We start from the raw sequence: 71,103 nt of genomic DNA, 5'->3' as shown, positions 1-71,103 counted from the left end.
TGGGTTTTGTCACTGCTTTGGAGCTGGCTGCTGCTAAAATTATATGTCTTGGATTAATCTGCTCAATGCTTCAGCCACAACAGTGGTGGCAGAAAGGGCTCTCAGAGTTCTGAGACTCCAGCATTACCCAGTGCTGGAGAGGCACACAGCAGATAGATGCCAAAAATGAAAGCAGAACGTCTGCAGAGGTTGTCCTGCCACCAAGCACCTGGAAGGAAGCACAGATGGGGACGGCTGCAGCACTCTCCTCAAAGGAAGAGACATTCAAAGAGCAGCTCAAGACAGACAGGGCTGACTAAGAAATTGTCCCAAGTACCCGATGGTGAGGGAAGCATCGAAATTCAGTTTCTTCAGTCTTGTAAGTGGGTAGCAGAAGCAGAAACTTCAGCAGAAGCTGAAGACAAAAGGAAATAATTAATTTTAAAGCTTGTTTCTACTACTGTCCTTCAGTGCCCTCAGAGCTAAAACCAAGTGACTGAAGCGCAGCTGGGTAAACGCAAGCCAACCCCAAACCCAGCCTGCTTCTTGAAAACATCACTAGTAGCTGCTTATTTGCAACTAGTTTGAGAGTTTAAAACCTGCTGGACCCCAAGGACATGTCTGCATGGACATAATCCTGCTCCCAGCTGCTGGAGCAGCCTGGTGCTGCTCACCACATCCCTTGGGGAGGTCCCAGCTGCCCAGGCACAGAGCTGGGAGCAAAGGTCCTCCCCAGCACCGCTCTGCAGGATGGCCCTTGAGCAAAGGCGCTTTCAAGGGTAAATGCTGCTGCCCATATCTTTTCTCTCACCTCCTTAATCTTATCAGTCTGCCTAAACCTGGTCTAACAGGCCATCCAAGGGACAGTGATTGCCTCGGGGGTGGACATGCAATGGGAGAGAGCCTGCCAAGTATGCAGATGGTTGTTATCTGCAGCAGCATTGCTGTGCAACAGGCTGAGCCGGACTCTGGGCCATCTCCTGGGCAAGAGCAGAGCATGTCCCAGTGTTCCCATCCTGCAGCCTTTTGAATTCAGCCCCGGCAGAGGCTGACTTTGATCAGATCATCACCAAACCCTCCCCAGATTAAATTGCCCCGAGCTGTGGTAAATCAGTGGCTCCCCCAGGGTGGATGGAGGATGGCGAAACCCCAGTGCCTGAGGAGCCATCCAGCCCTCTTTCATCCAGATCGAGCATTAGTGATAAATGCAGCTACTTCCAAATACCTTTGTCTGCCTGCTGGAAGAATGCAGATTGTGAAATGGGAATTTGCAATGCTAACAAAATCCCGAGGAAGGGCCTCAGAGAAAAATAACTGCAAACAAACATGACCAAGCCCTCTCCTGTTTAGAAGATTCACAGCATCCCAAGGAAGTCAGAGCAGGGAGTCAGAAAACAACTCCATTTTCTGAGGTAGGTCTGTGGACAAAGGACACCTGATATTGCAGAGGGACTTGCTGGCTGCTTTGCAAGACCCTGAAGATTCACCCAGCCATGATGGAGTTGTGCACCACAGAGGTTTTGGCCTGCCCTCTTTTCTCCTCACATTTGCATTTACTGTGGACACAATCCTCACATTTCTGCTAAACTCTGGTATTTCCTTGGCACGCTGCACTGCCACTTCCAGAGTGTATCATTGCACTGGTCAGTGGAAACGATCCCACTGAAGGATATGAAAGCAGAGACCCTCACTCCATCCACCCACTCACTCAGCTTCTCCCCTGGTTTTCTTGCACCTTCTCTCATTTCTGAGAAACTCACCCTCTGCTCAGTTCCTCCATCTGCAAAGTCTTTCATCTGGAATTAAAAATAGAGTTGCTGTAGGCAATTTCTGGACTCGCTGTGAATATGGAGAGGTGAGATGTGAAAACTGAGTTTGCGCCAATTCTGGCCCAAATTCCCTGCACCTCACCTCTTGCATTTTCTGCCCCAGTGAAAAGGCCATACTCAGAGCTTTGAGGAAGAGAAGGGTTACCTTTCATTGCCTTTGCACAGGACTGCAGTCCTTGGGCCTTCCCTTTAGGTTTGACATCCTTGAGAAGCAAAAATTACAGTACAGACCAAGGAGGGAAACACAGAAAAGAGCAAGTACCACAGCAAGTACCACCAGGTGTACTAGAGCAAAAAAACCACATTTGACTTAAGCAAGGCATCATCTCTCCTGCTTCTTCTGGATCTGCAGAACTCAGCATGAATCGCCCACAACTCTTCCCCCAGATCCCCTCTCAGAACAGTCCTCAAGACACCCCTGAGCTTCTCACTGCCATGGGACAGGCAATGCCCTCTAACATTTCTTTCCCCATAAATAACTTCTAGCTTGAATTTGCCAGTGGTGACCTGTGGTGTCAGAGCACAGCCAGGTCCCAAAACACAGAAGCTTTGTATAAATAAGGATGTGAAAAGGTGTGAAAGGTGCACACCTGCAGGTGTGAAAGTGGCATAGCATTTTTATTCCCGTTCACATGGGTCATTGCAAACACACAGGTGAGGCTGAAGCACATCAAATGAAGGCAGAGAAAAAGACTGATTGCAACAGAATAAAAGAAGCCAGTATAAGGACAAGTGGTTATTGCATATAACAACCAAAGGAAAAATAACATTTTTCAGTCTTCCTCCCTCCAGTACTTTTGACAAAGAAGAAGCTAAAGTCCAAATATTTCTCCTTTTTTTTCCCCAAACAAGCACCACAGTCTCTTGGTAAAATGAATTTCACCCTGAAAATTTAGCTGACACCAGTTAAATTCACAGATCTATAGTTTTCCAGCATCATCCACCTAAAAACCCCCCAAACACTTGAGAAATTAAAAGTGCTGCAAGAGCTTCTTTTATTTGGAGAATTTTCCTTGTTCACTCTCAGGCCTGATCATATGGTTGGCATTCCAGCATCCTTTTCTTAAGACTAAACACCCCACCTTCCCCAGCTGCTCCTTGTAAAACCTGTGCTCCTGACCCTTCCCCAGCTCCATTGTCCTTCTCTGGGCACATCCAGAGCCTCAATGTTGTGCTCAATTCACCCCTCTTGCTGTGAGGGGCCCAGAGCTGGGCACAGGCCCCAAGGTGTGGCCTCTGCAGGGCCCAGCACACGGGACAATCCCTGCCCTGGTCCTGCTGGCCACACTCTTGTTGATACAAGCCAGGATGCCACTGGCCTTCCTGGCCACATGGGAGCAAGCATCCTCAGGAGAAACACCTTTTCCCTAAGGCACATCCTGTGTTTCCACCTGTAGGTAGGTTTTTCTTTGGCTTTCAGCTGGGACGTTAATTCTGATAAGCCACAATACCTTGTTTTAAATTGTTTTTATTACTAGTTTGACACATTACACTAATATTTATTTTTCAAATCATTCCATTAAATACCTTACTGATACAATTGAAATGGATATTAACTTAATGGATATTAACTTAATGTTTGGTCTTCTTGGGAACAATATTCACCTGGTATCTCAAATCGGCCCAAGCCTGCTTATGAAAGAAATGTTTTTGAAAGCTGAAGTGAGGTAGAAGCAAATACAGTATATTTCACACATAGTAAGAGACTAAGAGAACTCAAAGTTACCATATGAGTCCATTTCCTGCCACCAAACTCCTGAATGTTCTTTTAATTTCTCTGAACACAATATTCCTCCTACAAAATGATCCATAAGCAGCTGTTTATCAGACTTCAGACCTTCCAGTAATGCTTGCAATTTCCTGAAAAGTCAACATTTATTTTTCAAGTGGCTGAGTCAGGCCTCAAGTAATTTATTGGCTGAAACAAAAACATGAAGTGAGGCATTTTGAAAGCTAATGTATAACTCTGGATGATATCCATTGTGCCATAAAGTGTTTGAGACACCAGCAGTGATGATCATGATAGTAATCTTTTGTTGTGTTTGTGTTTCATTACTGTGTTATGTCATACACTCCTGCATAGTCAAAATCAGTGCTGTAATTTTGAATCATCTCACAGCACACTGAAAAAAAATGTATGGAATAAAAGCAGCATACTTCAGTCACCTAGCATGTCTCTCCATCAACCTTATCTTTATTATCTTTAAGGAAAACTATAATTGGATAATCTTTACTTAATGTAAACTTCTAAAAGCTGGAAGCCATTTCAAGATTACACAGATTAACTGTGGCTACCTGTGAGAACATGCTTCAACATTTTGATGAGTTCAGGGTGGATAAAATCAAGCGTCTCCAGTATTTACAAAACTATTTTGGCAAAGAAGTGACTGAAAATTTTTCACACAGCCTTGAAGAAAAAAATTGATAACTTTACTCTAGTGTCCTTGTCTCTTTTATTACCCCAGGAGCCAGTCATATGGCTGGAAGCAAATAGTGGTTTTAATTTTCTTTGCAGACAGAATTCTCTCTGGCTCCTGGGTTAACTCTAGCACTGTGAGCTGCAGAAAGGAATATATTTTCAAAGTTCAGATAATTTGATTTTGGTATCCTTTTTTCATGTGCAGATATCCCTTGTTATGAGCTGCACAGCTGTCTGCAGAGAAATCAGCCCGATAATCAGTGATTATCCCCCTTCCACTCTGCAGTAAAATACAAACTATTACAAATATTTTTATATTTCTATGGTTTGAGGATCAACAGCCACAGAGAAAATATGCCCTTTTAAACCAAGTTCCTACTTGTGTTCTCAATTGAAAGAGGAGCAAATATATTCCTGGCAATATGCAACGCTTTTGTCTTACCATGGCAAATGATTAATACTACGCCTAAAATTTGGGGAAGGACACAAATTTGTTGTCACAACCAAATGCCTTGTGTGAGCCAGAGTGGATACTGCAGCCACCTCCTTGTCACTGTTCCAAAGTGCCTAGCTTTGTGCATTTTCCTCACAGAAAATGAGGATTTTTCTCCATCTAGGCTACAGAGATTCCTTGGATCTGCATTGTTTGCTGCTGTCTCCCATGAGCCCACCATAAGCAATTAAGGAATAATTTCTGGGTAAACTACATTAAGCCTTTTGGCAATTATTGCTATTATTCTGATTCATTTAAAGTCTTTTCTCCCTTCATTGCAACAAGTTCAGAAAGTGGTGATTAAGAGGAGTAACTTGATTTTGTCCATTAGTAATTGTTCCCAGTTAGAGCTGTTCTTACACTCCACATAGGGACATCACTAAATAATTGAAAATATCTAAATAATATTTGCCTTCAGCCTTGGAGGAAATGTCCCACCTACCTAGAAAGCCCACAGATCCTAGACACTATAGAGACTGAAGCAGACAGTTCACATAAATATATGGCAATATCTATTGCCCATCCTATTTAGTAACAGAAGAATAAATACATAGCAGTTTTCATCGGTTTCACTGCAGTTTGTAGGTCTTCCGAATGGTCTACAAAAATTCACAAGAAAAAGAAGCATATTGTCAGTAGTCTTCAGTTTAACTCTATGAGGGGCTGAAGCTCTGCTGGTAAAAAATGTGAATGCCTGCAAATGAAAAGATTGAAAACCACTACTGAAAACCACTGGCTACTCTGGCTGTTTGGGTGTTTTTTTTTAAGGAGGACTGGAGTTATGCTGTAAAAATGATTTCAGAAGGTCCTATTTATCCCTAGTACTGAAAACATATTTGAGCGAGGTTTGCAATGAAATTGTGATCTTTGGATTTAAAGATGATGCACAAATGAGAAATGGTGCTGTATGAAATGAAGCCTTAAGGGACCATGGGACTCCTGCCTTGGACCCACCTGTGGCGCTTCCAGGCAGTGTCCATGGAGTCAGTGGAGTCCTGTCTCCCTCTGCACCACAGGGAACCCTTCAAACCCCTCCATCATCAGAAAGCAGCCCTGGAGGCTGAGAGAAAGGGGTGAAAAACAACCCCTCCTCATCAGCTGAGCATCCCAGATCCCTCCACTGTCAGTAGATAGAAACAAGCACCATTAGAAGAAATGTAAGTTTAAAAAGTCAGGTTTTGGAGGCATCCCTCACGTTCATAATTCAGGTGTTTGCTAACTTCACTTGAAATCATGGGAGTTTTTCAGCCTACATGGGCAACACAGTGTCACAGAGGGATGAGATGCTCAGAGAGGGTGGGGAGTTTCTAGAGTCACACAGTTAATGGCAAATCTGGGGGTAAGCCTTGGGTCTCCTCCGTAAATAAAAACCTTTGACCTGCCGGTGAATCTTTTACAAGGTACTCAAGATCAGTGGTACCTGGCGCCCAGGGTTTCCAAATGCTTATTAATGATTTATCTGATCCACTGACCTGAAGAAAAAAATAGCTGTGAAAAGCATGGCAAACCCATGCAGGCCTTGCAGGGCTGGTACACTTGTCCCCCAGAAATTTTCTGGTCATGTTTTGAATGAGTCAGGGCTTCCTTTCAGAACAGGTAGAGCCAATGTGTTAAAAGTATACGCAAAATAATTGGGGCAAAGTGCAACAGAGGATGGAGCCATCACCATGTTCTGGAAAAATGTATCACGAGCAATTTTTTCATATAAAAGTATAATAAGGAAGAGAATTTCTATCACAAGAAAGGCTCCTAGCGTTGAGTTCACTTCTCTTCTAAGAGGAAATTTGTCCAGTATAAGAAGAAAGTGCAGTCATTTATTAAAAACATTAATTTGCCCATCTCTCCCAGTACCACCAGCACAAACACCTGCCCCTGCCCATGACAGCTCCTCCTTTCCAGCTCCTCTGGAAAGGCTGCTTGAACATTGCAAACTGCACTATAACTCAAGCAATCAATTCCCTCCCTAGGAAAGAGGCTGCTAGAGCATCACAGTGTTCCTGGAATGTTTGGAAATACTTGTCAAAACACGACTCTGGTTTCATTGTTATTTCTATTAACATTCAAACATTTCCCTTGTTGATTAAAGGCATTGGATCCGTGAAACGTCTTGAAGTCAATGCCTACCTGCCTCCCATCCAATTTCTTAGGCAACTGCTGCTTTCCACACCACAAATGTTTTCCCCTTAATGGTAAATGAAATTATTTATGCCACAATTACTACACAGAGGCCTTTTAAGGCTGATGGAGGCCAAACCTCCCTGACCACAGGTTGCATTCTTCATTGTGTTTGATCTGGACATGCAGCATGCTGCGTGAGGGGAATCACATTCCTGCAAAAGCACAAGATCCCTGAGGTAGTTATCACTTTATTGTGACAGAGTTGGACATGGTCCCACAAGCCAAGCTGCAGACCAGGAACTGATATTTGGGAAGGCATTTTGCCTTCCTGGGCTTTGGAATGACTGAGTGTACCACAGGGATAATAGCACTTAACTATTCCCTACAGGATTATCTCTGTTTGCAAAGGCCCTCAATTGCTTTTCCTCTGCAGAGCTGCTGGACATGCACACTGAATCTGGAATACATATTTCTGTTTCTTCTTATTTCAAAGGCCAGTAAAAGCTGTGGAGTCACCCAATTCTGTAATTAATCCTGTATATTTAATATGCTGATACATGTTTGATCCACCCACCCTACCTCTGCAGCAGAATACAGCCAGAGCAGAGCTTGCACCATGCCCTTTGGAAAAATAAAACTACCATGGGAATTGCAGGAAGACAGCCATACAAATCAGGCTCTAAATGTGGCTGGGCTGATGTCAGACTGTATCTGCACTGGCTTGAGGGAGCATACAGTCTGTATTAAAGCAGAATTGAGCGTGACTGAATTGTCCCCGTATTGGAGCTTCCTCCCAAGTAAGTCAATCTTCCACTGAAAAAGAGCTTGCCTTAAAGTCATAGCAATAATGACTAATATTGACCACAATTCTGCTGTCCCTTACAGATGGAAGACCTGAACCTGTATTTATTTTAGAATGTAGCTGCTTGTTCTGAAAGCTCCCAGGCCACTCACTACTCATCCCTTTCCCTACCTTGGAGTGGGGCAGAACAGGGGAAAACCCCTGGAGAAAGGAGAGCCACCAGGCAGCACAGTGGGGCCAGGACCTGGGGAAGAGTCCAGTGTGTGTGTGAGCTCTAAAGGGCTGCAGAAAAGGGAAGTTCTGTAACCCCTGGTGCAGGTGAGCAGTCAGGGTGGATGGCAGAAGCAGACAGCTGGTGCCCTTTGGTGGCCACATCCAGGAGAGAAGACTTCAAGGGCAGCTGCTGGACTCCCAGAAGCTCCTCTTGGCAGTGTGTGATTTCTCCTTGCAGGCACCAGCCTGCACAGGTAAGGGATTAGACAGGCTGTGGCTTCATTTCAAATGCCCCTCAAAGTGAGGTGCCCTGCTACAGCCACAAGTGCGACCCTGCTGCGCACACATTTGCCTGAAATATCCCTGTGGCCATGGCATGAAGGGGTCTGGCAGGCAGCAGTGATCTCTGTCTCATCCCCTCCAGTCTCCAGCACACTGCCTTGGTTTACTCCAAGGACAGGCAACACCCAGCCTGTGCAGGTGGTCAGTGACACCTCTGAGAGCCACTTGTGACCCTGGTGCAGTGCCACAGCTGCTGTGCTGAGTCAGCATTATTTCAAGGTCTGATTTTAAATCCTTGCTTCTCACACCCTCCACAGGCTTGCTCCAGTTTTTTTCTCTTTTTTTTTCCTCTTTTTTTTTTTTTTCTCCCTACTTTCTTCAATTGCCTGCTTTGCTTACCAGGCTGACAAATTATTTTACCTCTGCCAGCACCTCTCCATGTGCAGCTCTTGCAAAAGAGATCCAGCCTGCCTCTCCAGTTCACTTCTTCCTTCTTATTTCACCTCAAATAAAACAACTCACTCCTTGCAGAGCCTTCTATTCCTTGTCTGTTCCATGCTGCTCAGTGGGAAACAAATCCAGCAGGATAAGGTTTTGTTGCAACCAGCTCACAGAGGATGCAGGCACACAGAGATCCTTCACAAGGTGCTTGACTGCTCACAGTGTTTACCCTGACAATCATTTGGATCCTTAATCTTAGCAACAATGACTTTTGAGCTGGAAATTCAATAAACCAGCCTGGAACTGCAGTTCTAAGGGCTGGCTAGCTAATAAAAAGGGGTTTAGCCGTTCCAATGCACCTTATTGATATAAATGGGTAGTGACATGAGCTCTGGAAAATGTACCCCAGTGCTGGCATCCACTGATGCTATTTAACCCTTGAAGGCTAAGGGTGAACAGCTTGGGATTCTACTCATGCACACTGATACTGACCTCTGAACCAATATTTCAATTCAGTTTCATGTGAGCCCGTAGCATTCGGCTGGGCAGAAGGAACAGCCTGTTACAGCATTGTGAGGCCACAACACTCAGTCTGGCTCACAAGTCACCTAACAAGACCCAGTTTTGATAAGAAATATTTGGGAATATTTACTGTGTGTACTTAACCTGATATGATTCAGCAAATTATGTGATCGAGACTCTGATCAAACTTGCCAGCATATTAAAGTTTCCCCTACTTCATTGCTCTGCTCCAACTCAGTCTTGATTCAGGAATTGCTTTTTGCTGACTGAGGAAGCAGCTCCTGTGAGTATCAGATGTATAGGGGCAGCAGACCCCAGTGCAATTTTTGCAAGATCCTTCTTGAGGCCAAAACTTTGCTTGAGCGTTCTGGCTGTCGTGGTACATCTGACAGCTCAGATGTGCAGGGGAGAGCTTTGCACAGAGCACAAAGAGGACTGTAGGGGAAGGGAAGTGATTGCAAGCTCTCTGACAGCGATGTCATCAAGGCTGACATTGGCATGAATAAAGCCTCTCTCCCTTCATGCCTCTCCAGAGCCTCAGTCCCAAGGGCTTTGGGACAAACCTCTGACAGCCTGTCCTGTCCCCATCTCCTGGACAGAGAGGCAGAAGGGACTGCTTAAACCATTCACACCTGGAGCCAATTTTGCTCCAGCTTTTTTGACAGCATCTTTCATGTAACTTAATTTGAGACTATCAACATGTTGCACTTTCACAGAGAGAGATTAGCAGCCTCCCTCTAATGTAGGGCTTTGGAGAGAGGCACGAATGGAGGGAGGGGGTTTAGCCATACAAATGCCCCCAGGGTCTGCAAGGCTCTCCAAAAACAGTCCCAGGGCAGCCAATCTCAGTGGCTGAGCCCTCAGTGGGGTCTGGGCAGACAGAGGTCTGTGACAGTGACAGGCTTGGAGCCACTCACTCAAAAAAGGGCAACCACTCACCATCCCTGAGCTGCTGAAAGGGGGTTGATTTTCATCACAGACAGCTTTGGATATTAAGGGGACAAACAAATATAAAGTTCTGGGAAGGGAATTCTTATAAAGGGTAAAAGGAGAACAAACATGCTGGCAGAGAAAGTATCCCTACAATGGAGGGGGGTGCATGCTCCTAGCCTGAGGGGGAAGAAAAACTTTGGGGCTAATATATGGCTTATGGCATAACAGCGCTGAAATAAATGCAACTGTGTTGTGGAGGCTTTACTAGCCTATGTACATGGATTTTTTTTTTTTTTTAATAGCAAGAAAGTGGCTGAGACACAGTCCAGAGCTACAGTTTTTGCTGCACAGCACTACATCCTGAGCTGTCTTACAGTGGCCACCACTGCGACAAAGCAGCATCAAGAAATCTGTACTTAATCGGGTCTGTGCTCCCCAACACCACATGAGTGTTCTGCATGGTTAATAAATGGGAAATCTAAAAATATCCTGCTGCAGGGAAAACTGCAAACCTTGAAGTCCTTCGTACAGGACTATCTCAATACCCATTTGATTTCCTGTTGTAAAGGGCTTCCAAATGTTATAAGCTCTTGGTTTTTTTCCAAATGAAAACCAGTTCAAAACCATTAAAGGGCTGAGCTAACTTCATCCACGGTGCAGACCTTTACATCTCCCAGCAACCTTAAAACTCTCAGGGTTCAGATCTGCCGTTTCCATCCTGTTACTCCAGGAGCAGCATGACCGTGTTTACCCTCACCTGACAGAAAGGAACAATCACTGTGGCACTTTTAAAACTTCACACTCACAGTGTGAAAAAACACACTGATTCCTCATGGACGTTTTTATTTTTTCTGAGAATTTAGGAAAGCTCCTGGTCCTCCTTTGCCGCTCTCTCCTTGGAAAATTTGGGTAGTGGTAGTAACAATACTAACACTTGGTAGCATAGGAACAACAATGTCACAACAACAATCTTACCCTGGCGGCTTTACTTGAGAGCAGAATTTGGCTCTGCTTTCGCAATTCTGTCTTCAAAGTAATGACGCCAACAACTCCTTGTGCAGTGTTATAATTATGATACTGTTGTTTTAATTTTTAGTGATTTTTCTGGCACCTCCAGCGCAGCAGTTATGAGAGCAAACATCGTACAGCTTGATGTGCTGCCAAACCTTCTCTGTGACGGTGAAACAAGCACATTTTATTTATATGTCTGCTTTTCCCTCCATTGTTTTCACTTAGAACCGACGGTGTCACCGGCGAGGGTCTCCGCTGACATGTAGGATTTCCTCGCCGCGGCCCCGTCTCAATACTTCCCCACACAATGCCACAGTATTGAGATGTCAGAGCCTCTGGGCCTGATAAAGGTGTCAAGAGAGATCCCGGCTGCAGCGACAACTGCGAACGCCGAGCCCTTCACGGCGGCCGGGAGCGATCCCGCTGTTTGCCCTCGCTGCGAGCCAAAGCTCCGCACTGCCCGCCTTTCCTCTGACCCAGAAAAACTCCCCTTGACTCTTATGCAGGTTGGGTTTTTTGGGCCCCTTCTGCAGGGCATTTTCAGTTCTGATAATATCTGCGTCTATTTTCAGCGAATGAGCTGCTGTGTCAAGTGGGATTAAAGCGGAGCTGTGACTTCTCTGTATGAGGCAGCTCAGCTCGCTGTCAGCAGGAACTGATGCATGTCACTTCAGCAACTCGGCCGTGCCGGGGGTCTCTGAGACGACCACAATACCCCGAACCGTAACTGTGGTAGTGGCTAGAACACGGTAATCGCAACTGTAAATGCGACTAGATCCATTTAGTCAGACTTTATTAAAACAGCTAGTCCAGCGGGCCGAGGAGAACACGCAGAGTGGAGTGGAGTCTGTCATTATTCCCATACACGCACCGCAGCGATTATGCGTGTGGGGGAGTGAAGTCAGGGCGCTGGAAGCGGGCGGCTTCACTTCGGGGTACAGAGTGGCAGCCATGCAGAGGGAATGGGTGCATGGGCTGACCGAACTGCTGCACGCACAGAGCTGTCCCCAACCCACGGATCCCCTTCCCGCCGCCTCTCCTCAGCAATCGCGCTGTTCCGGGCCAGCAGAAGGGGACGCGCGGGTGACGGCCGCGGGATGCAGCACGGGAGCCCCGCACCAACTCTAATCCCGGTCTGTGGGAAGCGGTGCCGCTCCCCCCGGGGACTCGGCGGGCACAGCCCCCCCGCGCAGCCGCGGGGCCGAGCGGGAGCGGAGCGGAGCGGCGCGGGGCGGGCGCGGCCCCCCGCGGCGGCGGTGGCGGCGGCGGGGCGGGGCGGGGCGGGCGGTCCGGCCCGGCGGGCGGGGACATCGCGGCCGCCCCGCTCCGCGCCCGCTGCGCGCCGAGCAGACGCAGGAGCGCCGCGGCGGCGGGCGGGCGGCAGCGGCGGCTCCTGCGGGCGCTCCCTCCCTCCCTCCTTCGCTCGATGCGCGGTGCGCGGCCGGCCGCGGGGCTTGCGCAGGTAGGCGCCCCGCCGCCCCTCGGCGCACGGCTTCGCCCGGCCCCCTGCACTTTTTTTACTTCTCCCGCACCACTTTTTTTCCGCCTTTTTACTATTATTTTTCCTGTTCCTCCTCCGTGCGGGCACTAGGGGCGGGGGGTTTTCTCGTCCTGTTCCCCGCGCTGAGCGCCTCTCTCCCTCTCCCGGCAGCGCGGCGGCGGAGCGGAGCGGTGAGCGGCGGCAGCATGCGGCGGCCGGGGGATGTCTGAGGCGGGCGGTGCGGCGGCGGCGGCCGCGCTGCCCCGGCGCCGCTCCGGAGGCATGCGGGCGGCCTGGGGCTCCGTCTGGTGCCTGTGCCTGGCGGCGGCCGTCGGCGGGATGCCGGCGGCACGGCGGCAAGGCGGCGGCAAGGCGGCGGCGAGGAGCGGCGGGCAGCCGGCAGGTAAGGGCTGCGCGGCCGCGCACACACACACACGTGCTCTGCGGGGACCGCTCCGGCCCGGCCGCGTTCGGAGTCCCCGTCCCTGAGCGAGCGGAGTGGGGCGGATGGATGGAGAGCGCCGGAGGCGGCTGCGGAGCGGGAGTTACGAACGTGGGGCCGGGGCGCTCGCACCTCGCCGTGGCTCGGGGTAGTCTCGGAGGCGCCCAGGAGGGACAAAGTGCTTTTAAGAGGATCCCTGTCTGCCAGGAGCCCTCTCCCAGCAAGGCGGTGCATGGGGCGCCCCGTGGGTAACAGCTGGGAAGATGCTTGCGTGCGTGTGTAGCGGCGCATCTTCGGCGCTCATCGGGAATGCTCTGACTGCGTGTGCTCGGGTGGGAAAAGTAAGGAAAGGGCATTTATATCCTCATATTGGGAGCAGAAGGGGTGCTTCCACAGCTCCGGGTAGGCACAAGCTGGGTTGCAGCTGAATAAGGGCTGTGCTGAGAAGGGAAGCGCGTTTCGGGGGAGCCGGTGACGATCTCCCCTGGAGTGGCAGCACTGCAGTTGCAAGTGAAAAAAAGTTAACACGTCGGGCAAAAGCTGGGTTTTGCTTTTTGCCTTCTTCTTTCCAAGTAATATACGGCGGGTTTGAAACATCGTGTCTCTCTGATCCGCCTCAGCTGCTACCTGAGTCCCTGTTTATTTTTTAAAGCTCTTTAATGGAAGGGAGCCCCCTCGCAGCCCCCTGTCCTCCGGTTTGCATGTACCCGGCAGAAAGTTTCCATTGTTCAGGAAAGGGTTTGAAGCCTGTTTGCCAAAAAAGTGACAGGGGAATAAATGGACTTCGTGGAGGCTGGGGGGTGGGGGGCATTACTTTCCTGCCCCTTTTGGTTAAAGCTATAAATCACACAGGGGGTTGGGTTTGTTTTCAAGAAAGTCCTAATAAAACACCAGATTCTTAGTGTAACTCGTTTGGCTCATTTTTCACAGCCAAAATAATTGATTTATGGGGCAACATCGCGGGGACTTGGTCGGAGCAGATGAGGTCGGTGTGCGGAAGGCAGCGAGCAGCCTGTGCTGGCCACAGGGCTGCGAGTGACAGAAGCGAAGTGTCTCCAGCTCGCTCTGGCTTAGCCTGAAGGGCACGTTGGTGCTGTCACTTCAGGCACAGTCGATCCCATGGGGTGAGGAGCAGCCTCGGTGGCCACCTCAGTGGTCCCTGGGATTCCACCCTCACCTTCAGCCTGTAGCTGGGGTCGGTGATGTGTTGAAGTGCTGCTAAACCCTTCCCGTGCTCTAAGATAGTTTTGCAAGTTCAAGCTGTTGGAATCGTAGCAAGTAGCACACTCGAGGTCACACGGTGGGAAACATCCTTCCAGTGATGTCTGTGAAGTGAGGGATGGGTTGGGATTTCCAGGACCTCCCGTGGAAATCCTCGGGACAGGCTCTCTCCCCTCTTGGTCAGCTTTCTCCAAAGCCAAGCTGGCACTGTCAACTCTCGCTCTGCTCCCTGGAATGGGATTCCTCCCTGAACCAGGAGGGTTCCCGCCAACCCCAACCCCTAGCAATGTCTTCAAGAGTTGCCCCATCACTGTGGGCTGTTGAAATCTCCTGTGGACAGGGACTATGAAGGGAGAGACAGCTTTTCAGTGCCAATGGCCGTCCCACCATCATCTTCCACATGGATGGGGAAGCGTGAAGCCAGCGCTGCTCCCCCAGCTCAGTGCCAAAGCCAGCGGCTCTGCGACCCAGAGGGCACCCGCTGCCTGTCCGACCTGGGGGGGAAAGGTTGTGCAAAAGAAACTGTAAAGAATATAAACCTTCAGAGCCAAGTAAAAACACATTTTACTTTTTCAGTCTTTTTGAATTGAATGGTAAAAAGCAAATTCTTTCTCCTAGTCAAATGGGCCATGGGGTATTGGCTCATTACTGAGGGTTGTTGTTCGCTGGGCTTTGCATTTACAGTCTAAGGCCTTATTTTCCATAAAGGGGCTTGGAGGGATTTTTCCCCAGTGATCTAATTCTCCACACGGGGCTGTGAAGGCTATAACAGCTACTGCTTTGTGCCTATACTCAGCTACATAAAACACACATTGAAGGGAGGCATTCTCGAGGTATGTGTATGTTTGCTAATATGAATACTGGCTATTAGCGGAGGTAGAGGGGGTGCAGGTTTTAACATCTCCGCAGGGAGGTGTTCGGCTGTTGGCAGGAAGGAGGCAGATGGCGGGGCTGTTGCTGAATAGAAGCTAAACTAAAAACACCAGGGGCCTCATCTGGGCTGAGTTTCTCTTCTCTCGCGTTCTTGGAGCTGCTGTAGGAAGAACAATGTCAAATTTCCCCCCTCCTTTTTTTTTTTTTTTTTTTTTTTATGAATGAAAGTGAGAGAGGCAAGGCAGGATTGAATGTGTATGTCATTCAGGGGCTATGACAGAGATGATTAGGGAGGTCAGTGAACTCCTTTGCAGCCTTGAGCATGCGGTCACTCTATTCAGCAGCCACAGAATAGACATCAATATAAAAAAGCCCGTCCAATTTGCATTAGTATTCAGATAAAGATATTACTTCGTACGATTTGTGAATGTCAAGTAATGCTGGCTGTTTTCTTAGAGAGCAGCCCAACTGAAACAGCAGCATTTAACTTTTACGAAATTCTGATAACCAACCATCCTGTCTCCTATAACTGGCTGTGTGCGTGTCTGCACGCGGTAGATGTGAAAAAGGCAATTTCTGGGCTCTTTAGGATTTGTGTTGCAATAGTTAGCTGCTGAGGCTGTGTGAGTGCATTGAAAGAGTTGTATAGAGAGCTGCTAATGTTTGATCAGGTTTGTTCGAGGAGGGGAGGGGAAGAGCTCTCCCAGTCTGTCAGGAGCAAGAACCAAAGATTCCTTGTGGAAGGAGTGGAATTGTTACCCAGAGTTTTAATACTGCACAGGCATTTTTTTTTTTCCATAACGACAAAACAAAGATCGTTTAGGGATTTTGTTGAAGTTTAATGGGAGGGCATGTACCAATTCCTGTGACTTTTTTTGTGTGGAAAGAAGTGGTGATGTGCTGGCTGCAGTGTTTTTCATGCAGCTGATGGCAGCTGGGCTCTTGCAGCCTTCCAGCATGAGCTCAGCGAGGGCTCCAAGGTGTAAGGTACGCCGATCTGTGTCACTTTGCTTTGTGTATCTCAGTGTTTCAAAGTTCATCCTGAAGTTATAGGGGTATTGAAGCGAGTGCCAAGTGGCCCTGGCTGTTCCTGGAGCTGGCCTTGGGGTTTATGTGTTCCAACCCTCTGCAGAGAGTCTCTCTTATATTGATGGTACTGCTTACTTTGTGCCTTACACCAGAAATGTTTTAGATTCAGTGGGCAGCTGTGAGTGATAGTTTTGAGATTAAAACTTGATCCATTTGTTCTCATGAACAGTAGCAGCTAAAGCTAGTTAAGTCTTTAATATTGAGACTAGCCTATTTTGCTATATGCAATAAGAGGACACAAATAAAAGATGATGAAATACCACTTCTTTAAAAAAAAATCTATTTCTTACCTTGCAAATAGTGAGCTAGAAACCGAACTCTGTTCCAGTGCAGAGATGGACTCAATATATTCAATAGTAGCTGTATAAATGATTTCTTCTACACCTACTGACATGGGTCACTTCAATTAAATCTGAGGATTTTTTCTTTTAATAAAGACTTTATTAGCAGCTGCTGAGTAGGAAACGTGATGAAAGTAGATCTGAAAATTGTGTAGCAAACTGTTGATCTGCTAATTAAATTATGCAATTAAGGTAAGCCGCTCTAACTGACATGTTAACTTTTACAACTCCCTCCAAAAAAAATCCTCAGTGCTGTTTGGGAAGGTGAACCTGTCCTGAAGCCTGACTGAACATGGTGAAAATTAGGTGAACACCAAAGAACTCTTGATTACAGCATTCCCACTCTATCCAGCCCATTTCCATGCAGTGGGACCCAGTCTGCTGGTTGCTCAAAGCTGAAAGTTTTCATAAAGCTGGAGGAAGGTTCTTCCCCCACACCTTACAAGGCTGAGAAACAAAATTTTTCCTTTTAAAATAACAGTGAACTTTGATATCCACCTGAATGCTTAGAAAGCTGTCCTTTCTGAATACTTACTGTGTACATCTGCTATTCACTGAGGGATCCTGAAGGGTAGGGAATCAGCCTGGTTTGTGAGCAATTAATACAATTTTCAGTTTATAAAAGCTTTGGATCAAGGTGTTTCTGGCCGTGATCTCTCATTGGCATGCAGAGCTGTGACTGAAGACATTTGCTGCACCTTAATTTTAGCTAAGGTTAGGGCATGGCCTGCTGGTGGCTTTTTCTGGTTGGTCATAGAAGTGTGCAGGATTCAGAGCGGGAGCCTGAGCCATTCATGGAGAAGTGGCTGTGCTGTCATCATGGTTTAGCTTTTGGCAATTTTTGCTATATATAAGGTAGACCAGACCCATCAGCTTATAACAAATTCAGATATTTATATTGAAAATAGAGTTGAAATTCCCTCTGCAGTTTTTCCAGCTCAGCTGAGCCTGATACACAGCTAAACAATGAATCTGGCTATTATTCTTATGTTTCTTATGTTTGAATAGATTTCTATCTTGTCTGTCATGGACTACATGCTCGTAAATTTTCATGTATCCTGGGAGTTTCTCTGACTCTGCATCAGAGTCAGTTTCTTCCTTTTTTTCTGACCCTTAAAAAACACTCCAGCCTTGAAATTGCCTGCTGACTCCAAGCCATTGAATAGAGTGGTTTGATGTAGCTGATTCAGTGTTTGCCATTTCATCTCTTTTAACAGCGATTAGTGATAAACTTGATTGTACATGTACAAGACTGTGAGCCAGAGAGGATGGTGCCGGCTAAAAGCTTGCCTTACACTGGGTTTTTTTCAGCAAATGGGACTTTGGTTCAGCACAGCCACTCGTGGTATGTGGCAGCAGGCAGCCCAGACTGGAGGAGGAGTAAATCTGAAAGCACCTCTGCAAAGGCTGGGCTAAAACCATGTCTGAAGCTGCATACAAAGCCAAAAGCACCTTAAAATACCTTGTTACACCCTGAATTTTTTTTTCCTTGGCCTCCTACATAGCTTGTCAGTTTAGCCGTTTCCCCTCTTTTGGCTGTTTATCTGCTGGTCTTGTTAAAAAAAAAAAAAAACTTTTTCACTGAGGTAAAGCTGACTCCCCCAGTGTCTCCCTTCTCATACGCTCAGAGCTCAGGTTGCCAAGTGCCACAGTGTGATTTAAAGCTCTATATGTGTGAAGAAGGGCTTTTTTTCCTGCACTGAATGCTGTGTTCCTGGTGTGCTTACCCCTGAAGTATGTGCCCCTTGGCTTGAATGACCAGGAAGTTTCTGCAGTATCAAAAGCAAACAAGAACTGTGAGATACAGGCTGAGTAAAACCTTTAGCAAACTTGGTAGTTAAAATGTGAAAGATAATCAGATGTAAACCTGCCCTATTATTCTGATAGTCTATCAGGGCTTTTGCATTCAGGTGGATAGAAACTAGCCAGGAGGTAGATAAACCAATTTTTTTTTTTTTTTTTTTTTTTTTTTGTGCAGTGTCACTCAGGTTACTCAATGTAGCAAAGCTATTTTTGAAGAATAGCAGCACAGTCAAGTAAGAAAACATTTCTCCTGTCACTGCTTCAGTTTCAGATGTATTAATCTAAAAATGGGGTGGTATTTATTGCAGAGGTGGAGGGTAGGTCTAGTGTGCTCTTCTTGCTTTCTCAAATCCAGAGAGCAAGGCAAGATAACGAGCTGGTTAAATAAAAAGGTTATATTGAAACTTGGAAGTAAATCTCTTTATCATGCAGAACTGTATGCAAAACAATTACCGTGTGCTTACATGTTTAGCATCTGTGAGATTTTGGGGCTGTGCCATTTCTGCAGGTTGTGAGGGGTTAAAAGCATTATTAACTCAAGTGAGAACGGTTCCAAGTTTTCGGGTGAGGAAGGGATGGAGCCCAGGGTTGCTCTCTGAGAGCAGGCTCTGCTGCACAGGCTGCTGTGTGTGCCAAATGCTCTTTCCTGGGAACATCACAGCACCAGGACCTGTTTGCTGTTTGCAGCAGCACAGCCAGGGGTGTACTCTGACCTCCTGAACCACCTGCAGGTGTCACACTGACATACAGCATGCTGGCTTGGATTTTCTCCCCTCATTTCCTTTTCACCCAAGGAGCCAAGCCATCAGTTAAGTTCCTTGAGTTATGAGGCTTTTAGGGAAAGACAGTAACAGACAATGATAGTTAGATAGGCATGCCAGAAACCTCCAGAGGTGGCTTCCCAGCTGTTGCTTTTTCACAACTGATAAAAGTGTTTGTGAGTTTATCTTAATTTATAACTGTTGCCCTGGAAATTTGAGTTTTATAGTTGATTTCACTGAGCTACCTTTTGCTGTTCACAAGGAATCTCACTAATGTATTTCAGCTGAGTAGTGAAATCAGTAAAGCTTTGGAGACCAATGCTGGGTTATAAGGATTGGACTATTATCCAAAAGCAATGGATTTTAAGCATTTTGGAGTTGACCTGGTTCGAGTTGGGTGTAGGGGAGACAGCAAATTAGCTGGGTATTGCTTAGGGGCCAGACCTTGTGGTGGGGATGTGTGTGGGTGGGTTCTCACTGATGCCAAGAGGGAGGAGTGGTGTGAAGTAACAGGCGAGAAGGGGAGGACTTCGCTGTCAGAGGGCTCCAAGGAGGGTGCTGAGGATGAGAGCATCTCTGATGCTCCTCTCACAAGAGGCAGGTGGCACCTGGCTCTGAAAATGGGGTTCAGGCATGGTCCTTGTAGCAGAGCCGTGTCCCAGGAGCCATCTGGTGCCCTGTGTGGCTGGTGGTGCCTCTGCAGAGGGGATTTTCTGGGGGTTTCACTGTGGTGAGTGTCAGGGGAGGTCATGTGAAGCCCTGGAGCTGTTTCTGTTCCACAGGGCACTGCAGGGTAACTGGCATCACCCTGAACTGACAGCTCACCCCCCCTGCTCTCTCCCCCTGGGGAAGGTGAAATACACCTCTGTGAGTGCTTTTCTTTGGAGTAAAAAGGAGCTACAGGGGATGTTTCTGGATCCAAATGATGGGGCCAGCCTTTCTCAACCTTCCGCTTTCCCTGTCAGAAAACTGAAAAGATCCCAAGAATTAGATTTTTAATTTTATTTTGATGCTTGACAGAGCCTGTAAAGATCCTTCACAGCAAATTTGGCTCCCAGTTTGGAGGGTCATTGCTTTCTTTAGGGGTTTTGCCATTCTCTGCTTCTTGTCCTGTAAAAATAATAATGAGGTCCTGATCTTGTGCCTTTTCAATCCTAGGCAAAAAAAGCCCCCATTGATTTCCAAGAGAGCAGGCTGAAGCTCTTCACAGTTCGTGGTGGGAGCAGCTATTTAGCATAAGCAGGGATTGTTTGGGAAGTTTTCTAATGACCCAAACATTTTAACAAGCAGAGGAAACTCTGGTGAGTAAAAGGGCTCCCAGTTTGGGGGTGGAGGTCCCTGGAACTGGCTTTCAGTGACCTCCATTCCTATCCAGGCAGCTGTAACACAGACCTTCACTTCCCATCTGCTTTCTGTAACTCCAGATTCCATGGGAGCCTGTGGCAGCATCACAGCCCAAGCTCAACACCAGAGGCAGCAGTGACAGCCACCCCAAGCTCCCTGTGCCTTTGTGTGGGGCTGTGCTGGCCACTGTCCCCTCCTGCCCCATCCTTGCTGCTGTTTTATCAGTGTTACCAGCATCAGCCTCAGTGCCATGAGCTGCAGGCAGCACAGTGCACCGGGAAAGTGTTAATAATTTCCTATTAATAATTCTGTGGGTGAGCTGAGCCCTGGGACCCTGCCCCACACAGGAGCCTGTGGAGGAGCTTTCCTGGCACTTCCTGGGCAGACAGAGCACAAGAAAAAGTTTTCCCACAGGAGTTTTTTTTTTAAACCCTGCTTTCATGGGCAAGACTCAAGTACAAGCAATTCCCTCCCAGCAAAATACTTCAGCAGCTTGTGTGGAGACTGTGGGGCCTGAACGAACTGGTGATTTCATTTATTTTTTAACTTCTCTCTATAGATTCCCCCAGGAAAGCATTTTGTTTCTAGGCAGTAGCAGGATCTGTGTGAGATGTGCCTTGGGAGATGGGAGTCTCACAGCTAAAAGTGAAGAGGAGAAACCAATTGCAGTGAGAAGGTTAAGGAGTTCTGAGTGTGCCCTGACAATTAGCATGTTCGAGTGAAGATAAATCCTCAATGAGCCTTTCTTTAATTAAAAGAATGATTGGAATTAAGCACAGTATCATCTCTCCTGATCAGTATCATGAGTATCTGTACGAATAAAGCATTTCTGAGGAGGGAGAGAAGCGCCAGATTTTAATCTTCCTTTGGTAGCTGATGTGTCTGCCTTTTGCAAGGGCATATTTCTCCCTGTCTTGGAGTACCCAGGCTTGTTGACAGTAAACAACTGTCACTTGGCAGTTTATGAAAGAAGAATGTTTTAACAAAACATGTCCAGTTTAAATAGTTATGTTAATAGGCTGGGGATTCATGCAGAACTGAGGGGATCTGGTAAATGGAGGTACATAAATTAGCTGGGATTTAGAACCATAGGATTGTGGATTGGTTTGTGTTGGACAGGACCTTAAATATCACCTTGTTCCAACCTCCAGTACTCACTTTGTAAGAAAAAAGCTGAATGCAGCTGGGTGAGAAAAATTAAAAAATGCTTTTCATTTTTACAGTCAGTGTGTTATGCATGAATTCACAGCTTTCTGTGAAAGCATAATTCTTTTTTCCAAAGAAAATTCCGAAAGCCTCTTTCTTCCAGCATGTGCTGGGTTGGGCCTGGGGGGCCCCTGGGTGGGATGAGCTGCGGGACCCCAGTGCTCCTACCGAGTGCCCCAAATGCTGCTCCCAGCTCCACAGGCAGCGTTTGGGCTTTGCAGCTGCCCTGCCCTGTCCTCAGCCTTTGCCTCGCGGGGTGGTCACACGAGGAGGCTGCAAGAAAACTTTGGCTCCTGATTTGTGAATTGATTAATTACAGAAAGGAAGGGGTGGGGGAAAGTAAGGAACAGCACATGATGTCCTCTCTGCATTCCTGCCCAAGGTTGCTGCAAATCCATCACCCATCTTCTTTTGAGTTAAACCCTGCTGGATGCAGTGAGAGATGAGTGAGCGCAAAGTGTTTGTTCCAGCTCAGCCCAAAGTCATCACTGTCAAAGTATAATGAGTGGGGGCCTGGTGTCAGGCACTTGAAATCTGTAGTCAAGCATAAAAAATGTTTCAGGCTTTCCAGGCTCCTGGATCACCCAGCTTGGGAAGAAGGGTGTAAGTGGCTCATGGGGGATACTGGGTAAAACCACTCTCCTGCACTCCAGCTGCCATCATGGGATATAATAGAAATATATTAAATATATTAAATATTAATATTACATATTATAAATATATAAATACATTTATATATAAATATAAATATATTCTATTTTAAATATATCAATATATTAATATATTAATATAGTAAATATGTAATTATATATTATATAAATATATTAAATGGAGTTTAAATACAGAGTACTGTGTTACAGATATCCCAGTCTGAAAGAAAGTACCTCAGAGACAGCAGCAGCACCTTCTGCCCTTGTTGCAGTTAGGGCAGGAGAGCTGGAGAAGCAAATGGGAACCACCAGAGTTTTGACAAAGGGTCCCACTCAATTTTCTTTTGCCCGGTGGTTCAGTTAGTATTGCCATTATTTGAACTAGGAGCCAAAGGAAACCCAAACACAGAGCCTCCCACTGCAGAAATGGTTTGTGATGTGCCCAGGCAAAAAAAGGAAAATAACTCCCAGAAAGTGTTAGTGGAGTTGTGCTGGGGCTCCAGCCTGTGAATTATTTACTGAAGGAATAAGATTTCTGCCTCATTTTTAAGTGCAGGCATTCTGGCATCTTGATTTTGGGGAGGCAGTGGGCTCCTGCATTGCAAAAAATCATGAAGCAGAGGGGGCAGCAGGGGTTCTCCTTTTGCCCTGTCCCCCTCAGTGCAGGGACAGAAAGGGGCAGGTTTGTACCCATCCCCGTGGTCTCAGTGGTGGGTCACTGCCTGAGCCTGGGGCTGGTGGCCCCATGCCCTGCAAGTCCTTCCTGTGAGGAGTCACTGCATGCTCTGAGCAAGATTGTCTTGTGGGTGGAAGGTTTTAGTCCTGGCAAAAAAAGGGCCTGAAGCCTCCTCAGGTGCTTTCAAAACACATGTAAATGTTTGAAGTAGAGGTTTTCCCCTCTCTGTCCCCTCCTCCCAGTGCATAGCAATGAAGTGCAGACAAGAGGTGCAGTCTTTGCAGCAATAACTTATCCCAGTGTTTGATCCCAGCTGCTTTGGGCATGAGACAGAGCACTTGGAGGGGGGACAGGGGATGTTTCAGGGCAAGCAGGAAGAAGAGATGACCCTGAATTAGCCACCCACCCCTGGAAAGGGAGTGGAGGAGGCAGAATGCTGTGTGCAGCTCTTGCTCCATGTATGGGTTATGCCTCAAGTGAGGTTGTTGAACCTCGTGTTTTCATGAGTAATGCACAGTGACGGTTCATCCCACCCAAGGGAGCATGGCAGGAGCTTTGGTGCCTGACTTGCAGACAAATCCAGCCCTTTAGTGGCTGCTGGGCTCAGTTTTTATCATCTCTATCTTCTACCTGGCAGAGAGCTGTTATCTTCCTCCTCTGCCTTGCCTGTTGCACTGACCATCTTTGGCATCACAGCAGCATCCATCTAAATCTTAGAGGCTCATTTGCACAGAGAAGAATTATTAAGTGCTTCTGGTGGGGAAAGGAAAGGGAAAGCTGGGGAAATGAGAATCAGAAGGATGGGGAATATATCCCAAAGTGCCTGTGAAAGGTCCCTGGTTCATGCTGGTAGGACCAGCCATGTCCTCGTGGAAGGTGGAAATAGCCCTCTGAAGGGAGTCTCCATTTCCATACAGCAGTGCTAAAATATACCTAATAGGGGTATCTAGCCTGCTTCTGGAAGCTCTGGATCCTAATGTAGTGCAGGTTGTAGATGATTATTTGGGAGCCCTAAAACTGCTTGGAGGCAGTGGGAGCCAAGACACGCATGACTTCCCTGAACTCTCTCTTAATTTGTAAAGTGGAGTCCCAACCCTGCTGTAATAGATAGGGTTACAGGAGACCATTAAAAGGTCCCTCCTGGTGAACCTGATGCCCTGGTGCTGCTGCTGGAAATGATAAACCTCTGCATTCAGGTCGGATGGTATGCCATGCCCTGCATGTACGCACGGATGCATGGGAGCTGGTAAGTCCTGCTAATTTAGGGGTTGTTTTCCAAGTCTGTTTTCTATAACCCTGTAGACTTAGTACAAATAAAGAACTGACTAAGTTTCCTGTGAGAAGCGCAGAACAAACGCAAAGGGTGGGATTTGAATGCAGAAAGGTGAAAACACAAATGTATACAAAAACAGCAAGTCAAACAAGCTGAAAAAATATTGTAAGGTTGATTTAACAGAGCAGTGAACTCAAAGCTGTCTAATCCCTTTAGCAGCCTTCTTTAAAGAGGAGAAATAAAATAATTTTTGACACTACTTTTCTTTGCCATCTCTCACAACTCTTTCTAATAATGCTAAAGGATAAAACTTGAGTTTAGCACAAGGACAAAGTGTTGCAGCTTTAGTTAGAGGTGTTTTCTAACAAATAACAAAATCTTTGTTTGTCATTTGCGACATTAAAGTGGATCAGACTTCCTGAAAGGAGATTACTGTTCAATTTCTCCAACTGGGGTACCTGGCACCTAAATCTTGCTTGAGACTCTGAAATAACAAGCTTAGTTTTATAAGATGCTGAGCCAGGTCAGGCTCTGCATTTAAATCATTTAAGCACTCTCAGAATCTGGCTATTCATTTTGATGCATAGATATGGATTTCAGAGCTTAATCACTGACCTTTGCATTTCAAATGTTTGACCTTTGTTTTCTTTACTAAGTATGCAGACAGAGTGGCCCCCAAATTATTATTATTTTTCCCTTTTACACAGCTGAAAACGGCCAGCAGAGAAGACTTGAAGTTCTGTATCTTATTACTGAGAAATAGGGATCTTTGGAAATAGCATTTTATGTTACTCAAGGGAAACTTGCAAAAAGGGGAATATTTTCTTATTTTCATTCACGAGAACATGATCCTTCATATATCTAAAACCCACAATCAGTTGAAAAAAAACCCACCCAAACTACCCTAAACCTTTGCCCTCTCTTAATCCCTGTACAAGGGTTTTTTTTTTTAAGATGTCCTTTTCTCCCCCCTGAAATAAAGGCAATTGATAGGCTTATAAACAAATACCAAACATTAAGTCCTAATCTCCATATAGAGGAGCCTGACCCTTTTTATGGAGAGAGAGGGTAGAGAGAGGAAACGGGGCCAGGAGTTTCAGGTTTAATGCTTATTAAAGTTTTAGTGGGTGGGAAAATGCAATCAATAAATTTTGTTTAATGCCTCAAAACTGGTGTTAGTTTTCACTAGCTACACCGGAGAGTAGTTTTCATTTTGAAACTGGGACACTCGTAGTTGGAATGACAATTAATGTGGAGTGAATATGGTCCCAGTTGGAAGCTGATTTTTTTTGAATAGCATGAGAACTTCCCCCACCTCCCTGCCTTGGCTCCAAAGTGGGGTAGCTTCCGTTTTTAATTAGCAAACCCGGCAAAATTTAGCTCATTGTGAGTTTCTGATCCTTTGGCCCAGTGGATGGCTTGGATTTCTCCATCTTGCTGTCTTGAGGCTGTTATTTTTTTTTTTTTTCCCTTCAGTTTTGGTGCGGGAAGGAAAGGGGGGCTTCAGGATACTTAGGATTAAAGTCATTGTTTGGGGGTATTTGTAGCCAGCTGCCTGCATTAAATGAAGATTAGAGGAGTGCACATTAAAAGTGCAAGGGAAATACAGAGGACCTGGGATTTGGGAGCTGCATAGCTGTGAACCGAAGGGGAAAGGTTCGGGCTTTATGGCAAATTTTTTCTGATGCCATGTGATCTTAAAGCCCACTTCAGAAAGCAGCACAAGTAGCTTCCAGGGCAAAACTGGCTTGGGAATTGGAAAGGGAGCAGGAGCATTTGCATCCCTTAGAAAGCTCTTCTGAGGTAAACCTAAACTTTTGAACCTGGGGAACTTATGTACTTCTCAAAAATTCATCTGCAAGAGCACTTGAGAGGTGGTGAAATTTTGATAGAACTGACCAAGTAGCTGAAAGCCCACCCTGGAGGTCAAAGCTCCAGCAGTAATGAATATTTGAAGGATTTTTCGGAAAGAAATGAGGGTACAGAGAAAGAGCCCAGGAAAAAAACCAGAATAATCATTCAGCAACATTGTAATAAAGTTTGAAAATATTTCCAAAGATACAGTGGCTGTCCTTTTGCTATGCTTTGTGGAGCAGTCATTTGTGAAAGCTGTGTCTTTGTAGCAAACTCTGCTAATTGCTTGGGGTGTGTCACCTACAGAACCCTCCGGGTAACCTGGAGTAGGAGGGATGCTGTGGGTGCACTGGTGCTGAAGAGCACAGGTTTGACCAGGACCTCCACAGTTTGGTCCTGCCAAACTATGGTTTGGACCAAGTTCTGCTCCAGTGGAATTTGGGGCAAGCTTTGCCCAGTCTGTTGGGATGCTGGGGAGCCTCCTTCTGTGCCTCAGTTTACACAGCTGCTGCCACTGGCTTTGAAAGGGCTCCTCGTAGTTGCTTGCTTGCTGCAGTGATGAGGGTTTTTTGGACTTCCTCAGGCATGTAGAGCAGAAATGTAAAACATCAGCTGCATTGTGGTGGCATCTGTCTGTCAGCATCAAGCTGGGATGCCCGTGCTGTGCTGAGCAAAAGCTGGGGCCAAGTTTGCCACTGCTCTTCAGAGGCAGCAAGAGGCAAGACACCAAAAGGATGTGACAACACAGTCTCTTGTGCTCCCCAAGCATCAGCCCAGGGAGTTCCATCACTGCCTGGAGCAGGGAGCAGTGTGGGATGGCCACGTTTGGCACCAGAGTTGGGTGAGGTGCTCTGTGTGACCTGTGGGGTGCAGCTGCAAGGGTGTGCTCATCGTGGGGTGCAGCTGCAAGGTTGTGCTCATCGTGGGGTGCAGCTGCAAGGGTGTGCTCACTGTGGGGTGCAGCTGCAAGGGTGTGCTCATCGTGGGGTGCAGCTGCAAGGGTGTGCTCACTGTGGGGTGCAGCTGCAAGGGTGTGCTCATTGTGGGGTGCAGCTGCAGGGTGTGCTCGTTGTGGGGTGCAGCTGCAGGGGTGTGCTCACTGTGGGGTGCAGCTGCAAGGGTGTGCTCATTGTGGGGTGCAGCTGCAAGGGTGTGCTCATTGTGGGATGCTGCTCTGCAAAGGTGTGCTCATTGTGGGGTGCAGCTGCAAAGGTGTGCTCATTGTGGGGTGCAGCTGCAAAGGTGTGCTCATTGTGGGGTGCAGCTGCAGGGGTGTGCTCATTGTGGGGTGCAGCTGCAAAGGTGTGCTCATTGTGGGGTGCAGCTGCAAGGGTGTGCTCACCGTGCCAGGCTGGAGCTGGTGTCACCCTGCTGTGAGTGTGGGCTGCTGAGGATTGATGCAGCTCATTGCTGCCCTCCTGGAGGAAAGCACAGAGACTTTGGCACCTGGGAGAGCTGGAACTATCTGCACGGGCATCCTTGAGCAGGAGCTCTCACAGTCTGGGGACACAGCGTGCCCATGCTGCCTCCCATCTGCTGCTCCCTGCCTTTGGGGACCATTCATGGAGCGGAGACATTTCACATCAGTTCTTTTATTTCTCTAAAACAAGTTCCATGCTGAGTTCAAAAAGTTCAATGCAGAGCTCTGAGCTAACTAGATACATACAAGGGGTGTTGGCTTCCCTGTTTTCAGTGGGGAGCTGACTGTACAATCTGGCCAGATTTTAGGGAAAACTCTCCATCACTGCTTGTCCTTTTAAGCCAGCAATCCCCAGCTGAAGGCTTGGGGTCAGTTCTGGGCTCTCAGCAGCAACCAAAGCTTTGTGCCTCTTGGAGGGGTTTGCATTCCCATCTCTTTAGGTGTAGCCAGGAGACCCCTTTGATTTGTTCTCTGGTGGGTTTTTTCCTGTCCTCCTCAAGGCTTCCAAGTGTCAGAGGGAAATTCTCCTGGCCAAAGTGTTTTGGTAACTGTTTTAGCTTTGTGACAATTTATTTCTTTAAACTCTCTGTGCCTGAATTGGGTGATCTATGAAAACAGTCCATTAAAAGGAGGATACTGTAGAGTCCTGATGAATCCTGTTTTCTACTTGGCCGATGGAACAGAAAGCTAATTGCCAGTAGTAAATCCATTCAAAGGAGAGCTGGAGGGAGGGAGAAAAGCTAATATTCCTCCTTGAATGCCATTTAATCTCTGAAACCTTTCATGCAGATGTAAATTAGGATTTGCACAACAGAGTCAACAGTTGCTCCCTAGATAAGGCAGATTTGCAACATCTGCTTTTTCCATTTTGGAAGCTCTTCCAAAGTTGGGGATAGCCAAGCTAAACAGTAGAGATTTTTTTAATTCCTTTCCATAATCTCTTGTTTATAAAGAAGGCTGCATATGACAGAACTAAACCTGGTTATTGTTTTGCTAATTCTCTAGGAAAAAGGTTTGCTTTTCTCCCAAAACAGATCTAAGAAAACCCCCACAGGGTTTTAACACAGTGCAGTTACTTGTTAATGTCTTTGAAAGAAATGTCTGGTAACAATTGCATAGGCCACTGCAGTGCAAATACAGTATAAACATAATTATTACTATTATTATTATTATTATTATTATTATTATTATTATTATTATTATTATTATTATTATTATTATTATTGCAGCTGTTTTAAGCTTTTCCAGGAGAACTGCCTCCTCCCAAGCAAACACTTGCAATATAGGAAAGATGAAGTGGTACTTTTGAGTGATCTGATCTAGGGGGAAGGTGTCCTTGCCCATGGCAGGGATGTTGGAATGAGATAATGTTTAAGATCCCTTCCAACACAAACCATTCAGTGGTTCTGTGATTCTGGGAAATAATGGAGGCAAACCCTTTTTAGATGTGATTATCTAAAGACATATTTTTATATCACAGTTTAGACTTCTGCAGATACAGATATTTTGTTTTTGCAGTATTTTATTTCTGGGTGTGAGCCCCACTGAGCAGGGGAGATAACCCAGCACAAACACTTTGGGAGGTGATACTGCTTCAGCAAAGCATCCTGTGCTGCTGTGGTTGCCAGAGCAAGCCCCTTCTTCGCAGGATGGCTGCAGCCTGGCATGGGGAAGTGTGGTGCAAGAGGGCTCCTGACCCAACAAGGGGAGAGGAGCTGGGGAAGAGAAAAACCAGAAGGTTTTATGTAATACTTTTTATTTTATAAATAATAGAAAATATGTACATGTACACATTTATATAATATCATGTAAATATTTGATATATTTGCTGTGCCAGGCTTTTGGGGTGACAGGGCCATAGCCAGACAGGAGTGTTCCACCTCTGGCACCATCACATCTGTGCAGAAAGGAGGGGAATCTGTGCCCTGCATAAAGCACTGCCAAATATATATAAATATATATAAATATATATAAATATATATCAATATAAAATATACATAAAATATTTATGCAGAATATATATATATTTATACATATATAAATATATATTTATATATAAATATATTTTTTAATAAATATATATTAAAAAGATATATATATATATGTGTGTGTGTGTGTCTGTATGTATGTATGGCGTGGTTCCTGTGGGGAGGTGACACTGACGCCACTTGTCACTTTTCCTGGCTGCTTTTTAGATTCAGACAGATCTTAAATGAGCAATGTTTGATAAGGTAAGTGTTTTATTTCCCTTTTGGGAAGTTTGCTTTTCCCAGTGCAGAAGCCCCAAGGTGAGGTAGGGAAATAACTCCATCCTAAGAACAGACACACAGGTATTGTGAAAAACACTGAATATTATCCAGTGGGTGAATAATACTCAGTTAACACAGGTAGGACACTTATTTAGAATAAAGCAGGGCTAAATAGACAGGACACAGTGCTGGTCTGAGTCTGGAGACAGTGTACAAGCTTTTTGCCACCATGGCTGTGTTCATCCCCCTCATGCTGGAGGTTTTCATATACCTCCAGCAATTATCCACCAGCTTGCTGGCTGGGACCATGGTCCTCCTGGGAATGGGGTAACAAACTCAACAGGAGAAAGCTCTGGCATGGCTGTTGCTCTCTGATCCTATAATGTGTCCTGTCACGGTGGATTTGGTACCATAAAATACATAGAACAAGAAACAATTTCAGATTAACCTGACAAGAGAAATGCGTGGAGCGCTGCTGTCTCTGTGCTTGTTAACGTGCCAAATACAGCTTGTCCAGCTTGAAAAGGGAAAAATATGATCTGCTTAGAACTGAGCCTTAATCCTTTCCAGCACTGGGCTGTGGAGCAATGCTGGAGAGCCTCTGGGGGTTGCTGGGGTTCAGGGTGGGGTGAGGAATCTCCTGCGGGTGGTACACAAGGTGTTGTGTGCCTCAAGTGCTCTGTGGGGCAGTCCCAGTGTAGCCTGAGCTGTGGTGGATGCTCCCCTGCTGCAGGATGCCCACTGAGGGAAAAGGATGGTGGTGATGGGGAATGCATGTGCCCCACCAGAGCAGTTCCTCTGGACACTCCCCAACACTTTGGTGTTTGGAAAAGTAGGGCTGTGGGAAGTTGTTACAGGGAAAAAAATCAAAGGTGAAGAGAAAGAAATTTTCTGGAGCCAGAACCCAGTGCCCTTGGGACATGGGAGCATGGGGCTCCCTCACCCCTCGCTGTGAGCCTTTGCAGCCCAGCAGCAATCCTCAGCAGTATGTGGAGATAATCCCTGACACCCAGGAGGGCATCAGGCAGCCTTGAGGTTGGCTTGGATTTTTCACCCTCCACCTCTTCCTCGTCCTTTTTTGCCTGAATAAAAAATAACTTGGGAGCTGCATGCGTTAAAACCAAAATAAAACATTTCCAGGCTCAGCCAGAAACAAGTATTGATGTCTGAAAGGAGCAGACAGCTGATGGAAATACTGACACACTTAAGTACTTGGAGCTGTGAACCACACAGAAAGTGAATTATTGCTGGGATGAGCCAAACAGCCAAGGAGATGAAGTATCTTATCCTTATAAGTGAATACATAGAAAAGCATTTCAGCGTTGCTGGGCCAACTGCTCCTCATTGTGGAAGGTGTTTCCAGCCAGTTGCTGCCTTTTTGCTCCTCTGAACAGCTTAAAAATGGTCTCTTTCTCTGTAGTGTGTTTGCTACGAGCAGTGATGATGCTGTGAGTGCTGATCTCCATCAGAGGCATCTCTTGGTGGTTCTCAAGTCATTACTGCTTTGACTAAACTAATAATTAGTGGAGTTTTAGTCATACCTTGGGAGCCCGCAACCCAGTTTGCCTCTTTCTCAAAGAGCCCTTTAAAGCTGCAGATGTGTTATTCAAGTGTCAGAGCAGGCTCCTGTAGCCCCTACATGGGTTAACTCCCTGGTAATTTATACTTGTGTGTCATGGTTTAATCCTGTCTGGGAACTCAGCCCCACACTGCAGCTTGCTCACTCCAACTCTGAGGATGGAGGAGAGAATTGGAAGAGTAAAAGTGAGAAAACCACCCATAAGGGTGGTGACAAAGGCAGTCTAATAAGAGAAGCAAGGGCTGTACACAGAAGCAAAGCAGAACAAGGAGTTAGTTCTCCACTTCCCCAGGGCAGGTGTTGAGCCCTCCCCAGGACAGCCAGGCTCCCTCATAGGGTGACTGAGAAAGATAAATGCCACCACCCCAAAAAATCCCCCTTCCTCCCTCTTGCCCCAGCTTTATTGCTGAGCATGGTGTCATGTGGTCTGGAATATCCCTGGGTCAGCTGGGCTCAGCTGTCCTGGCTGCGTCCCCTCCCATTTTTTTATAGCTGGAGAGTTGGCTTCAGAGGGGGCAACTTCATGTCTCCTTCATGTCTCCTTCATGTCTTGGTGTGTCTGGTTGAAAAGGTGTTGGAAACACCAGGCACATGGAGCTGGAGGGTGGGAAGGAGGTGCTGGACTCTGGCCACCCTGTGGGAGATGTGAGTTTTGCCTCCCTGCTTTGAACTCCTGCTGTTTCAAGCATGAAAATGAGACTGTCTCTGCTTTCAGATTTATCTTGTACTTGAAAGCTATATAAGGAGTGAGAGTAAAAATTGGTTCTCCAAGGTCACAGTTGGCAAAGTGCTTAAAAGCGTTTGAGTGCCCATTTAAATACTTTGTGGAGATCTCTAGTTTGGGTCCTGTTTATTTTTTAAGCCATAAGTATATAAACAAAAGTTTGAAAAACAGTTAACAGAAGTGAGATTAAGACCATTTGTAGTGTTCTCCTTTTAATTCACTGCTACATCTACCCTGAGATTGTTCCCAGTCAGTACAAGTGAAGTCACTAGAACCAAACTTTGCATCACAACATCTGCTGGGGAGATTAAAGGTAGATATGCCAAAATCAAGTTGTCAGAAACAAGAGGTGCTGCTTCATTCCACAGAAGAAGCTTGAGACTTCAGTCCATTTTCTGAGTCTTACTTTCCCCTTCATTCCAGCATTCCCTCTATACACTTAATAAAAATTTTTTGTTGCTTTGTCATTAACCCAGGTTCATTATGGTTTTTGAAAAAGAGTTATTTCCTTTTAAACAGCTAACCAGTACAGTTTGGGCTGTGCTTAGTCTGGGCTTGTTCCTGTTCAGTGGGTTTATAATACAAAAGCCAAAATATACAAGGCTTGATCGTCTGGCAAACAGCTTTGGTAGAACTGTGTTTAGTGTGGAGGGCTTGTACAGTTGTGTGGGGTTTGTTTTCCAGTAGATGAGATTAGCAAGAGGTTCCATCAAAGTTAGACCAGTACTCAGTTTTGCAAGTGCAAAGCTGTCCTCAGGACTTTTTAATTTAAAGCCAAGGTTGGTACCAGTGAAAAAAATTCTCATAGTCTAGAAGAAGGAAGAAAAAACTTGAACATTTAAACCAGAATATTTCTTGACCATATTTTCCCCAGAGATTTATCCCAGTTGGGAAGAGACCATGGATGAACACTTAAATGTAGTAATGAGTGCTGGTCTGATAGCAAGGAGATTCTGCATGGAGCTTCTTTTTTATTTACTAAGAGTGTATGCTTTTTGGGAAAAATTTTATTAAAAGGGAAAAAACCCCAATGCCCTAAACCTCTGGCTGTATGAACACCACAACATTCTGGCCAAACCATAAAATATTTGAGTTGGAATTGCTGCCATGGTATGAGGAAAGGTTCTTTGTAATCCCAGTGAGTGTGGGCTTTGCCTCCTGTGAGACAATACCTCCCATGAAATACCACCTTTTCAGGCTTTCAGAATCCTTTCTTTCTACCCTGCAAGGCTATTGACTGCAACAATTTTATATTTTGAATCTTTACGTTCACACAAGAATAAAAACACACATGACAAGAAGAGAAAAGCAATACATTTTTCTCTTATAGCCTGTGGTAGGCAAGGGGAAGGTCTGGGCACGTGGAAGCATCAACAACAGAGCAAATACAAGATGTGTTTCTTTTTTAAACACTCTATCCCTGACACCTGTTCTTATTTATTTATCTCCGCTTCTTTCTCCCTTTGCAGAATACTTGAGGAGCGAGACCGCCTTTCTGGAAGAGTTGGTGTTTGGAAATGGAGATACCATTGAACTTTCCTGCAACACCCAAGGCTCTTCTGTGTCTGTTTTCTGGTTTAAAGATGGTATTGGAATTGCACCTACCAACAGAACTCATATTGGACAAAAACTGTTGAAGATAATCAATGTGTCATATGATGACTCAGGGCTGTACAGTTGCAAGCCAAGGCATTCCAATGAGGTCCTGGGAAACTTTACAGTCAGAGTTACGGGTATGTGCAGAAATGCAGCTGTTTCAGTGGCTTTCTATATTTTTTTTTTTTAATTTTTGCCCTTTCACATGTTCAGCACAACTGGTGGTTTGTGGTGTTTGTCTTTCCTTGGAAGGTCTGTACCTCCGTGGTAACTCCTGACAGTGATTAGACTGGCAAAACAAACCAATTTGTATGTCCATACCAAATGCTTGATGTTAATGCTGAGAGAGACTTAGAAAGGGTGGTGGTCAGATTAAACCTCAGATCCCCCTTAACACTCAAATAGATGCAATGCTACGTGTGGCTTTGAAGTTTTTTGTGAGTGAGTGAACTGTGGCTCACAGGGGTTAAATGATGTGTTCTATGTTATGTGACAAATCAGTGGCAAAGTTGCAAAGTTGCATGCTGGAAGTTCCTGAAGGCTGTTTCTCTGTTGTAGCTGGTAAATCTCTGCCCTCCATCACAGTTATCACAAATTGCTAGCTTGTTTTAGAGGTAGCTTATCTGTAAACTGTGTATATCTGAAATACATGCTTCGTCAAAGTTACTTACTGGGATTCATACATTGCAAACAAGTGCTGTGTTAGCAAAGCACATGCTGTCATTTGCTTGGCCATATTTTTTGTGATGAGGACAATAGAACAGAACAGCTACAAGCTGTCCAAGCTGGATCATTAAACACAGAGTGCCAGAAAAATCTGTTGTTTCCAGATAGCTAACCACCAAAACAAAGGTCATTTTCATGATTTCAGGCGGGTGCATTGGTGGTGGATCACTGTGAGCAGATAGAAACTCTCCTGATCAAAGGTTAAAAGCCTGAATTTTCAGGAGAGTTCGCCCCTTTGAGATCTCAGGTTTTGAAAACTTTGATTTGCCCTTAAACTGTTGGAGCTCTTTCAAGAATCCTTGAATAGTAGGTCCTTTCTCCAAAAGTTGAGCTCCCTCAAAAAGTGAGAGTCTCTGTCTGAAAACCAAACACAGAGATGTTTGTGATTGTGAATCACAACCACTCCATAGAGAGCTTTCTTGTGCAATAGGATTTTGTGTGAGAGAAAACCATCATGAGAATAAAAGCTCGTTTCACCAAGCCTTCAGCAACATCTGCTTTTTATTGAGCGTTACTGGAGATTGCTGTGAATGCTTCAAGGTCATATCAATTAAATGGTTAAAGAAGTATTTGGCCCTTAAAAGGCTTTCTTTAACTAGGTACGATTATTGGAGCTATCCAGCAAACTGCAGGTTGTTAGAAATGTTACTCTCTCTTTTTTTCCTAAGTGACATGAAAATGCTTTTGAGTTCAAGGGGCAGCAGAGAGGCAGGAGAGGGCAGCTGGTTACATGCTCAAATGAAACAGCTGCCAGCCCCAAAAGTTTGTAAAGTGAGAAATTGTTTTTAATAGTGGAAGGACTGATAATCCTCTGCTTTTAAAAAGTTTAAGCCCCTGTATTTTTCCTCTTCACTAATAATAGCTAATAACAGCTTAAGAACTAGCGAGTAACCTGAACCTGCTTTCTGACAACATTATGAGTCTTTGATTCTATTAGCCCACTGTCATTACCACCAAAGTGCTGGTAATGTGGGAGCCTCCTTTTTAGCTGTCAGCAGCACTTGTTTTAAACTTTGAAGCTCTGCTTTATGTGGCAATAGTGGCACCTCTCATATACTCAGATATTTCTTCATAATTAGTATTGATTGCTCAGCGTGGCACTGCAGAGGTGAGATTGGGATCAGAGATTTGTGGTTTGTGTCCCCAGTTCTTTAAGGTAATGCCAGCAATTAGCTCAGGTATCTGGTCAGGTGTTCATGTGGGTATCTGATGTTTGGGGCTGGAGTTGTTCTCTGCATTAAACTGGTTTAAAGCTGTACTAACAGACTGGAATTGCTCTGATCTCTCTTCTTAAGTGAGCAGAGCTAGACTAAGTGTGTTTGGAATAGCTGATCCACATACAAGTTCCATTTGGAGAATGCTTCCATGTCCTAGGGGCATATGAGGATTTCCTACACAGAGCCATGAGACAAACTGATTGTGCTGCAGGGGATGTTTGATGCTGGAAGCAGAGCAAGTAGATGCTGGAGCTGGCATTCAGGGGCTGAGAACCAGGCTGATTAATAATAGCAAGATTTGATCTCTTTAAAATTCCTCCCTTGACAGACAAGGGCTTGAGTGTTTTGCTTGTTTACAAAAAGAAACATACTGTCCCCTAAAAACCTGAGCACTTGGAAAGGATTGTGTAGAGGCTGCGTGCCCAAACTGATATCCAGCCTTTTTGGCATGAAGCTCCATTTCTGCAGCCATTTCATGCACAGAACAGCCTTTGGATTTAGTGGCTGAGCAGCACCCCTGTGATGAGCCTGGACTGCAGGCTGGTACCAGCAAACAGAGCTTTCAGAATACCCAAGGCCAAGCATTACAAAACAGGTGACTGAACAAAGTCCCTTTTCATTCATAATTAAAGCCCTTTTGAGCAGTTCTTGCCAAAACTTCAACAACTTCTGCTAAAGATTATTCATTTAGTAAATGATGAACAAATAGCTTATAATTTTTAGTCACCTTTTAAAAAATGTGAAATTTTAGTAACTTGAATAGGACAGTAGCTATGAATATGGGCTATTTGGTCTTAAAATCTAAGCTGCACTTCTCATCTTAAGAACAAGCAAAGTCAAAAAACTTCCTTAAACCTTGTGAAAGTGATTTGGTATTAGTTTAAAAATTGATTCTACTCCTCTGGCCATGATGGATTCATTGGAAAGCAGAAGTAAACTATAATCATGTGTTAATATGTGGGTAACCTAATCTGAGAGCAGAGCTGAGAAGGTGCTGATTTCTCCGTCAGTGCTGGTGGGGATTTGGCTCAGTTTCTGCCTGACTTGAGTAAACCTGCTGGATCAGCCAGAACATCCCCTTCACTTTCAGCAAGCCCCATGGCATTTCCCTAGTTCTGCTGCCAGCAGGACCTCAAGTGTGGGTTTGCAGTTAGAGACGTGCTTGGAGTCGTCCTTGAGGCTTTGCCAAGGAGAAGGTGCAGAGCTCCATGAGCCCCTGCAGACCAAGGCAGGGAGATGTTTCCTGTGTTGCTGCTCTGGATGGTGAAAATGCCTGGGAGGCCATTCCAGATTCTGCAGGGAAGAACTATTTGTTGTTAGCTTTCCTTCTTTTTCCCTTCTTTTATCCCCTCCCCACCTTTTTCTTTCTCCATTTTTACCTCTACTGTGCTGGTCAGAAGATAGTAGAAAACTCAAGTGCATCTTGTAATGAAGGATGTTCTGCCTGGCTTGATCTGAAACAGCTCCTTACATTTCTGGCCACATATTGAACCCTCATAATGTTTCCTGATTTCTAGTGTTTAAGGCCAAGTTCTCTTACCACTGTCTCAGAACATAAAGGCTGCTGGGTTACTACCATTTTGCCTTTATTTGAAAGAAAAATTCCTGGAGATTATGTAACAACAATGATGCTAAATTTTCCAGATGCTGAACTGTACTAAGCTAAACTGTGTAAACTAAATCAAACACTAAGCTGCTGTTTGATAATGGCATTTACATTTACAGTAGTCAGTTGATGGGGGGAAGAGGAACTGAGCCTTCATTGTGGACAGCTTGGAGAAGGTGAAATGTTAGACCACATTAAAAGAAACACTTCAGAATGTTTTGGAGAGATACAGATGGAAAATTCCCACCTGTTTACCTGTATTGAGTTACAGTCTTGAGGTGCCTCTGTGGGAGGAATATAACTGAAGGGAACTGGAATAGCCATCAAAATGTTGATGGAGAGAGGTTTAATTGCAAGAAGGTCAAAAGTTTTGGTCTTAGTGTTTGAACAAGGAGTTAATGAAGGGAGGTGTGGCAGGAGGATATTGAGTTAAAAGAAAAATGCAGGGAAAGTGAATTTGAAATGCTGACCTGCCATTTTGCGACATGGTAAAATAAAAAGTCTTCAGAGTGAATGCTAGAGGGAAGGAACAAAAAAGCAGTCAGAGAGCTTGTTCTGCAAAACAAAATTTTCCAGTTTACAATTCCTTTTGTGTTTATGAGGCAGAGAACATTTCACAGGGAGAAGTATTTGACATTGGACCACGTTTTCAGAGCGCTGGCAAACTCCTGACACCTCTCTCCCAGCTGAGACAGCTCCTGTGCAGTTGTGCCTGGCCCAGCAGCACCAGAGGGCTGGGCTGGTGGGGCTGCAGGGAAGGGTGAGCCACCACTCGGATGTTCCTTGTGTGACACCAACAGCCTCATCCAGCTGTGTCCCCACGCACCATCCTCCTTCTGCTTCACTCCTTTCTTGTCTCTTTCCAGATTCCCCTTCGTCAGGTGATGATGAGGATGACGATGATGAGTCAGAAGATACAGGTAATTAATTTTTCTGGGATACAGAGGCCTTTAGTTTGCAGAAGCTGTGGCTCCCAAGCAGTGCAGCTCATCTGGGTGTTCACACACAGCAGCTTTTTGTTGAAAAATCAGTGACCTTAGGATGAAAAAACGATGAATGAAATTTATCTAAAAATTTAGAAACAGCTGACAGAATTATATTGCTGCCGTGGAATCCTACTGTATTTTGAAGATTTGATGCTGAGAATCTGAATAGATGGGTAGTTACAAATTCTCCTTGCATGTTAATCCAGACAAGCCCACTTACTATATATATATATGTATATATACACAATTGTTTTACTGCACTAATATTACACCAGTTTTATACCATTTCAAACATTGACTGCTGTACTTTTAACTATTCTGATTCTGGTCCTTACCAGCATCTTGACAGGAGTCAGAGTACAAAACAAAGACTAGCCAAGGGCCAAATTTACTGATGCCATAAGTGAGAGCAGCCTCTTTGACTTTATTGGCTTTTTCTTTCACTCCTGTGAGGAAAAGAGTCCCAGGTCAGTGCTTGGTGCTTTCACAGTGAATCTCTTTCAATCCCAGTGCTGCTTTCTTTAAGTGCAGTAGCATTAATCAGGATCATTACAGGCTTCAGAGGTGTTAGTGCTGGGTTTTATTCTGCTCTTTGTACTTCTGCAGAGTGCGCTGCCCATGTGTATGTATTTTTAATAAATAAATGTCTTTGCATTTGAACTCCCAATCAGCTATGTGCATTGGCAGAAGTTCAACATGACTGGAAAATCTCTCCTGCCCATAACATTGCACATGCAGGACTCTGTCAAACAGATCTGCCAGTGCAATGAGTTAATACTGCTGTGTGAGCAGTGTGTGGACATTAATGGTGAGTTACAGTGCCAGCAGACCCATCAGCAGCAATTAGTGGTTTTCTGATAGCTTCTAATTAGGGGCCAAATCCTGCCGGGTGACAGGCACCTTTGCAGAGGTGCTCAGGGCTCCTGGTACCTGCTGAAGAATGGTACAGACATAGGGAAGGTCTGGTTTGGTCAGGGTTTTTTCCAGCTGCAGAGCAGCTTCTGATGAGGACAACTGATTGTTCTGTACAGTTTTTTATGTGGTTTGCAGAGAACTCAATCTCTTAGCAACAGGTATCACAAAACATCAGCTGGCTTATGGTACAGAAAGATGTTTTTCTTCACTGGAAAGGAAAACACACATTTCAACTCATGTATTTATAGCCTGTTTTCTGGGTCTTCTTGACTTTGAGGCTGTCTCTGGTTTTAGACCTGAAAGTAATGGCTGGCTTTGCTTAAAAGTCTCATTATAAAAAGTTGGATTCTCTTCTCCTTTAAAAATGGTTGATTAGGTTAATGCGTCCGTGTGGTTCTCGCGGTGATGTTTTGTGACACAGGTGTGCTTTGTGTTGCTTTCTTTGATGTCAGATCCTCCACTTAACTCTCAGAGATCTCCTGAGTGTGGGGAGCTGTGCTGTTAACCCTGGTACCACCACTGGCAGGACATCCCACCAGGAGCAGGGGCTGAAGGACCATCCCAGGCAGGCACATAAGGTGTAGCCAGTGCCATGTTCTGTGAACAGCCCCAAGACCCAAGTCCTCTGTCTCCTGTGGCAAAAATGTGCCCTGCTCATAGGGTGTGTGAGACACAGCTGTGGTCAGTAGTTAGAGGAGGAAAGGCAATAAATGCTTTCATGCAAAACAAAAATACCACGGACTTACAGGATGGATAGGGTTGGAAGTGACCTTAAAGGTATCTTGTCAGTATAACTGATACTGTTTCATATTTAGGGGGAGGCAATCCAGCCTGGACTGGCTCACTGAGTGTTGCCACGCTGCATATCACTGACTAAAATCCTTTTGTCCTGGCCCCTTGTGGTGCTAAGTTACTTTTCTGGCTTGTGTTACTCAAGAGAGTTTCTCATCCTCACATAGTGGAGAGTTCAGAAAGCTGATTCCAATAGCATCATGCATTTGAAGCCAATCTGGGTAATTTTAAGGGTTGGTAATACCAAATTCTGTGTGGAGTGCCCTGCTCTGCTCACTCTCAGCTTCCTCTCTGAAGGGCAGCACAGAAACAGGGCATCCTTTAGGGATGGGCAGCAGAAAAGGAGAAACTTCTGCAGCTTCAGATCAGCTCGTTTGTTGCAGCCTTGTCTCAAGCCGTGATCCGCCTTTGCAGAAAGAGGCTTTCTAATACCTCTGTTCTCTACAGCTGTTTTTCCTGGCCCTGAAACAAAAACAAAACTCCCTTTTCACACACTGTGCTTCTGCCCCAGTGCTCCCTACCCCTCTTGTATCTGTTTGTTTGGGGCCCCCACTGCGCAGCCCCAGCACCTTCAAAGAGCCCCCATAATCTCCAATTAAATCTGGCTCTGTCCTCCGAGGCGTCAGCTGGGGAAATTACACAATTAGGGTTGATTCTGTCTGCCACAGAATTTGGTGGCAGCTCCTAATTGCTAAATGAGTGCTTGGCTGTATTAATTATTCCAAGTATTGCTCTCAGGTTTTTTTTAATTGGTCATTCCAGTTGGATGGGTGGCCGGTGTCTTTGACGAACAAAACGGACCGTCAGGCTTAGTGTTTGATGATGGGAAAGGGCTGCTGATAATGTTTGGGGGTCCCTTTCTTTTTTCCACACCTGCACATGCAAAACCATTGCTAGTAATTAATTTACAGAGAGCTAGTCTAGAAAATTTTCCTGTCTTTCATCCTTCCTCTTTTCCCGCTCCCAAAACTCTCTGGAGCTTTGCTTGAAAAGAAGAGTTAGCAACATTTTCAGGCCCTTAAAAAGTGGTAATGAAGGGACTCCGAGGGCAGAGCAAAGCAAAAGCAGGGTTGTTTTGTTCGCTGCTCCTGCAAGTGAGAACAAAGGCACTGTTTTCAATGTGTAGACGCTTTCTTCCAGTTCCAGTTTGACTTGAGAGCAATGCCCTATTTGAGTCTTGGCACAATAATCCAGGGGTGCCCAGCCCTGGCAAGCCCTGAATCTTACAGAAGAGCACTGAAACAAGGGAAAGCACTCAGGGAAGAAGTCGTGTCTAATTGCAGCAGGCAGGAGTGAATCCTGCCTTTGCTCCATATGGAGAATATCCCCAGCTGGAAACTTTCCTGGGCTCCATCTTGCTCCTCTCTGATGTCTGATAGCAAAATTCCCTTTGGCTTCAGTGACTACATTTGCAGCCAGTGGGTTGATGGGTCTCCTGTGAGACTCAAACTCATCTTTTGAATGAAAAAATGTGATAAAATGTCACCCTGCAGCACATGCAGATGTTTTGTAAAAGGGAAGAACCCCAAAAAGCAAAAGGAGGAACCTGGTCCTGACCAGGTGACCATGTGATGTAATTATACCTCCATGCCTAGATGATTGTCACCAACACCATAAAATGGGATTTCTTGTGGGCAGATACATTAATCAAACAACAGGACAGGTTATTTGGCTGCCCTCTGTGGCAATGGCAAAAGGGGGCTTTTCCATCCATGCCTGGCCTTTGCCATACCTCTCCCCTGTAGCCCTGTTAACCTCTTGTAGCATCCCCAGAAAATAAAGGTGCATTGCCAAAAGGAGACATTTGGCCAGAAAATGGCCCAGGTGTCAGAAACCAAGGACCAGCATGGGTTTCTGGAGCCCTCTCCTCTCCAGCCTTCCCAACACCACCCCAAGTGTCCTCTGCATTCACTCCCCTGTTACTGCCTGGGGATTTGCCCAGTCTTTGCTTGGTTTCTGCCCTTTCTTCATGCTATAACAGCACCATCCTTTTACCATCAAGACCTGTTCTTTCTTTAGCAGTTGCACCCTCTCTTCTAACATTTCATGGAATATTCCCCATTTTTGTGCAGTTCTGCCATGTGGAATGGTAGATGGCTGCATGATGTCCCATTTTAGCTCACTTTATCATGCAGTACTTCAGGCCTCCTGGATGTGCTGTGTGTTCACAGCAAGGTTTGTGGCTGGGATTTTCCAGGGCCATGGGAATTGCGGGGATTCCTCCTTTTGCTGTTGTTTGTGCCAGCCATGCTTCTGCAGGATCCTGGCAAGAAAAGGGCCTTAAGCAGTTTCGTTATTTGAAACGTGAGGCGTACGCGGGATGTGCGAGTGCCGATCCCTCTGATATGTGGGGCTGACTCTGATAGCATCACATTGTTGTGCAAGGCAGGCTGGGGGCACATTCAAACCCTCAGTAGTGGATTTCCCTCCCTGAGATGGTGTTACTGAAGCACCTGTGTCCAGCCATCCCACTGCAGAGCTGGGAAAGCAGATGGGACATGAGGTGTGCCCAGCAGGGCTCTGTCTAGCACATAGAGGGGCATCCTGGATGGAGCTCCTGGCATCCAGTTCCTCATGGACTTTGCAAGGTGGAGGAAACATAGGGAGAGTGTTGGCAGGTGCTGAAAACCAATGGGTGCATGGTTTGCCTTGGCTGAGCAGTATGACCTTCCCTGCAATATCCTTGGAACTGGAATGCAGCAGGGAGCCTGCATGGGGGACAATGGGGACCTACACCAAGGTGGGGTCAATCTCTGACTTACTGGAGTTGTAATGGGGTGGGAATCATGCAGCCAAATGCATCAGAGAGTGCTGGAGAAAGGGAGCAGTTCCCATGCATCTCAAAGGGATGCAACAAGAGGGAAAACTTTGTACACGCTTGTCATTAAGCAGGGAATTACAGGGGCTTCAGAGTAGCACTGAGATGGGGCTGTGATGCTGGCTGGTGTTTCTGAGCATTGTCGCCACTGCAGGAGAGGCTGCAGCAAGGCTGTCCCAACAGCTTTGGTGGCTGTCATGTTCTCAAGGGCAGTTCTTGGAGGACCAATGCCTTCAGTTTGTCTTGGCCAGAGGCACATGTGCCTCTGCAGCAGGTGCTCCTTGTCGGTGAGATTTTCCTACCCAACTGGAGGAGATGCCATTTACACTCCTTGCGCCCCTTCTTGCTATTTGCAGCCCAGACCCTGCCTGCCCCATCTCCCTTTGCCGTTGGTGTGGAGCCCAGATCTGGGGGGCTGGATATGGCCCTGGTGTGGCAGGGGAAACACAGCATGTGCAGCTATGCAGTGTTGCCTTAAGCAGAATTGAAAGCTTGGAAGGCTTTTTTTAAAAAACTTTTTCTTTCTTCCCAGCATAATGAGTTTGCCGCTGCTGCTGCCTTAATTTGGAGTTAATATGTAATGTTTGTAACACAGCCAAGGAACATAGCTGTACTTGAGGCAGATTATAAAAAGTATCTCATGCTAACACTGGTGTTTTAAAATGTATCCCTGTTCAAAGGTAACATGAATCTTTAAAACTAAAATCACTTGTACTTAAAGAACATAAACACGATAAACCAGTTTGGTACTGGCGCGTTTTTTTTCTTTCCTTCCCTTAAGGAGGCTACACTACATTAGTACTCACTGAGGAGGAACATTTTCCAGTGCACTCAGCTCATACATTTTGTCTGCTCCCTTGCTGGCCCATCAACATTCTTTTACAGTTCTAACATCTTTCTGCTGTTTATGCTTCTTGGCTACCACTGTCCCAAAGGTACATCTGTATCTTTTTACACACTGAGACGAGATTCTCATCCTGATCTGGGATAACTCCACTTGTTGATTTAAAAGGAGCCACTTTAGATTTATACTGGCATTACCAAGACAAGAACCTGGTCATGAACCTTTCATCGCAAAACTGAAATGCAAACACCCTCTCTATGTCAATGAGAGTCATTTAGCTGGAAAGCATTTCTGTGTCATTTATCTTAACGGCAGCAGGTAGCAATTTAACTGTCAATCTGCACACGCCAAAGACTCCTCAAATGCATCTGCACACCAGCTGATATCCTCTGCTGCAGAAACGGGCCTGTTCAGCTTGGTTTTTCCTTTTTCAGGTGTCCCCTTCTGGACCCGGCCAGATAAGATGGAGAAGAAGCTGCTGGCAGTTCCCGCCGCCAACACCGTTCGCTTCCGATGCCCAGCGGGTGGAAATCCAACCCCTTCCATCTACTGGCTGAAAAATGGCAAGGAGTTCAAAGGGGAGCACAGGATTGGGGGCATTAAGGTAAGGTCTTGGTTTGGATCTCAATTTTTTTTGTTGTTTCTACCAACTAGAAAATTGTATTGCATATGGGTAGTTTTAAGAGCACTGTCCTGAGTGTGTAGAAATGAAGGTGGTCCTTGCACTCTTTGGAATTGCTTGGCACCAAAAGTGTTAAAAAGGGCTGCTGTCCTTTGGGATCAAAGGCTAATTCCCTCTGAGTTTGTCTATAGTGGTCATTCAGGGGAGTAGGTAAAAACGGGGCTGGGTTTATGGTTGCATTGTGAACAGGGATGAAAAAGCAGGAGCAGAAACTTCTGTCCTAATTTCTGGAGATGAGCCCAGTGCTTTGAGATGTGTTGGACCAAGCCATAGCTGCTCCCAGCCCTCAAAGAAAACCTATTCAGTGTCCTTTGAAGGTATAGGAAAGACCTCACCAAAGAGCTGGATCATCATGCTGGTAGTCATTAACATTCTTGTGGTATAAATCACTGACCCTTGGTCAAGTGTTGGATTCCCTTGTTGCCAGAGTAATAGCATCTGCTCCTTGGCTGCTTTCTTCTTCCTGCTTCCTTTCTACCATGAGGTGTTCTGGAAAATGCTCTGGCTCATGTTTACAGATAGAGCTCAGAGACGCAAAACTCCACCGCAGTCAAATTATTTAATTAACCAGAAGTCTCTGTGCTACTTTATATGACGAATTATGGCAAGATTTTGAAAGGAAAATCAGCTTTTCTCACATTTTGCTGCTGTTGTTATTATTACTTTGTCCCCTTGAGGTCACAGTCCAACTCTTTTTTTCTGGTTTTATTTGGGGACAATAAAACTGCTGTAGCTCATTATAGTAAAATCATCATAGCAGGAGGGACTCTTGAGCAGCAACTTTTGCCTGCACTCTCCCAGCCCTGACATATCCCTGGACTCTGCTACTAAGGAGAGAAGGTGCCTTGTAGGAAGGCACCTTCATCAGAACTTGGAATAGCTGTGTGCTGATGCCTGCCACATTCGTAGTGTTTTGAAAGGGGACTGGGCATGCAAAGTGTGCCATGCTCCAGAAACCAGAGAGGGGTTCAAAAAAAGTCCCCCTTCCCCACAGTTCTGGGCTGTTTCTTTCCTGTTAGCTCAGACCTGTTCCTGAAAGAGCCTTTTGTGATGGCTTCAGTGAAGCCTTTAAAGCTCTTTCCTCAGTCCGGTCCCTGCTCCAGTCTGGATGAGGCTGAGAGCACGCTCAGGTTTGGATCTTCTGAAAAGCCATGGAGGGTAAAGAAGTGGGGAGGCAGCTCCTGGGGGTAAGCTGCTCTTCAGCAGATGACATTCACAAAGCACAAGCATCTTTTACTAATTGCAGGCTGTAAGGATCATCCTGAAGTGTTTTCAGGCTTGCGTGCACCATTCCAACAGCTTTTACCAAACTGTGTCACATCAGCTGCACTAAATTATGCCTGCAGGAAAAAAATCTGAAGTTGAAAGCAATTCCCCATCCCACTTTCCAGTAGTTTTAATCTATCTTTGAGTTTAAATTGACACATTTCATCCTCCGAAACACAGTAGTGAGTTTTTGGCATCACTGTGCTTTGTTTCTCTGGGGGCACCTTCCAGCAACAAGTAAATGCTTAAAAGAGCTGTTGAAGGCAATGTCAGGACAATTACAGGAAGATTGGTTTAAGCTCCCTGTCTAGGTGTAGTTCTTTGTCCCATTCTTGATATAAAGACATCTTTCTCTGTAATTTTCCTTCCTTTATTTGCTTGCTTTTGGCCATGAGCCACAGATATACATAATCTAGTGTAAATCTCATCCAGTATAAATATACTGATAGATATCAGCTGAGATTTGAACCAGAAAAGGGGATTGAAAACTTGCTTGGTATCTCATGTATTTAAGATTTAAATTCCCTGTTACAACTTAACTTCATAACAGGATTAGGCAGCTTGAAAAGAATGGGCAAGATCCAGATCTGGCAGAGTTTGGTTGGCTTGCTTCATCTCGAGATCTGGTCTTAACTCAGAAATCCTTGAGCTGGGAATGTTCTCATTTGTTTTCAGTGTGTGAAAGACTTTTAATGTTGATTGTGAGAAGTCTGTTGTCAGCAAATAAAGCTGTCCACTCTTCCACATCTGCCCCTTGCACATAGCATTTAGATCTGTGTGACTGGCCAGTGTAAAGCTGGCAAGAGGGAAGGGTGAGTGTTGAAAACATGATAGGCAGGCTAACCTGGTTTTGTTACAGTTCATTCTTAACCGGTAAAGGAAAGAAATTCATATGACTTATCATATGAAATTTCCCAAAGAGCATTAATGGTTAAATCCGTGTTGGAATCTCTAATATTGTAAGCCTGTGTGTGTTAAATGACCCTAGAAGGGAAGATTGAGGGGGAGGGGAGATGGAGGATTATCCCTTCCCCAGACCATTGCACTGACTTGCATACCTGGCAAACACGAGGTTCCAAGTGTGTCTGTAAATGTGTTTGTTTCACAAGGAGCCAAGAATGACGACACCAAATAAACCAGAGGGATTTCCAGTATCTCACCCACTTGATTAATGCCTGCACTAAGTCACTTCTAGTGTTTTATCGAGTGCAGTGACTATCCTAACATGAGAATTACTATCTTTTGCATTTCAAAACTAAAAATGTCTTCCCAAGTTTCCAAACAAGTTCTGTGCACCCAGGTTCTTCTCTATTCAAAGTTCCCATCACAAACCTGGCGAAGAGAAGTTTTTGGAAGTGTCATAAAAGTGTCTTTGAAAGTGCATCCTTTGTAAAACACCTAATTTGGACCTGGTTTTAGAATATAGGTCAGACTAGGGAGTCATCCATATGTCTGGAGCCCCATTTCCTTGGAGTAGCTCCTGGGGGTTCCAGATGCAAACATTTTGCAATGCTGAAAAGAGGATTCAAAGAAGCCTTTAGACAGAACTATGAGACATGCCAGTGTGGAAATGAGCCACTGAACAGCCACAAATTTGCATTGAAACTTCCCTGACAGTCTGGTGTGTTCAGCTGTGGGCTCGGGGTCCAGGCTCTGTTCTCAGAGCTTCTCTCACTCTGTAATTTCCACACAGTTACAGAGATGCAGCAAGGGGGATGGATGTTGCTTTACAAAAGGTGAGATGTTGGTTCTGCTCCTTCATTGAGCTCCTCCATTTGTGCCATCCTGGGTGGGCAGAGGTGCAGTCAGAGCTGACCAGACATCTGCCACAGCTGAGACGTCTATACAAAATGTTTGGCCACAGCCTCCTGATACCCATACTCTAAAATGAAAAGAAATGCCATATGCAGTGTTCTGAAAAATGGGGTGCTCAGCAATGCTTTTTTCAGGGCTGTAGAGGTCTACAAATTGTTAAAATGACATTTGCTTGCTTATCTTGCAACTAAGCTGTCTAGTCTCCTATGGTTTTAAACCTGCTCATTGCAAAGTTCTGGCTTTGATTGCAACTTGGCCCTCTTTGGAAAGCATGTGGATGCAATTTATGTGTAGCAAAAGAGGTTAAATGACTTCATATTTGAGTTCACCTGCTGCAGCAAGAAATCTCCAGAAGCAATTACACCCTTGTTTTTCTCCATCAGCTCCTGACATTCTGTAGTGCAGCATTATTGTAAATCTCCTATTTCTGTGTCCTTGGGGTCACCTTCAAAATGTTTAATAAAATTAAATGTTCTGCTTTGGGCGGCAGAAGGCATCAAATTAATATCCAGAGATTTGGAGAGCTTTCATATGCTATGCACCCTGAAGTCATCTTTGTTACTGTTGGTTGCTTTCTGTATTAATTCAAGATTTGCTTTCCATATTCATTATTTCCTCTATAATCATTAGAAACAAACGTTCTAGCTGAGATCACAGGGCAGCAGGTCAGGGTGGAGACAGGGGCTGTGCTTTCCCTTCTGCTACTGAACCACCATCAGTTCTGGATATGAGCCACATCCAGAAAACCAGCTAGTATAAAACTTGGTGCCAAAATAGAACGGTTGGCCAAGCATCCTAGGGACCAGATTAGAGGCTGGACATGTTTGTTCCTGTTTTTTAGAGGGAATTCAGGAGACTAACTCAGTTGAGAAACCTGTTTCTGTTCAGACAAATGCCATAACCTGTTGCCTCCGGAGCACACACATTTTAAAATACAGCTCAGAATAATAAAATATATAAAATACATAAAATATAGATCCTATATGATGCCTGTTGAAGTCATTATCTAGTGGGAGGTGCCACATTCAGTTGTCAGCTGGCTTTGTTATTGTGATTATTGTGGAAACATGGAACTCCCCATTGAAATCTCAATGTGTTACATTGTGTTGCATAATTTTTGCATTGGTCTTAATGCCTTTTCTCACTAAGACTTGACAGAATTCACAGAATCACTGGACTGGAAGAGACGTTAAAGATCATCGAGTCCAACCCATGCCCTAACGTCTCAATTAAACGATGGCACCCATGGCCACATCCAGTCTTTTCTGGGATGGTGACTCCACCACCTCCCCGGGCAGACCATTACAGAACTTTATGGCTCTTTCTGTCAAAAACTTTCTCCTTTTCCTGTAATTAACCTTATACACGGGTCCTTATGATGTTCGGGCTTCCTCTGGGGCCCGAGTGTGTGGAAGCTCAGTGATTTTTCATTGGTTTGCAAGGTCTTTAAGTGTTTTGATTTCTTCTCCCAGCTGCGCCACCAGCAGTGGAGCCTGGTGATGGAGAGCGTCGTGCCGTCAGACCGAGGGAATTACACCTGCGTCGTGGAGAACAAATATGGCAACATCAGGCACACCTACCAGCTCGATGTGCTAGGTGAGACCCCTCTGCTTTCCCTCAACAGCTCATCTGTGGCTCTGTGGAATAGCTGCCTGATAGGATATGGGAAGCAGGAGCTTGGTTTCTTTCCCTAAGTGTTGGATTGTGTGTCTTCTAAAACCAGAACAAGCTTCTTTTTGGCCAACAATTTGGGCTCACATCTGTGATCAGTAAATTACTTAGTGGGTCTGCAGAGGGCCAGAGAAGGAATGGGAGGGCTGAAATGCCACCTCCCTTCCCAGGTGGTCCTTCCCCATCTGGCTTGAGAAGCCCTGGGTAGAGCAGTGATCAGGACACCCTAATTTGTGCCCTTTCCCCTGAAAAGCCAGAAGATTAACATTTCAGAGGAGAATACTTGCTGGGGGAAAAATAAGGCAAGTAAATTAGGATTTCCCCTCTTTTCTGTTTTTCAGAAAGGTCACCCCACCGACCAATCCTGCAAGCAGGGCTCCCTGCCAACCAGACTGTGGTGGTGGGGAGCAATGTGGAATTTCACTGCAAGGTCTACAGCGATGCCCAGCCTCACATCCAGTGGCTGAAACACGTGGAAGTCAATGGCAGCAAGTACGGACCCGATGGAACCCCCTATGTCACAGTGCTGAAGGTTGGTACAAGCTCCTCCTTCTCACCCTCAGGGCAGTCCTTCTGTAAGCCTGCCCAGTGGATTGCTCTTCTTTTTGGAGGGGATACAGCAAAAATGTCCTGAAATCGATATTCCAAACTCTTCTGTTTGCCAGAGATAACAATACTACTGTGGTGGCACAGATAAGCAAAGTTGTAAGAGCTGAGGCAATTGTGAGAAATGCAGCCTAATGAAAGAGCTGTCAGATTGCATTTGGCCTAAAATTGTAAAAATACCCTTTTTTTTTTTTTTTTCCACAGCTTCAATGGAGGTATTTTCAGGGTTTATTAAAATAAAAGTCTCCCAACTAAAACACATTCTTCCTTTTCCAAGTAAGCACATTGCAGCATGCACATACCAAATAATGCTGAACTACCAGCACCTGAGAGCCAATGTAATCTTGTTCCAGCCACTAAATTTGTGAACATTGCTGTTATCAATGCTCAGAAAAGCCTTTTTTTTTTTTTCAATTGAGCAAAAAGTACATAGCAAGACTTTACTTTGTTAAAATGCTTTCTTGAAAGGCAACAAAGCCAGGGGATTTGGTTCCCCTCAACCAATGTAAATATAAAAGCAGGGAATAGGGAGTGAGAAGCACATTGGACTTCTAAAATACTTAAAAAAAAAACAGTTAAAGGCATCATGTGGTGGTTTTTATTAAAATATATAGAGCCAAATGGAGTTTTTCTGGCTCTGCAGTTAGTGCTGAAAGCAGATTTTGTATATGCAGCTTCAAGCTGAGGCTGTCCTGTGTGTGGACATTCCCTGTGCACATCCTGCTGCACACACCCTTCTTCTCTTTGTATGAAGTTTGAAAAAAAAACAACCACCACTTATCAGACAGTATCTACAAAACTGTAACGCAGCCAGATACATTATAATAAAAGCCAGAGACCCTGGAAATAATTACACAGATTGAAATAACAGATTGGTTGGAAGGAATGGTTGGAGACAGTTCTGCAGGACTGGCAACATGTGCTTCTCGCGAGCTTAGAAAACTTCTTATTCCTCGCCACCTCTCCAAATGTGTTTGAATTATGCATATTTGAATTTCCCCCTGGTTTCACAGCCCAGCACCAAGCTCTGAATAGCTGGTTGTGTCACATGCCATCTCATATAGTCTCCGAGCTCCGTGTGTGGTCCCTGTGGGATAAAGTGCTACCTTTTGGAAGTTTGCGAAGTGGCTGTGAACAGTGCCTTGTGTCACAAGCACAAGCCCCCATTTTGCTTTACTGTGGCAGAGAACATATAAATAGTCCTTATAAACAGTGTTTTAAAATTAAGTTGGAGCAGCACCGGGGTGGGTGGGTAATTAGAATTGCCAAATACCTCCTCTTCTGTGGACGGCAAAGGCTCCGCATTCCTCGAAGGGGAGCACAGGCAGGCGTTTGAAAGCACAAGTTTTGTTTGGTTTTATGTTTTTTTGCTGAATAGGACCAGCACACGTCTATTTACTACTTCTGGTTAATCAGGAATGCTTTGAATTGTGTTAATGCCGGCATCAGCGCTGGGGCACGGAGCATTTCCATTTTGGGATGCATCTTTTGTGCGCCAGTCCTGGGCCTCCATAGAGCTGTGTCAGGCCCAGCTTTGCAGGGATTTTTTTTTTCTTTGCCTTTTTAAATGTGGTGTGCTTGTTTTCTATATGTAAAGATGTGATAAAATGATCTTGCTGTGGTCTCAGGGCTGTCCATTGGTGTTATGGAGCTGTTTCCCTCATGCCAGGCAGTGCTGCTGCCTTGCCCCAGCATCCTGGCAGGGCAAGGATGCTGTTAACAGACCCCCTGCCCACAGAACTGCTCTCTCCTGCCCTGGGAGGGAGATAAGGCTTTTTTATCAGCCTGCCCTTCCCTCCTGCTTTCAGGAGATTTTGTGGAGTGTAGGAGCTGCTTTGGGGCAGTTTAAGTGTGGGGAATATCCCATGCTCCGTCGCAGCAAGGGAGACAGAGAGGTGCCCAGCATGTGAAATTCCTCCCCTACATCTAAAGGGGAGGGTGAGGGGGTGTCAAACCCCACCCAAGTCCAGATGGATAAGTTGAATGCTGTACTTTCAAACCATTTTTCAAACAGCCTGACAAAACCAAGCCATCACCTGCATCAGTTCCTGAAAGCCTGAGCTAATTTGTGATCAAAGAAAACCCCTTTTTCTTTGCAGAAGAGCACTAAATGCATTCCAGTTACAGAGGGGGGCTGGCAACACTGTGCCCAAGCTTTGTCAAAAGCTAAATAGTACATTCTGCATTGAAACATGCCTGGTTTTATTATAAACAAGGCAGCAGCAGCAGGCAGGCACGTTTCCCCACTAGTCAGGGCACACAGACTTGCACGTAAGCCTTGGAGATGAGCTCAGGTCAAAACTGGTGGTGTTGGTCATCAGACATGGACACTGGGGCTCCTCTCTGGTGCCTCCTCTGGGTTCAGTTCCTAATAACCTATCAGAGCTGGCTGCCCCAATGATTTTAATGAGCTGCAAGTCATATTGGCAGGATCAGGCTTGGAAACGAAAGGCATCAAGCCTGGGCTGGAGAGTGTAAGACCAAAACAGAGAAGACATTTGCTTTATTTTCATTTCCAGAACTGAAGCTTCTTCTGAAGCCACTTAAAACAGTTATGCATTTTCAGCCAAAATAAAAACAACTGTTTGGTGTTTAGGGAAAAAGCTGGTGTGCTGTTGTGGCAGCATAGAAGAAGAGAAATAAACCCATTGCTTAAAAGTCTGAAGTTGGTTTGATTTATGTACACCACTTTATTTAGTAAAGAAGAGGCTCCTATAAGCAGTGGAAAAAATTACAGCTAATTTCTGAAAGGCAAAGTCAGCAGCAAGTTTCAGACCGCCACTGCTTATATTTTGTTTCCAAATTCTATTTTGGAATCTGATAATTGAAACAGTATTTGCTGAGCCGGGTTGCAAACAAAAATCTCTGCTTTAAGCCCTCTCTCTGGTGCTCCTGTCTGCGGAGTTATTCAGAAACCATGAGCCTTTGAGTGCTGTCAGATGGAGAAGGGGCAAACTGGTCTGTTTTTACAAAGAAATGGCATGTGTGAAGGGAAGGGAGTTCACCTGCAGCTGGTTTGGGGGCCAAAGGCAGCTTCTTTTCACCAGCCAGGTGATGGGTGAGGTGTCCCAGCCCAGCGTGAGCCGGGGATGTCACCACAGCCGTGCAGTCAATCCTAGCTGATGTAGGTGCCGTGCAGCTATTGTTTGGTTTACTGAAGTTCAGGTTTCTGTCTATTCCTGCAGTCTTGGATCAGTAAAAACGCTGAAGCCGATGCTAACCTAAATCTGTTCAATGTGACAGAACAAGATGAAGGAGAATATCTGTGTAGAGCCAACAATTTCGTAGGCATAGCCGAAAAGCCATTTTGGCTCCACATTCGCAAACCAAAACCAGGTAAACCACAGACTCTGTCCCAAGGCCCTGGCAACTGCAAGAATGAGCTATAACATTTTTAAGAATCTAGTGATTAAAATTACTATTCATTTTGTATTATACCCTGTCAACTGACGCTGAATGGCTTTATCTTATTTTCTTGCTAATTTTTTTTTACAAGACTGTAACGCCTATACAGCAATCGCCATGGAAAAATTCCCACAATAAAATGACTGTCAAATTTTCCTATCAACTTTTCATACTTTTATTCCTTTCCTTTCCTTTCTTTACAATTGAGTGCTGATAACAGAATTGCATGTTAATGACCTGTGATGTTCCAAGCTCTGGAAAACCAAACTGTTTTGAGTTTTCACCTACAAAACTGAGTTAATCAGTTTTGTCCTTTGGAGAAGTAATGGAGAAATAAATATCAATATTGGCTCATGCAAGCAAACATGTTAACTAGAGAGGAGAACCAGTCTCATGGGCTCTGGGGTTTGACTCCAGCCTAGAGGGTTTGACTGCTGTATTATTCAGTACCACTGCAGGAAAGTTCCTGACAGGCACCCTTTGGTTATCAGCCAGATTTTTACTGCAGTGTCAAGGTCTGTGTAATCAATATATGGATTTGAGATGCCCACTGAAGAAATTCTAAAAAATTCTAGAGTTCTATATTTTCAATGAACTCATGAACCATAATGTTTGTATATTCCTCTGATCAGCACTTGAATCTTTCCCCACTACATCTCCCCTCCTTCCCCCTTTCTTTCTGACTGTCCTCGTTTCCCATCTCTCTTTCCCCACTCCTGTACTCACCTCACTAACCCAAAGCCAGTCAATATTGTGGGGGCAATTTTTCATTTGGATGCTTTTGCTTGCATGCTTCTTTAGTGGGACAGAGTAAGAACCTGGTGAAGGGAACTTTTTTTTTGTTTTTGCTTTTGACTACAGGTTGCAGAGGGGAATGAATAAATAAATGCGGAAGATGGGCCATTGGAAAATAATAATAAAAAAAGAAAAGAACCACCTTAATCTGCTTTTGAAATTTGCCTGTGGTGTCCTCACACTTGCTGGGAATGTGGCTTATTCTCTGTTTTCCCTCTTTCTATATGTGTGTGTTTTTTTTCCCCCTAGACGGCAGGTGTTAACACAACGGATAAGGAGCTAGAGATTCTGTACTTGCGAAATGTTACTTTTGAGGATGCTGGGGAATATACTTGTCTCGCAGGGAATTCTATTGGGTTCTCACATCACTCTGCTTGGCTGACGGTGCTACCAGGTATTTCCTTCTGTGCTGGCCTCTCCCTCCCTCTCCAGGATGTTTTGCTTTGGAAATGCCAAGTTCCCAGAGGCTACAGCAGGGGTGTTTTCCAGAGAGGTCTCTTCTCTGGGATTTGCTGCAGACCCCTGTTGCATACTTGCAGCTGACTCTTTTTGCATTGCATCTCTAAATTTAAATTATTGCAGTAATGATACAATAAAATGCACAGAATTTTTTTTCCTGTCTAATAACAGGGAGGTATTAACAGCCTCTTTCTTAGGGCTGTTAAGTGCCAAAATAAGGAGCTTTGTCTTCTTACACTGACAGTGGGAGAAGAAAACCTCCCCATCAGATGATCCAGGGCACCTAAATTGGACATGAACTGTGGATCATCTTATGAAGGATCCTTTCTGTCTGACCTCATATCTTAACCTAAAATTAGATGCATAAGTGTCTGGTGTGAGCACACCCTTCCCTGCCTGTAGCATTATTTCCACTTCATGGATGAGCAGGCCAAGATAGTGATCTCAAACAGAAGGTCAAGGAGAGTCATCTGTAGGCAGAGCACAGGAGTCCTGACTCCCAGGGGCATTGCATGCTGCCTGCTCCAGCTGGGATCGATGAAAGCTGCAGTGGGCTTGAAACCCGAGGCCGGAGTGACCTCAATTTTGTGGTCCTTTCATGTGCAAAGCTCTTACTGACAATGAAGCCAGCACAGAATGTGCGACAGAGAGAGCTGTTCTGCAAAAGGGGGAATGAGGTGTGCTGCCCCCTTCACCTGCTGAATCTGCCTCTGGCTGCAGGGCCGGCTTGAGCATGGTCCAGGGAAGTACCAGCAATATTCACATTGAATCTCATAGGTGCTGTGCCTTGCAGACAGTGCAGAAGCAAACCTTGGGTATGTTCAATACCCCCCTACTGAAAAGGCACCCAAAATCCTGAAGAGCCCACTTTGATTTACCCAGTCATGACCACATTTGGGTCCATCTCACAACACATCCATCTCAGGATGTGTTTAGGAACTGGGAACTTTGGCATTTCTAATCTTGACTTTATCTGTGCGGGTGATTTGGATGTAATCACTTTTACTGGGGCTTGAGAAGGTCTCCTCCTTGCCCAGCCCTGCTGCCAGTGGGATCTGCTGATCTTTTCTGTTTATTTGCCAGCTCTGTAATAGCTGATCTGATCCTGTTTCTGTTTCTGACATCCACTGGATGAGAAAACATTTCCTTTGGTTAGAAGACTAATTTCTCTGTTATTTTCAGAATATCATGATATTGTCTCATCTGACTCACACTCTGCTTTTACAGTTTATGATTTCACATCTCTTATTTAAGCAAAAAATATGCAGGAGAAAACTGACCAAAAATCAAAAAGTAGAACTTTATTTTGAAGTCAGATGCAGTGAAGGACAGCTGTCTGAGCAGCAGCAGGCCCCCACAGAGAGGGGTGCAGGATACAGCCCACCTGGGGAACTTCAGCTTGCAATGCCCTGTCCATGCTACAGGAGGAGGGACAGAGCAGAGGGCAAGGCAGCTGCAGTGCCAACCACAGTGCCTGATCCCAGGAAATCTGGTATCCTGTCATGTGGGAGGAGACGGCCATTGGCAGGATCAGGCCCTTCACAGCTGGCACACAGGCTGGAGCAGCCCCAAATGTCACCAATAGCCCTTTCTCCATGTCCTCCTGGGCTCTGCCACCAAACACTTGAAACAGAGCCTGCTGCTGCCAGGGAAAGGCTCCTGCTGCTTGCTGAAGGGACTGCTCAGCAATGGACACGACCCATTCCTGAGCAAACCACACCAGCATGACTTCATCATAAAGCTTCCCACTGCTGACTGTCCCTCTGATGCCAGCACACCTTTGGGGGACAGAAAATCAGTCCCACTGTGCCTCCTTCCTCTGGTCAACATGCCTGTCCTGAAAGGAACAAGGGGGAAAACACAGCTGACCTATGCTGGTCTCTAAGAAGCCTTGCAAGCAGGTAGCCACTGCTGATGGGCTCATGCCATCACCCTCCTGGCTATGCCACCTCTCTGGGACAGACCTTCCAGCCTCTTCCCAACAGAACTAAGTTTTCATTAAATAATTAAGCAGATTTTTCCCTTGAGACTTTCTCCCTGTGAGACTTTCATCCTCACTGCTGGGTGCTGTTCAAGCCCCTTGGTCCCTCAGGGCAGGCACTGGTCTGGTGGAAATGTTTGTTGGAGAATCTGAATCAGCAAAGTGCAGCAAACCCAGTCCTGCACATCCAAGGCATCCCAGCCACCTTGTGTGGGTTTGTGGAGAGAGCAAGATCTTGGTCAGAGGGACAGCACAGACATGTGAAGATCCTTCAGCCTAGAGCAGTGGTTTTCAATCTGTGGGCTGGGGGCTCTTAAAACCCAAAGTAAAATGACCCCAAAAAGGGCAAACTGAACTAATGTTTTAGCTACAGCTGCAGGTGGAAAACCACTGGCCTGGGAGAGTCCCTCACTAAAGTCACTGACACTGACATAGCTGAACAAGTTCTGCCCAGATTCCCTGTGCTGTATGTGTGTAGTTGTGTGTGGGCAGCTGCCCAGCCTGTCCTGACTGCCATCTCTTGTCACCCTGCAGCCGAGGAGCTCATGGAGATGGATGATTCGGGATCAGTGTACACTGGCATTCTCAGTTATGGCACTGGCTTTTTCCTCCTTCTCCTGGTGCTGGTCTTGGTGATTGTCTGGAGGATGAAAATGCCAAACAAAAAAGCCATGAATACCCCCACTGTTCAGAAAGTCTCCAAATTCCCACTCAAGAGACAGGTAACAGAAAGTAGATACAAGATTCCTATTCCCCTCTATGGTATCCCTCCTTGGTTTTTTTTTCCTCCTCCATCTCTTTGAAATTCTCTCTCTAGGTGAGAAGCTCCACCAAAAAAACATTGCCCAAGAGGGACATAATTTGGCTGCAGCCTAGAAGTGTAAAATAAATAATATTTTATTTGTTTCTATGCCCATGGAGCTTTGGCAGAGGTGGCAGCTGACTGGTTCGTGAGCAGCCCCCACTGCTGTTTGCCTTGTCCAAGAGGTTTTGGCAGTGCAGCTGTGAGTGCCACAGAAAACACATCTGGCAGGGGAAGTCCAGTCCAGGCTCCCTGGAGGAGTGGGGATTTGGGGAGAAAAAGCACTGGTTGTGCTCATTCCTGCTTTCACAGATGTCACTGATGAGCCCAGAGCTGTTCCTGTGATGGTGGCAAAGGTCCTCTGTGAAGTTAGAGATGTTCTGCTGCATGAAATTGCAGAGGGGCAGGACCAAAAGACAGCATGTGAAACCCCACAGTGAGGGGTACAGTACAGATTTCAAGCTTTGGCTGCAAGCTCCCAGTGGGCATTGACAGTGCCAGGATGGAGAAGTCACTTCATAGCCTGTATGGGCTGTGGAGATGCAACAAAACTGGATGGGTTACACCTCCTCATACTGGAGGGCACTGGCTGACCTGTCCCTCTTTTCCATCTGCTAAACACTTGACCACAAATGCCTAAAGGAGTGGATTTCTGCAAGGGTGGGGGCATTTCCCAGTTAGAAATTCCCAGAAATCTGTCCATAGGCCCAGAGAGCTCAAACCTCCTCAGTGATCCATCTCAGCCATGGCCTGGCCTGGAGATACAGTTGGCAATAACACTTCATTTGCTCTACCCAAGCAGGTGTCGCTGGAGTCCAACTCTTCCATGAATTCCAACACGCCACTGGTCCGGATCACGCGCCTCTCCTCCAGCGACGGGCCCATGCTGGCCAACGTCTCCGAGCTGGAACTGCCTCCAGATCCCAAGTGGGAATTGACACGCTCTCGGTCAGTCAGAGCCGCGGGCTGGGGTCTCTGTGCCTGCTCGGAGTGTCCCCACACCAGGGCCCCCTAACATTCCTGTCTGTTCCTCCCTCCAGCCTGACCCTGGGGAAGCCGCTTGGCGAGGGCTGCTTTGGCCAAGTGGTGATGGCAGAAGCCATTGGGATTGATAAGGACAAGCCAAACAAGGCCATCACAGTTGCTGTCAAGATGCTGAAAGGTATGGGAAGTCCACAGAGGACCGAACAGCATATTGTACTGGGATTTCCTCTCTGCCTCTCTTTTAAGTCTTTTATTCAAACTAGATACAAACAGAAGAAAGCAGGAACAGCCTCTCCTTCCCTTTACCCACATAGCCTGGGGGTGAGGGCTGTCCCTGGAGAGCAGGCAAAAGTGCAAATCCCATCAGGAAGAGGGACTGGGAATTAACCCAGTTCTCTGCCAGGGGGTAATAGCATCCCTGACAAGAAGGGGAATCCCCCTCACTTCTAGCCAGCTCCATGAATCAGCCTACTCCTTACTCCTCCCCTAACTAGTGCTGCCTGTTCTACCAAAAGCTTGTGCAGCAATCTCAGATGGAGTTTGCGGAATTTCAGCTGACAAACTCCTTCTTGAGGAACTTTTTCATTGAGGAAGCTTTGTCCCAGACACCTGAGAAGTTAAAGGGAGACAGAAATGGGGGATTCAGTGGGCTCCTCTGGATAAGTCTCCGTTTCCCATCCTGCCCCCAGGCACAGTATCCACAGACAGCTGAGGAGTTCACCTGGAGCAAGCAGGACAGTGAGGAAGCCTGGGCTTGAGGTTACATGGGGGGACATTGGGTAAAAAAAATAATATTTCTTATGAGAAATGGGTTTGGTTAATTTACATTTCCTTCATTTCTTATCTGAAACAGGTTTGGTACATTTACACTTCCCTCGGTCTTTTCTGAAGCTGGTTTTGGAAGTTAGGAGCATTTCCATCTTTCCAAACCAAAACATTCCTTTGGGGAGGTTTTGCCAATTTTTCTACTTTTGTAGATAGATTTTTCTATTTTTGTAGAGAAATTGCAACTTTTCATCCAAAAAATACATTCCCTCCCAGCCCTGACCTTCCACCATCGTTAACTGCTGTCCCCTAGAACTGAGGGACAGACACTATCTGAAGAGCAGGTACCAGGTACCAAAATGTGAATTTTTTTTCTTTAATACTTGTGAGGATGAAACAGAAGACAAAAGGCATTATTGATTTCCATATGAACATTTACCTCCACTTATATGTTCTTTTGTCTTTTTTTGTTGCCGTGGTAGTAGGTTTTGTTTTTATTTTGATTCTTCTTTCCAAAGTAGAATAAAGCCAAATACTTCCATAATCTGAGAACTGTTTCCCCATCAAAGCCCCACATGGCTGCACAGCAGTTGTAACTATACCCCTAAACACTCATTTTCTTCCTGACATTTTTTTGTTTTCCTCCTCTACTTTGTCCAGATGATGCCACAGACAAAGACCTTTCTGACCTGGTCTCTGAGATGGAAATGATGAAAATGATTGGGAAGCACAAAAACATTATTAACCTCCTCGGTGCCTGCACACAGGATGGTACGTAGCAGGATCGTGGGAGGCTCAGATTTGGCCCTCCCTTCTTTGTAATCACTGGCTGCCCAAACTGGCCCAGATGAGATTTGGGTGGTCAGCTCTTCCCCTGCTGGATGCTGATGTGCTGTTCCTTGCAGGACCACTCTACGTGTTGGTGGAATACGCGTCAAAGGGGAACTTGCGGGAATACCTCAGGGCACGGCGCCCACCTGGCATGGACTATTCCTTTGACACCTGCAAGCTGCCTGAGGAGCAGCTGACTTTTAAGGACCTGGTTTCCTGTGCCTACCAGGTGGCACGGGGCATGGAGTACTTGGCATCTCAGAAGGTGAGTTGAGAAACCTTATTTGGTAGAAGCCTTGGTCAAAGCCACGCGTTCAAAGGCAGGGAATGCTCTGTGTGTGGGACAACCCCAGGCAAAACATTGCAAGCTTCTCCCTTTAGAGGCCAAATATTGCTGGATGAAGTATCTTGGGGTTTTGAAGCTGGAGGCTTCATCCATATGCAAAGTCCCCGTATGCAGGCTGCATTCCTGAACCATGCAGCTGCACAGCTGTCACCTGCCAGGACCATTAGCACCCACAAAATGCCTATAAAAGCACCAGCGACCCAGACCATTCTGTGAGTCTGTGCATTTTGGATGTAGTGGGGTACCTTAATTTGAAGATCCCCAAACATCACCCTGCACTTCCCTTCCTGGGGGAACCAGCACAGAAAAGCGGCTGCCCATCCCAGGGGAGGGAAGTTGGTTTTCTCATCCCTAAATCCCATCTGGAGAGGAAAAGCACGTGCGTGGCCATGCCGGCTCTGAGGCCACCAATTCAGTGTTGCTAAGAGGTGGCTCCCACTGAGCAGGCACGGTGGTGTGGTGACACACAGAGCCAGGAGCTGAGCAGTGCCCACAGCTTTATGAGCCTGGGAGTCAATGAAACAGCAGCTCAGCTCATAAACCACACGGTGCCGTTGGTTCCAGCTAACGAGCCCGAATTTATTGGCTTGCTCACCTTTCACAGTGCATTCATCGCGACTTGGCAGCCAGGAACGTGTTAGTCACTGAAGATAATGTGATGAAAATTGCTGATTTTGGCCTCGCTAGAGACGTTCACAACATTGACTATTACAAGAAAACCACCAATGTAAGTACAGAGCTGCCAAGTACACACAGTTCTCCTTCTGGCAGGGGGCTCGGTCATCCCTGCAGCAAGAGGCCCTTGTCCCACATCTCCCTTCCTAGAGGGGCTTAGGAGGAAGAAATCTGACAAGGACTTCACCTGGTGAGGGACTGTAGATAGGCTGGTCCCAGGAGTCTGTCCACCATCTGTTTTTATCCTGACAGATCCTGGTCCTGCTAGCAGCTGGTTGTGAGGTCTCAGCTCTGACCAGGATGCTTTAGACTAAGAGAAACTCAGGTTTCTCCCAAACAGGAATGGAGCCCTTTCCAGTCTGCTCCACTACTGTTCATAAACGACCCAAGGAGCTAACTTCTGTCTCACCAGAGCCCTTGACAGAGGAATGTCATTTCTTGTATACCTGGATCTACCTGTCTTTCACGTATTTCTCTCTTTTTTGCATCTGAGCTTCTTGACTCCACTGCTAAGTGTGAGAAGATGGTCCCAGACAAGGGCTGAGGCCTGGAGCTGTTTATATTTTCTGTAGAGATGAATTTACAAGTGAAGGGCTGAGAGAAGAAGCCCTGTGTCTTGGTTCAGAGCCTGCAGCAGATGTTGAGCCCTGAGGGAAAACCCTGATTAGGACAGAGTGAGGAGATGACAGGGGAAGATTAAGGGCAGTGCAGAACCTGCGGGTCCTGGGATTGCAAGGGGTTTAAATGTCCAAGCAATCGTTTGAAGTCTACCATGTCCATCCTGGTCCACTTCAATAGCATATCAGAAATCTTCCTTAATTGCCAGGATTTCTTAATCATAAATTAATAACAATTCTTGGGAACTTTAATCACAGATCAGATGGATTTTTCTCTGTTTGAGCTGTGTGGAACAACTGAGAGCATAATCCCATTTGTATACCCTGCCTGTGTCTCATCTCTAGTTGTCTCCCACAGTGGGTGAGGAGAGGACAAAATTCCTCCATATCCAAATCATGGTTCAAACAAAAAACAGTACTTTCTGTCTCCCTCCAGGGACCAAACAAAAAGCCCCAGAGAATTATGATTAATCTAGCCTTTCTCATCTTGTATTTCTCACATGGCAGTCTGTGTTTCTGACCCTGATGTAGGATGGGATCTGACCTCCTCCTTTAGCCTCCAGCAGGATCAGGATTTGTTTCTTAGAGGACCTGGCCCTTGCCTTCACTCTTTAGAAGTTTCCCTTCAAGTTGAGCCTAAACTGGGTTTGGACTTGGAGTCAACTCTACTTTCCAGACAAAGAGATGGAAAATGTTGTCCCATGCTCTGCCACAGAGTTCACTGCATCTGTGAGCCCTGGATGCTGTTCCCATGCAAAGCTTTAGATGCACTGATATGCTAAACCTGCCTTGGCAGTGAAATACAGTCCTCTACAGAGAGCATTCACTGCAGAGATTGTCAGTGAAGATCCAGGGGATCAAATGCTCTAATCTGTTTATATGGCCACTGCTGCTTTGCCCAGTGACCGGGAAGGCAGATGTGGTTGTTAATGAAAATGTTTCAAACTGGATTAGAAAAGAAGATTCAGATGGTGCCATTGTGGCTGGGGGAATATGCTGATGGGATGTTCCCATTGTCTTCCTAATTACAGGGTCGGCTGCCTGTGAAATGGATGGCTCCAGAAGCCTTGTTTGACCGGGTCTACACTCACCAGAGCGATGTGTAAGCAAACCCTCACTTTTTAAAAAAAAATACAACAGGGAAATCAACACCTATAGTATCTTACAGACAAAAGTACCGCTAAGCATGACCAGGGCACATTCTCTGCTGGAGTGCCTGGGGATGCAAAAGTGCAGGAATTTATTCCAAGCTGCATCTTCACGCACGTGGTTTTATTTTGCTGTTAGTTGGTTGCTTTCATCTGAGGGTTTCTAGGGAGCTGCTGAAAAATTACTGGAAAGTGGACAGGTATTTTTTCCACTTTATAGATGAGGTGATTCATCCAGCAGTTGAAAAATACTGTGCCAAAAAAACCTAATGAGAAAAAAAATTTGCCCCAGACTGTTACACTTCAGTCAAGTATGTGGAATGAGCTTGAAATATTCTCTCTCTTGTTAAAATTGATCAAAGAATATTCAACAAATATAGTCTCAGATTAATTTTGTCATTTCATTTATTTTATTTTTTCTAATCCTGTCTCATCTGTTTTAGTGCCTCTGCACAGTGACCAAACAGCAGAGCACTCCTTACATGTAAATCAGTAACACATCTGAATTTTGCAAGGGCTGAAGCAGCTCCACATATACACTAGTTTTTTATTTTAATATTTGATCAATAATAGCATTTTTGTAGCTAGCCTGCCTTCTCCCCAGAGCTCACCGCTCACAATTGGACAAACAAATCCTTTCTATTTCTGTATTTTTCAGATATTTTGACTTTTATTGATCTTAAATCATTCTTTCCTTGCTTAGGTAATGCTGCAGAGGGCATGACAGATAAATCAAAGCTAGAGAATGGGAGACTGAGTGTGCATGAAAGCGAAACAGAGACAGATAATCGCTGTTTTTAGAAAGAAAATGAAGAAGGCAAAAGATAGTTTTGAAAAAAGGACTTTTAACCAGAGCACAGCTGCAGGACTGAAGTGTGTAACATTAGTGCTCTGCTGATTTTTGTTGGGGTATTTTTCCCCCGGCTTGGCCAGTGAAATGGGTGTTGTAACAAGCAAGTTTTGGTATCAGCTTGCACAATTAGTGGCCTGTGGTTCCAAGCCTGCAATTCAGTGAAGCCGTGCATGAATAATTTGATTTGTTCCATTCAGTGGAGCTGGTGGAAGACCTAACAAAGAGCTGGCGGTGATAGATGGGCTGTCACCTATCTGATTAAATGCTCATTTCAATTTCAGACTTGGTGCCTGGGATTTCTTTGCTATTGAGTTGGATCAGCAGAGATCTCCAAGTAACTAGTAAAAATGGCCTAGGCAATTAGTCATGCTATTGATGACTTTGTTAGCTATGCATGGCTGCACAGAAATAAAGCCAAGCAAGGGGGATGGGATATGGGGGGGGCTTGGAAAAAAAACCTCATTGAATTTTAAAGATCTTTCTGTGGTTTCCAGCTGGTCTTTTGGAGTGCTACTATGGGAGATCTTCACTTTGGGAGGGTCTCCATACCCAGGAATTCCTGTTGAGGAACTCTTCAAGCTCTTGAAGGAAGGCCATCGGATGGACAAACCTGCAAACTGCACCCATGATTTGTGAGTGTGTGCTGGGGGCTGACCTTGCTGCACTCCCCATTCCCTCTGAGGCCAAATACACCCCACTGGGCTCAGGGTTCTGGGCTGTTGGGACATCCCCACTGGGAAATGGTGTGGCCATCTCCAGGTAGACTTTCCTCAGCCCAAGGCTGCTGAGTGACATGCAGCACCTCCCTTCACTGGGCAGGTGGCACGTGGGGTGTAGCTCTGGTGTGTCACCTTCAGGACAGGTCCTCCTCCTGCTCTAGGGGCATGGTCATGTGTCAGATGATCACTAATGAGGATCATGGCTCCACAAAACCATCAGATGATCAGTAATGAGGACCATGGCCCCACAAAACCCTCCTCTTCCCCCCAGCTGGCCGTGGCTGAAGCTGCATTGGCCACAGCTGTTCCTTCAGTGATTTGGAGACGGATGGGCAGGTGGGTGGGTGTCACTTGGCCACATGTGACTGTGCCATGTCCCCATGTGCAGGTACATGATCATGCGGGAGTGCTGGCATGCCGTCCCCTCGCAGCGACCCACCTTCAAGCAGCTGGTGGAAGACCTGGACAGGGTCCTCACTGTGACATCCACCGATGTGAGTGTGGTCTGATGGGTTTGGGAGGGGGTCACTTGGTCACTGGCATGGGGGGCCCCCAGCACTGATGTCTGTCACCCTGGCAGGAGTACCTGGACCTCTCAGTGCCCTTCGAGCAGTACTCACCGGCCGGGCAGGACACCCACAGCACCTGCTCCTCAGGGGATGACTCGGTCTTTGCACATGATCTGCTGCCTGATGAGCCCTGCCTGCCCAAGCACCCGCCCTGCAACGGCGTCATCCGGACGTGAGCACCCATGGGCACGTGGACAGACAGACGGACAGACGGGCGGGTGGGCATTGTGCCCGTGGAGGCACGAGTGCGGGGCGCCGAGCGTGAAACCGTACTGAAGGATCTTCCAGTGGAACTATGTGATGGTGCCTGGAGATTTGTGTTGTTGACAAGCTGTTCAGGGTAAAAAGAAAAAAAAAAAGAAACTTTTTTTTTTCCTCAAATTTTTTTTTTTTTAATTTTTTTTTCCCCTATTGCTGTATGAAAAGTCAAGAAGCACTGTTTGGCCTGAAGGAACTAATCTCTTGCCAAGATGATCTATCCTAGATAATTTTTTGTTTGTTTGTTTGGTTGGTTGGTTTTTTTTTGTTTACTTTCCATTTTGTTAGGGATTTTTCCTTTACTAAGGAGAATGTTGAACCTGGGGGGTGCTGACCTCCCAGCCTCCGCGTTCCGAGTGCCACAGTAACCGTTCTGTGCCTGCAATACGAAGAAAAGAGAAAAAGAAAACTTCCTTTAAAAGAAAACAAAAAAAAAGTGTCAAGAATGTGGAAATTCTTCGCTTATGCAATCTGTACATGAACCTTTTTGGTGGAGCTGAAAAGCCACGTTGCCTGCAGGGATTCATATATTTATAAAAATATCTATATTTTTGTTGTCGTCGTTTTTATAGCTTCACGATCATACTACCCAGCTACATAGAAGGAATCCTTTCTGGAAGAAGAGAGAACAAAGCTAAGTAAAATGCAAATTTGTCATGGAGAAATGAAAGTAAAAATGGTGAAAAAGAGATGGTCAAGTCATCTGAAGTGTCAGCGCCTTGGCCCTTGCACGGGGCTGGGAGCGACGGGTCGGTGCCAGGGCAGGAGCAGAGCCCAGGGATGGCAGAGACCTGTGGGGTCCCTGGGGAGCAGAGCATCACACCCTGACCTTTGAGACCAGCCAGCTGGGGGGGAAAAAAGGAATAAATCTCATTTTTGGGGTTTGCCTGTTCTTGCTTGCCAGGGGTGAGTGGAGGGAGCAGCTCCTCCATGCACCCCTCATGGCCAGAGGTTTGGCTCCATCTACATGCAGTGACTTGGAGAAAGAAGTTACGGGTACCTGTAGGCAAGAGCCTTTAACTTATATCAAAAAGGTTTATTCCAGAGAATCTGTGTATATATCTATAAATATATCGTGTATATATATATAAATAAATATATTGAAAGAAAAGAATGTATAATACTAATGCAACGTAAAGCAGTACTGAGAGAGAGTCTCAAAATACGAGCATTGCAATCTAGGATATACTGATCTGGGCAAAAGAAAAGATGTTTTTGATTGTCTGTTTTGTATCTTCACAGTTTTGTTTTAAAAATTGTACCTTAACATGTATATTTGTAAAGTTATTTATAGACATTAACATATCTGTTCATTGGTTTAAATAGCATAGCGTTACTGTAAACTTTAAATTTCACCAAACTTAAGGGTGTTTTTTTTTAACTTATTAAAATGGAGAAAAAATATATTAATCAAGTTTTTCCTTTGTGTTTATGGGAAATATTGAAAGAATGTATAGATGTACAGTCCTTTAACAAATTACATTTAATGTTATAAATATATATATGTATTCATTAAAAAAATATTAGTTTATCCTGGATTGCAGTGAGCAAAGGTAAGTTTATTTTTCAATACATCAACAGTGGTTAAAACCAAACAAATAGCAGCAGAGAGATGATTTTTACGCATTTCAGAAAAACAGGGCCAAGAATTCTTCCATCAGTTTAACCACTGTGCATTAAGGGGGTGTGGGTGTTTATTTTTCTATTTTCAAATGAAGGTATTCTTTGTGGTCGATTTAATAACAAGTATGCAGCAAAGTGAAATGTTGACTTTGGATGGTGCAGGGTAGGTTTTTTTCTCTCCCCTTTGCCAGTACTGTTGTATTTTGGGCTTCAGAAATGCCATGTGAGCAAAATAGTGACACTGTTTGCAGGAGAGCTGCTACAGCTGCATATTTCTTTTGCATCTAACACATTGGAAAGTGCCAGTGATGCCTGATTTATGGTGTTTAGAATGCTATGCTGTTTTGTTCCTCAACACCAGATAGCTGTGTAAAAGCACAGGAGTGACCTAAAGAATGTTAGCATGGATCAAGCTGACTGTGGAAGATCTTTGGGCTGAGGATTTTTTGTGGGTGGGTTTTTTGTTTTTCATTTTTCTCTGGTGCATATTGCATATCAATGTTTCAGAATAACAGGATGACAACATCTCATTGAAAGATTTTTTTTCTTCTTAGAGCCACAGAATCCTTATCCTAAAATAAATAATTTATAGTTTGAGGTTACTTCAGTGGAAGTTTGAGAAGGTAGATTTCTATAGATTTTTGTTTTGTTGGAATAAAAAAAGAGAATTTTTTGGTATTTTCTTACAAATGTCTGCTAATTGTGTACATTCCAAGTACTCGAAGCAAAGAGTTTTCCTGTACTGAAAAAAGAAAATGTACAAAACTGTGCATGGTTTTAAATGTTACTAGATATTATAAATATATATATAATTTATTGAGTTTTTACAAGATGTATCTGTTGTAGACTTGTTGACTTTAACATTTCTTATTCAATGCTTATATAGTTTTATAGCCTGGACTATTATCTTTAAAAGCTTAAAAAAAATTAAAAATTCCAATTTTGTTACATTTTATACTGTTGATGTTACAATCCACAGGTTTGCATAGTGTGATTTTTTGCAATGAGCAACTCTGTTCAGTTTATTTTAATACTGTACTTCTGTGCCTGACAGCTGCAGCTGTCAAAGGTGTGAGATGAACACTAAATAAAACTATTCTGCTTTTGTTAACATGGGAAACTTACTTCTACCAAAAAAAAATAAATAAACAAGTTGATAAATTTTGGGGTTTATTCCCAGTTGTGAGGGTCCTTTGCAAAACCAAGTGTTCCAGGCACTGGGACTTGTAGTGCCAGGAAGGTTTACATTTTTTTTATAGTGCGGCTTTTATAGTGCTGCAAGTCTTGGCCAGTTCAGGTTTTGTATTCATAATAAATTGTAGCCATTTTGGTTGAAGGGCAGTCTTCTGTATTTGTTAGTGGGTGTATTTGTAGCCACACCAGCCATTGTGAGGTGTCAGCCCTGGCTTTGACTTTGGGGGGTCAAGCAAGGGAACTCAGTAAAACCCGGTTTTGCTGCTAGCAGACAATGCAGGGAAATTTTGGGCCAATCCTACCAGCACTTTCATACAATACTGATTCCTACAAGTGATCCTGTTGGAATGCATCCCAGACACCTGGATGTGGGCATGCAAGTTTGCCTACCTGTGTACAGCCTGCCCACTAACAAACCTTCGTGCTTTAAGCAGCTGGGCATGGAATGGCATGCATCCAAGGAGGTTGTATCTGTGGCACTGGGACTGGCACCAGCACTGTTCCATCTTAGATTTAAAAAATATTAAAAATTACATCAGGTTGGGGTAATTTCCTTGCCACTGTAAGAAAAGACACCCATTCTTTTAGTACCACTGTGTTGTGAGAGGAGTCTTGCTACCTGAAATGAGTTGCTTCCTTGCTTTAAGGACACAGTTTGGTGGCCAGCTCTGAGCCCACCCCCAGCAGGAGAAGCATGAGGACCAGCCCTGGCCATGCAGGGCTGCAGGCAGAGCATGGCTGAATGGCCTTTGCTGGCTCATGAGGCTAAATGGCCTTTTGCTGGCTCATGAGGAACTTGCTTCATCAGGGCAGGGTGGTGAGGATGTTGGACTCCATTTGCCACCACCAGGACTGGAAAAGCAGAGAGGACCAGATCCTTCTGCAGCAGTGAGCTGTGGTGTACAGCACACCTGTGCTTGAAAGCTTTCCCAATAAAAGCCTGCTGGGCAAGCAGAGAACACAGAAATCAAAGTCACAAAGAGGAAAGTCTGTCCTGGTGCAGTGGCTGACCTGAACATGGTGCTGGCTTGGTGTTTGCTTTCCCTCTTGGGTTTCATGATGTCATTCTTCCTCTGCTGGCCTTTCCCCACAGCCGTGTTTGCTTGTGGCCCAGAAGGAGAGGGTAATATTTGACTTTAATTGCCCCACAATGCATCCAGTCCTAAGCCCAGGATGAACATTTGGCAGCAGTATGTGACGTGCATTGAGCAACGCACTAAACAACCTCAAGGAAAATTTGCAAATTTACTTGGTTAGGCTGTGCGACTGAGTGAACATCTCACTGCAGCTCATCTCCCCTTCAGTGGCTGCAGCCTTCCACCCAAACCCAAAATGCCCTTTACACATGAAAGAGTTATTTTTCAAAGCAAAGCAAAGCTAACGTCTTCTTTCCTCTGTGGATGACTGCACAAATAGAGCCTCTCACTGGCCGCCGTGTTTCATAGCAACATTCAAATAAATTCCTAAAATTGTGATTTATTTCCATTGGTCATGGCTCCATGGTGAGACAGGGAGGATTTGGCAAAAGGAAGAAAAGTCTGAAGCCCTGCAAGTGTCAGTAGGAGAAGGCAGCTAGAACCAGAACAGCAAAGTTTCCTGGTGGTTGTTGCAATTTCAGACTTTCAAAGGAGGTGTTTCCTGCTGGTGACTCTTCTGAGCAAACTCATCCCTCCCAGGGGCTATATAATCTCCAGAAAAGGGAATATGGAGATGTGTTGTGCTGATATTAAAAAGGAGAATAAAGGGTGAGTGACGGCTCTGCTCAACACGGCAGAGCTATAACAACAGGAGGGCACAGGGGAACAGCCAGAGGAGATGCCAGGAGCTGAAGAAATTTCGTGGGGCTTGTGGCCCAGGACCATGGGCTCACCAGAGACAGGGAAATTATTTGTCACTCTTGTTTATGCCCTCTTTTTCCTTCACTTTCTCAGGCATGTTAGCTTTCACTTAGTTCCTCTGTTTCATAACCATCGTGTTGTTTTTCACAAACAGCATCTCAGGTGTCGGTAACATGTCAAGCTGAAAAACCTTCGTGCCCTGCCCCAACAAGATTGTTATCTAAAACCAAGAAAGAAATCATTGTTGTAGTGTGCAGTGTTGCAATCAGAGCCTCATGGGGACATTTCTGGCCACACACAACTCTGGGTTATGGTGCCCATCAAAGACCAGCTCTGTCTCAGACCATTTTTTTTCCTTGGGTGGTGGTGTCTGGCAGGAGTAGGGTTTGGGGAAGCATGAAAGCAGAAGAAAGATATATCTCACCAAATGTGCAAGTGGGATTGGCACAGGAATGATTTTGCTGAAGATCAAAATCTGCATCACACTCATCATCCATGGTTTGCTCCAGGTTCCTCACTGGTGCAGGAAAAACTGGCATTTCCATCAGGAAGGAAGGACCCCAGCTTGGAGAAGAGACCAGAAATAAGGGACCAAGCCAAGTGCATCTTCAGCCCAGTGCTAAATTCATATAGGCATTTGGCACAAAATTTAAGCAGTAAAAGCAAGAGGAAATGTGGCACCAGGAGACCATAAGGCACCTCCCAACCTCCAGGACACCTGGGTGCACTCCCTACACATTTGGCCAGAAAATCAGGCAGCACAAACTGATACTGGGCAGAACAAGATGGATAATCAATCAGTACATATCCTCTGCAGTGATACACACCCTGCCTAGCCCTTGTTGATGGCATTTAGCTAAATGCCATGCACACTCAGCTCTGGGGCACCCTCTGCATGCTCACTGAGAAGGGGTGGGAGGTGCTACCACTGTCTTGCATGCCAGGTAGGCACTGGGTTGAGCCAAGCCTGAGCCAAAGGCAACGTGGATGTTGGTGTAATGAGAGACTTTCAGATGCTACAGACTGTATTAAAGAGCAGGTTACAAGCAGGAGCGGTGAAACTTTTGACTCATACCAGCAAAACCTCTTAATAGGAGAGGAGCAGAACTATGGGCAGCAGAAAAATCAAGGCTGAGAAAGGCAATATAAAACATAGCACATCCCCTGAGGGCTCTGCCAGACTGGTAGAACTGGGGAAAAAACCCAAATGAATTCTTACAAGTTCTCAGTGAAGCTGCCTCAAGCAGCTTTGGAGAATAACTTGATGCTCACAGCCTGCACAGACACAGCACTGAGCTCCTTGAAGAAGTGCTGTTATGCACTCCTGACATGTTCCTGCACAGCCAGAAGAGCTGCCTGGACACCCAGGATCCAGCCAGCAGCTTGCCACTTTCCCAGGAGCCAGCATGTTACTCTATGTGGTAGCTGAGATCCTGCTGAATCTGCCCAAACCCAAAGAGAAATCATTCCTTGTCTTTCCTGGGTAGCACAGTTATCTTTTCCCCCAGCAGAGAAAATAACTTAGTCAAGAAATTATTCTTTCTGCTGACCTTCCATCAGACACTTGTCTGCTCAGCAAGGCAGAAAATACATTTATTGGTTTCAGCCAACTTTTCCACTTTCACACCAATAATACAGAGGAGGCAGAAAAAGCCTATTTTCTCCCAGACGAGA

The 71,103-nt window shown here is 45.5% G+C and overlaps 1 protein-coding gene across 1 annotated transcript; it reads left to right on the top strand.

Annotated features, from left to right (window-relative positions):
• Positions 1-12,464: 12,464 nt before the first annotated feature.
• FGFR3 (fibroblast growth factor receptor 3) lies at positions 12,465-67,547 on the top strand. The gene is made up of 18 exons (XM_058804128.1): positions 12,465-12,504; positions 12,694-12,925; positions 33,497-33,760; positions 38,039-38,092; positions 43,962-44,131; positions 48,763-48,886; positions 49,303-49,493; positions 54,017-54,161; positions 56,742-56,929; positions 57,812-57,957; positions 58,050-58,171; positions 59,419-59,529; positions 59,664-59,854; positions 60,540-60,662; positions 62,259-62,329; positions 63,723-63,860; positions 64,336-64,441; positions 64,528-67,547. Exons 2-18 carry the CDS (start codon positions 12,745-12,747, stop codon positions 64,690-64,692), a joined length of 2,490 nt encoding a protein of 829 aa, XP_058660111.1. The 5' UTR covers positions 12,465-12,504; positions 12,694-12,744; the 3' UTR covers positions 64,693-67,547.
• The last annotated feature ends 3,556 nt before the right edge of the window (positions 67,548-71,103 follow it).

The sequence above is a fragment of the Ammospiza caudacuta genome, chromosome 4 (assembly GCF_027887145.1).
Source record: "Ammospiza caudacuta isolate bAmmCau1 chromosome 4, bAmmCau1.pri, whole genome shotgun sequence".
Classification (NCBI taxonomy): Eukaryota; Metazoa; Chordata; class Aves; order Passeriformes; family Passerellidae; genus Ammospiza; species Ammospiza caudacuta.
This window is presented reverse-complemented; position numbering and strand designations above follow the sequence as displayed.

What these genes read in the sequence shown, in the direction of transcription:
- FGFR3 (XM_058804128.1), top strand. Translation starts at nt 12,745, where the DNA reads ATGTCTGAGGCGGGCGGTGCGGCGGCGGCGGCCGCGCTGCCCCGGCGC. An exon ending in GAGCGGCGGGCAGCCGGCAG is followed by an intron (nt 12,926 to 33,496) that starts GTAAGGGCTGCG and finishes CTCCCTTTGCAG; the next exon opens with AATACTTGAGGAGCGAGACC. An exon ending in ACAGGATTGGGGGCATTAAG is followed by an intron (nt 44,132 to 48,762) that starts GTAAGGTCTTGG and finishes TTCTTCTCCCAG; the next exon opens with CTGCGCCACCAGCAGTGGAG.